Here is a 72,089-nt window from a genome sequence, read left to right as displayed (position 1 = left end):
TCTTAAACTGAACTCTTATTTGAACTTCATATAAACCAATTTTATTTTTAATTCCAGTTAAAATAACCTTTCCTAATTTTTTAATAATAACTTTATCATTTTCGAAAATTGCGGTGGCTCCATTGTCTGTTAAACAGCTCACTGAAATTAGGTTTCTAGATATTCCTGGTACATAAAGAACATTCTCGAATTTCCCGAAATCTGTATTAATAAATCCGACCGCTGTTGCAACTAAATTTTCTTTATTTGCGCATTTAATTTCTACTTCTATTTCTTCTGTAAAATTTATGAATTCTTTACTTGAAAACATATGTGATGATGCTCCAGAATCAAATATAGCATTTATTTTAAAAAATTTTGAATTACCACTTACCGAATTATATGTTCTACAAAATTGCTTTATATGCCCTTTCTTACTACACCTGGTACATATTTTGTTTCTATAGCACTCATCCGTACTATGTCCCGACTTGCCGCAGAGGTCGCATTTTTTATTTTTACAGAATCTTGCGATGTGCCCTGGTTTGTTGCAGATGAAACATCTCTTTTCGTTTCCTTTTAAAATTTCTCGGGCTTCTATGATAGAGTCTTCTTTGATGAATTCCAATTCATTTTTAATTCTTCGGGTTAATTCTGCTAAATTTTTCTTTTCTACGTCTATATTGTTCCAAATTGATTTGAAAGTATAAAATTTTTCCGGTAATAAATTTAAAATTTTGTGCATAAATGTTTGTTCTGAAATTTTGTTCTCTATACTAGTGATTTCAAACTGTATGTTTTGTAATTTATTTATATCTTCTAATATGTTTCCTGAATATTGCATCTCGAAAAAATTCATTACGTGTTTTATATCTTGTCCTTGTATATTATAATCATACATAAAATCTAATTTTTCAAAAATTTCTATAATTGTTTCCAAATTAATTACATAATGTAAATATTTTTCTTCAATATAACTAAATATTATAAATTTCCCCTTATTTTCCAATTTTTCCTCATTTTTACCGTCTATTTTTATACCCTTTGTATCCAGCAATAATTTAATTAGCATTCTCCAAGCTTTATAATTATCCTTATTTGTGAAAGGTTTTATCTTTATTGAATCCATGTTTGGTTGCTATGAATATTCGTATATAAACAGTTTGGTTTCCACGGTTATATTGTCGTCTTTTAAACAGCAAAATATAATAAATATTACCTTTTAAATTTGTTCTGGGCCCATAACCTGTTGGATGGTTAAATTTTGAGGGATTAGGTTCTGTAGGTGATGAGGGGTTATTTAAAAACACAACTGCTTCATTATAATTATATTGCAGATAGCTTTAACACTTTTACACCAAAATTTTGGTTCTGGGCCCATAACCTGTTAGATGGTTTAATTTGAGGATTGGGTTCTTTAGGTTGATGAGGGGCTATTTAAAAACACAACTGTAAATATGTTTGTATCAAATAATGTGTACTTCCTCCACGGCTAGACTATCTATTTTATTTATAGTATAATTAATAAACAATTATATATTTTATAAAGTAAGGGGGTGTTTTCAATGAATTCAAAATTAAGGGGGTGCTCTCTTTCCACCGACATAAACAATTAAGGGGGTGATTAAGAAAATATATAATTGTTTATTAATTATACTATAAATAAAATAGATAGTCTAGCCGTGGAGGAAGTACACATTATTTGATACAAACATATTTACAGTCGTTTTTTAAAATCCTTTTGAATCTCTTTTATAGTTTTGTTTTATTGTTGTTTTTTTTTTTGTTATAATAGATGTTAGGAATTTTACTTTATTATTTTGGTTTTAGTTTTTATATTAAAATGATTGTATTAAATGTAATGGCAGGCAACACTTGACACTTGATTAGATTTCGAATATTGGAATTATTTTAAATGTTTTAAAAAACAGATCATTGTATTCTCGTAAGAAAATGTCAGTTACTTCTCATCTAGACACGGCATGAAAAACATGTAATAGTTTTATAAAAAATATAAAGATAAAAAATTGTATAATGGTGTAAAATTGGAGAAGTAAGAAAGGATTAAAGGAAGCGACATTAAAGATGGTATTAATTTTGAAAGGTTGAATGAATAGTTGTTGGTTGAATTGAGGGATTAAGTGGAAGTAACGGAATGTAAGTGGTTGTGAGGTTTTAAGGTATGTATGGAAAGTAATTCATTTATGAAGGTCAGGTTAGCGTTATTCTTTTCTGGTATTAAATTATAGACGGAGAAAAATGTGTGCAAGTGTTGAGGGGGTGTGTTGGACTTTGTATATTAAATGTAATGGCAGGCAACACTTGACACTTGATTAGATTTCGAATATTGGAATTATTTTAAATGTTTTAAAAAACAGATCATTGTATTCTCGTAAGAAAATGTCAGTTACTTCTCATCTAGACACGGCATGAAAAACATGTAATAGTTTTATAAAAAATATAAAGATAAAAAATTGTATAATGGTGTAAAAGTGTTAAAGCTATCTGCAATATAATTATAATGAAGCAGTTGTGTTTTTAAATAGCCCCTCATCACCTACAGAACCTAATCCCTCAAAATTTAACCATCCAACAGGTTATGGGCCCAGAACAAATTTAAAAGGTAATATTTATTATATTTTGCTGTTTAAAAGACGACAATATAACCGTGGAAACCAAACTGTTTATATACGAATATTCATAGCAACCAAACATGGATTCAATAAAGATAAAACCTTTCACAAATAAGGATAATTATAAAGCTTGGAGAATGCTAATTAAATTATTGCTGGATACAAAGGGTATAAAAATAGACGGTAAAAATGAGGAAAAATTGGAAAATAAGGGGAAATTTATAATATTTAGTTATATTGAAGAAAAATATTTACATTATGTAATTAATTTGGAAACAATTATAGAAATTTTTGAAAAATTAGATTTTATGTATGATTATAATATACAAGGACAAGATATAAAACACGTAATGAATTTTTTCGAGATGCAATATTCAGGAAACATATTAGAAGATATAAATAAATTACAAAACATACAGTTTGAAATCACTAGTATAGAGAACAAAATTTCAGAACAAACATTTATGCACAAAATTTTAAATTTATTACCGGAAAAATTTTATACTTTCAAATCAATTTGGAACAATATAGACGTAGAAAAGAAAAATTTAGCAGAATTAACCCGAAGAATTAAAAATGAATTGGAATTCATCAAAGAAGACTCTATCATAGAAGCCCGAGAAATTTTAAAAGGAAACGAAAAGAGATGTTTCATCTGCAACAAACCAGGGCACATCGCAAGATTCTGTAAAAATAAAAAATGCGACCTCTGCGGCAAGTCGGGACATAGTACGGATGAGTGCTATAGAAACAAAATATGTACCAGGTGTAGTAAGAAAGGGCATATAAAGCAATTTTGTAGAACATATAATTCGGTAAGTGGTAATTCAAAATTTTTTAAAATAAATGCTATATTTGATTCTGGAGCATCATCACATATGTTTTCAAGTAAAGAATTCATAAATTTTACAGAAGAAATAGAAGTAGAAATTAAATGCGCAAATAAAGAAAATTTAGTTGCAACAGCGGTCGGATTTATTAATACAGATTTCGGGAAATTCGAGAATGTTCTTTATGTACCAGGAATATCTAGAAACCTAATTTCAGTGAGCTGTTTAACAGACAATGGAGCCACCGCAATTTTCGAAAATGATAAAGTTATTATTAAAAAATTAGGAAAGGTTATTTTAACTGGAATTAAAAATAAAATTGGTTTATATGAAGTTCAAATAAGAGTTCAGTTTAAGAAAGAAGTGCATATAACTGAAAGCTGCGATTTATGGCACCGTCGTTTTGGTCACACTGCTGGAATACAACGTTTTTCAAAATTTTTAAAGGGGATGAAAATTAAGGGAGATTTTTCGGACAATTTTTGTGAGATTTGTGTTAGGGCTAAAATGTGTAGGCATCCGTTTGGAAAAGAAAGGATAGCAGCGAAATCTCCTTTAGAGATTGTTCATACCGATCTTTGCGGCCCAATTGAATTACCCACTTGGGACAACCATAAATATTTTGTCACCTTTCTGGATGATTTTACTCATTTTTCCGCGGTTTACCTTTTATCGTCGAAAAATGATGTGTTTGATAAAATAAAACAATTTATATTTTTGGCGGAGAATCATTTTAGATTGAAAGTAAAAAAGATTAGGTGTGATAATGGGACTGAATATTCAAACAATAGTCTAATATCGTGGTGTCAAAATAAAGGAATAGTCCTGGACTTAACTATTCCATACACACCGCAATTGAACGGTAAAGCAGAGCGACTTAACCGTACTCTTATGGAGAAAACGAGAGCCTTGCTTTTGGATGGAGCTGTACCCAAATATCTCTGGGGAGAAGCATTACTAACGGCTAGCTTCTTATTAAACCGATGTCCAACAAAAGGAAAAAATAAAACTCCTGCGGAATTGTGGTTTGGAATAAAACCAGATGTTTCAAATATTCGAAGATTTGGCTCAACTACATATTTTAAAATAAATTCTGGACTAAAAAAGCTTGATGATCGTTGTAAAAAGGGTATTCTGGTTGGCTACGTAAGAAACGGTTATAAAATTTGGGTTGAAGATGAACAAAAAATTATAAGAGCAAGGGATGTAAGAATTAATGAGGGAGAACAAGGAATTCTAGGTGGATACTTAGAAGATAATGAAGTGATTAATGGGCTTTGGGGTGATGAAAGGGAGAACACTAATAGAAATAACACAAATGAAAATAATCGTGCAGATGATGAAGTCAGAGAAGTTCGAGAAGGTGATTTTAGAGGAAATAATAGTAATGGAGTTAATGAAGTTCGAGAAGATGTTGTTATAAGGCAAAATAATAGAGGAAGAAATGAAAATCGAGTAGAAAGAGGAAGAATCATAAATATTGAAGAAACAGATATATTTAGTGAAACAAATGAAGATGAAACAATTGAAGGTGAAACAAATGACAGAGGAACAAATGCAAATGAAACAAATGAAAATGGAACAAATGATAGCCCATTAACAAATGAAAATCTGGTGGAGACTTTAAGAAGTAATGATGATATGGATGAAAGAGAAGAATTTCTTGACAGTGAAAATACTGAGGGAATTAATGAACAAGTTTTAGAAAATACAAGAACTGGAAGACCGCAGCGGAACAGAAGACCACCAGACCAGAATTTATAAGGTAATATTTACTATAATTTGCTAATTAAAAAAAGCCAACAACATCACCATGGAAACGAAACTGTTTGTAAAAATTTTTCTTAGCAACCAATATGTAATGAATTTAATGAAAATAAAACCATTCAAAAATATATAAAATGTTATAAAAGGCTGAAAGACCAAACAGACAATTATTATAAGAGCATGAGATAAGGTAATGGAAGGGAGAATACTAACATAAGTAACAAATAAAAATAAACGTGAAGACGAAGTCGACAAAGTTCGAGAAGGTGCTAGAGGAAGATATGGAGTTAATGGAGTTCGAGAAGGTGATTTTAGAAGAAATAATAGTAATGGAGGTAATGAACTTCGAGAAGGTGAAATAGGAAGAAATGGAGAGTTAGTGGAGTTCGAGAAGGTGATATTAGAGGAAATAGTAGTAATGGAGGTAATGAAGTTCGAGAAGGTGAAATAGGAAGAAATGGAGAGTTAGTGGAGTTCGAGAAGGTGATATTAGAGGAAATAATAGTAATGGAGTGTAATAAAGTAGAAATGGCGTATAGTTCGAGAAGATGTTGTTGAAAGGCGAAATAATAGAGAATGAAATGAAAATGGAACAAATGATAGCAGATTAACAAATGAAAATCTGGTCATGGAAAACTTTGAGACTTTAAGTGTATTCATTTTAAAAAAAGTGAACATGTGTTTCGGGAGAAATGGGTTAGTTTATAAGTTTGATAGGGACATTTAAATGCTGTATACAACTATAGATATAACTAAAAAGAGACAAGGATAGTTCAAAAAATTAAGAGGGTGCTCTTTTTCAACAGAGACATAAACAATTAAGGGGGTGATCATAGAAATATTTTTTTTTTATTAATTATACTATAAATACAATAGATAGTCTAGCCTTGAAAGGAAGTACACATTATTTTTGATACAAACATATTTACAGTCGGTTTCTAGAATCCTTTTGAGTCTCTTTTATAGTTTTGTATTATTGTTGTTTTGTTTTTTATGGCAGTTTGGAATTCTTGTTTTTGTGTTATATTAAAATAATTGAACGGATATGTGCAAAAAGTGGGAAAATTTAGGAAGTGAAAGATATTAAGATAATGAAAGGTTGTTATGGAAATGAAAAGTTATATTTGAGTTCGAGTGTTGAATAAAGCTATCTGAGGTTATTGGTTATGTTATGTTGTCGTTTGTGAGTGGAGATAAAGGAGTTGAAAGGTTAAAAGAGTCGAGTAGGAGTTAAAGGTAAAAGAGTCGAGTAGGAGTTAAAGGTAAAAGAGTCGAGTAGGAGTTAAAGGTAAAAGAGTCGAGTAGGAGTTAAAGGTAAAAGAGTCGAGTAGGAGTTAAAGGTAAAAGAGTCGAGTAGGAGTTAAAGGTAAAAGAGTCGAGTAGGAGTTAAAGGAAGGTTATAGAGGTCGAGAAGGAGTTAAAGGAAGGTTATAGAGGTCGAGAAGGAGTTTAAGGTTATTAAAGAGGTTGAGAAGGCGTTTAAGGTTATTAAAGAGGTTGAGAAGGCGTTTAAGGTTATTAAAGAGGTTGAGAAGGCGTTTAAGGTTATTAAAGAGGTTGAGAAGGCGTTTAAGGTTATTAAAGAGGTTGAGAAGGCGTTAAAAGTTTTAAATAAACTTGAAGAGTTTATGTAGGAAGTCGAGAAAGAAGTCGAGGGAAGTTAAGGTTGAATGGTTGTATGGTTGAATGAAAGTACATTTTTGATCGAATTGGAGTTAGAGAAGTAAGAAAGGATTAAAGGTAGCGACATTAAAGATAGTATTAAGTTTGAAAGGTTGAATGAATAGTTGTTGGTTGAATTGAGAGGGATTATGTAGAAGTAACGGAATGTAAGTGGTTGTGAGGTTTTTTAGGTATGTATGGAAAGAATTAATTTATGAAGGTTAGGTTAGTGTTATTCTTTTTTGGTATTAAATTATAGACTGAGAAAAATGTGTGCAAGTGTTGAGGGGGTGTGTTGGAGTTTGTATATTAAATGTAATGGCAGGCAACACTTGACACTTGATTAGATTTAGAATATTAGAATGATTTTAAATGTTTAAAAAACAGATCATTGTATTCTCCTGGTAGCAGAGCGTGGTTAAAAGCTATTAAAGAAGAAATGGATTCTTTAAAAGAAAATAATACATGGTCTTTAGTTGACAAGAAGGAGGCCGAAGGAAGGTTATAGAGGTCGAGAAGGAGTTTAAGGTTATAGAGGTCGAGAAGGAGTTTAAGGTTATTAAAGAGGTTGAGAAGGCGTTTAAGGTTATTAAAGAGGTTGAGAAGGCGTTTAAGGTTATTAAAGAGGTTGAGAAGGCGTTTAAGGTTATTAAAGAGGTTGAGAAGGCGTTTAAGGTTATTAAAGAGGTTGAGAAGGCGTTTAAGGTTATTAAAGAGGTTGAGAAGGCGTTAAAAGTTTTAAATAAACTTGAAGAGTTTATGTAGGAAGTCGAGAAGGAGTTAGACTATTATAGTTAAGGTTTTATATAGTGAGTCAAGAGGGAAGTTAAGGTTGAATGGTAGTATGGTTGAATGAAAGTACATTTTTGATCGAATTGGAGTTGGAGAATACAATGATCTGTTTTTTAAACATTTAAAATCATTCTAATATTCTAAATCTAATCAAGTGTCAAGTGTTGCCTGCCATTACATTTAATATACAAACTCCAACAAATATTACACAATCAGTAGTTACTAAATTTTTTTAAACCGTTCGAAAATAACTAAATGTCTCAAACAATTATTAACACTAAAAATAAGGAAACAAATAATTTTTTTTTTTTTTTTTTTTTTCCTACCTAAGCTGATAGCCCTAGCGGCTATGTCAGCGTAACCCTAACTTTAGTAGGTGAGCTCACGGGGCTCAAACCTGACGATGTTGCTAACACGAACCCTAGCAAGAGTCGTGCTTCGCAGAATCTACCACCGGATCGGAAACGCGACCCACTGAGAAGATCCGGCGAGAAACTCAGTGGGCTGTGTCTGAGAGTTAATTTACTCGTCGAGCCCTTCGTCGCAAGCGACGGGTTCGACGAGAACGGTGACCGGTGCTTGAAGTACCTAAAAGCACCGTTAGTGGATCGGGAGGATCCGAGATGACGTGTTTTGGGCGACGTCGACTGCTTTCCATTCTGTCCGCAGGATCGGGAATGTAGTTACCGGCGGCCACGATGAGAGGGTTCTCGTGTCGTGCCGCTTTATCGAAGTGGCGCATGGACGCCGACTGCAGATACTTACTGATGGACTCTAAGTCCAGGTCGTCATGGAGGTCGACATTCCTGACGAACCACGGGGCTCCGACGGCTATCCTGCAAAAACGGGATTGAATGATTTGAAAGGATTTTAAGTGTATGCGGGCCGCGTGAGCGAACACTACACTTGCATAGGTCATGACGGGGCGTATGCAAGTTTTGTAGAGTGTCACCTTATTTCTAAGGGACATTTTACTTCGCCTACATATCATCGGGTAGAGACGTCCTAGAATGAAGGCGGCACGGTCGCGTACCGTCTTGATGTGGGGGCGGAATGTCATCCTACTGTCGAGGGTGACGCCTAAATATTTGACCTTCGGGGCCCACGGTATGGGCTGGTCGAACATCGTGATTGGGCGAACGGCGGGGGCGGGGGTGTTGACGCGCCTAGTCGGGATAGGGATGCTCAGCGTGGTGTTCGGAGGGCGACCCCTTTTGAAGAGCACCGCTGTGCTTTTCGTGGGGTTAATGTCGATGCGCCACTTCCGGAACCACTGTCCCATGGTGGTAGCTGCGGTCTGAAGTCGTCGATGAAGCAACGCCTTCTTCCTACACGAGTAGTAGATGGCGGTGTCATCGGCGAAGAGCGCCAGATGGGTCTCCGGAGACCGGGGTATATCGTTGATATACAAACTGAATAGTAACGGGGAGAGGGCGGAGCCTTGCGGGACTCCGGCTGTGACGTGACGGGGCCGGGAACGCGTTCCCTCGACTCGATATCGGAACGAACGGTTCGACAAGTAGTCTCGTATGATGAGCACGAGTCTGTCTGGCACTCCCATGTTATACAGTTTGTATATCAAACTTTGGGAGTCTTAACGACGAAAGGAAAGATCTTCCACCGAGCGGGTGATATTTGCTCGGTAGACCGACGGTCCGAATGTTGTTGTTCGGAACTTGTATATATGCGCTTTATCTTAAAAATGTCGTAAGCGAGATTCAGGCATCTGTCAATTATCTTGCGTTGTATGATGGCTACCCGCCACATCACTCCCCTCCGAGACTGAAGGTCGTGTCATTTTTAATTAGCGTTGTCCGTGCTGAGATTAGCTTGCAAGGGCCAGTGCTGCTCGAAGCCTGCAGTGAGTCGAGGCTGAGCTTGAATGCTGCGTGCGTGTCGCCAGTGCTGCTCGAAGTCTGCGGTGAGTCGAGACTGAGCTTGAATGCTGCGTGCGTGTCGCCAGTAGTCCATGTGTGCAGAGCTGCCACGCCGGAGATGTGTGACCCCAAGCGTTGATGATCCGGTCGTGGGCTGCGATGAACTGTTGCGGCGTGATGAGGCAGTGAAGTTGCGTGCCGTAGGACCAGGAAGCGCGGTGAGTCGGCTGCGATGGTCCTGTTGAGGCTGCGATGCTGGCTTGCTGTGGGACGACTGTCAATGACGTGCTTTTATCTGCGAGAATGCGGGGATTGTGGTAGCCGGAGTTCTTGATGCGCTGAAGATGAATCAGAAGGTTGCGTGTTCACATCTCGTCGCAGGTCACCAGTTTTGGGAGTCTTAACGACGAAAGGAAAGATCTTCCACCGAGCGGGTGATATTTGCTCGGTAGACCGACGGTCCGAATGTTGTTGTTCGGAACTTGTATATATGCGCTTTATCTTGAAAATGTCGTAAGCGAGATTCAGGCATCTGTCAATTATCTTGCGTTGTATGATGGCTACCCGCCACAGGCGTTGTGCCGTTGTGCCAGACTTTGTCGAACGCCTTCGCTATATCGAAGAAGAGGGCTCCTGTCGGAATGGGAATTTTTATTCACTTTGTACTTAGTTTAAATATACGATCTCTAACAGACCGATCCCAATCGTTAATCGATTTAATGGACACCAGAAAAAAAGTAAAAACAGTTGTAAAGTTGATTCATCCCTATTACAAATTGAAGTAACCTATTGACAGCTATTTTTTCGGTTACTGGAAAAGGCAAAGGGCAGATACACGGCTACACCAGTTCAAAAAGTGTCGTAGAATTAAACCCAGTGCATTTTATTTTTCATTCAAACTATGAAGATGTGTTACTTAAGAAAAAAATATTCATGCAATGAATTTGGTACCGGTAAAATGGGGCGTTTAGGGATTGAGAGGCGAATCGGGAAAAAACCGGGAAAATCTTTCGACGCTCAATATAAGTTTTATATTCGTTGCAAAATCTTCCATTTTTTGTAGTTTAATAGTAGAATGTTGAAAGTTCACAAAACAACTCTGAATATGCATGATAATAGCTGCTAACTTATAAAAAATCGCGTTTCAAATTAACTTCCTGTGGTGGTAATTATTTTAGTGTTAGAAACTTTGCTCTCTTTTATTTATTTGATAATAATAGAAGACGACTATGATTTATAAACGTTATTTAGTGTTTGAACCAGCATATATATTAAAGGTAAGTCTCAGTTGTTATTGGTTTTAATGTATTTGATTAAATAAAAATACATGTAAAAATCTGTTGTTTTTGGGGATATTAGGGACGGCTTAGGTACAAATAACAACGAAAAAGGGGTCAATTGGGATGAGAATACGTGAAATGGAAACGACCTAAGTATAAATAGGTACAGGTTTGTAGGGTTGTCTATGTAGTTATAACAATATTTTTTTAAATTTGTTGTTAAAAATCTGGTTTATTCGAAGCGAAATTGGGAATAAGTCTTTAGTTGAAATAGATAAGCAATTTAATATAAGTAAGTCGATTTTGCAGAGACATGTAACAAGATCAATGAAATCTCAAGGTGGACAAAAATGTCTAAGTAATACATAATAAAATATTAAATATTTGTTCAGAGTGGGGGTATTCATCTGATTAATCCATGGAATAACCGACACACCTAATCTCTTAACCCAGATAGAAATATCAGCACTGTCGATTGCACCTATAATTGAGGTGATGTCTGCCATGTACTTTTGTCAGTTTTTAAATTTTTTTTATTGATGATCACTTTGTTGGTGCAACTAAATAAATAAATTAATTAAAACTATATATAAAAATAAAAGTAGTGCCAACCCTAGCAAATTTCTCATTTCATCCCAATTAACCGCAATTTTCGGGTAAATAGGGATTACACCTATTTTTGCATTTTTTGCTTAAACTGGAATGCTAGTTGCTTATTTTTAAATTGGACAACAAAGATGCCCCCAAGACTCAATCATTTTGATCCTGATATAGCATTATATACATCAACAACTACCTTAAAATTGCTCATAAAGTTGGAATTTGTCCCTAATCGCCCCATTTTACGGTACTTAAGTATTTCGGTTTTAATGACATAAAACGCAACAAAAAATATCATGACATCCAAGCACTTCATGACTTACATCAGTTTTAATGGTAGAAAATGCATTCCGTCTAAAAAACTGTGTACACGCATTGCTTTGGTAACGCTGGCAGCACTACAAGCCCCACGTCAATTCAAAACGCAAAAGTCAAAATCCAAAACATTGAGTGACGTTTACAAATTCTTAGTTGGTGTTATTAATTTTGCGAAAAATTCGCCACGCAGCATGGGAGATGCATCAGCTTCGGACACCGAGTCCAATAAACCTAGTCCTATCAACGAACCACATTTAGAACTGGTATAAAACCTTATTTTAAATATTATTACCAATAGCACTAAGTAGACGACGGATGCTAACATTTTTTAATTACAGCAGGAGCGGCGTCCCTTCGGTGGGCTCGAGTTTCAAGTATCTGAAGTAGTAGAAAGGCTCGAAGCCGGGGTTAATGCACAGGATGCTGCCGATGACGAGAAAAAGCGTGAACCGCGTAAAATCAGTACCGGCTTTTTTGAACCCGAAGAAACACCAATGGATGAAATTCTGAAAATTTTAGAGGAACTAGTGATCAAGACCGACCCTAGTTGCGAGAGCTTAGAGCCTCCGCTGTTGCCGACGGATGCGGTGACTCGTGCGGCCATTCTTTCTCATAGTATTTCAGCATTATTTGGTCGCTTAGAAAGAAGTCACGCAGCGCGCCTCGGTACTCACATAGCAAGCGAAACGACTCGATGGATGGCTCACATGTTTAGGTGAGATGGTTCTGATAATATTAAACAGTTATCATTAATGGAATAGTGCAGTTCCACTATCAGTTGCCTTGAGTATCAATTACATTACAAGATTAGAATAACCTGTGAAATGGCTTTAAAAATGAGTCATTCCATTTTTAATATAGATTTGCTTACCTTTAGTCACAACACATTATTAACAGCAGGTACATTTAATAGGAAAAATTGCATAGAGGTTCTTGTAAAATATAAAAAAGAGAATCTTATTAAGTCGCTTGTCCTGTTCTGCTGTAACTCTTCTTAACATAGATAATAGATTTTAGTTTTACATGCAAATTGATAGAAATGATTTTGTATTTGAATTTGTACACAACATTAGGTATGTCATGTATAACATACAAATTAAGATAAAAAATCAATACTTAAAATATCAGAACTTAGTTCTGAAAATATGATTTTATTGGTACAATTAAAGTGTAATCATGGTTTTTATTTTTATAAAGCTTCCTAAAAATCAGTTTAACGGTTCTTATGTTAAAACAAACTTGTTTGTTTGTTTATGACATTGCTTTGTAGATTTCCAACTGTTGTTAGCACTTCAAAGATAGTATAGTTCATCAACAAACAAACAGGCTTATTTGTTAAATATACCCTTAAATATCAAATCTAATCTGACTGAATGAAAGACTGCTTGGTGGCAGAAATATACAGGACATTCAGGTAGTGGTATTTATGTGAGTTCATATAATATGTGATTATGCAAATTTATTATCATCTATATCCCTTTTTCATGTAACTTGTTACAGACTTCAATCTGTGTACAAAATACAATAGCTGTCACATGTGTTTGCATGCATTAATATTTGCCAACCTACTAATAAGAGTGTTAGATCATAAAAGGCATTGATTTTAAAAATTTAGCAGCTCAGACTGCTTAAAAACCCAATTAATCCATTATTTTACCATAATCTAAACAGCTAGCTTATTTCATTGATATTCACGTACAAGATAAAACTTTATGTTCTCTACCATAATGACTTGATAAGAATTACTGTTATATGATTTTTCTAATCATAGATTAATTTTCATTGCAGGCTATCAGACTACAATGCATATTATCATCAAGAACAGCTTGAAGGTCTTGTGCGGGTCACAAGGATGCTGCTCCATCACAGATACCCTAGATATTTAGAAGATGGAGGTATGCTCTTCTATAATTTGCATGAGAATGTAATCTATCTATCTATCTTCTTCTATCTTCTATCTTCTTCTCCTATCTTCTATATATATAAATATGAATTGCTGTTTGTTAGTCTCGCTAAAACTCAAGAACAGCTGGACCGATTTGGCTAATTTTGGTCTTGAATTTTTTGTGGAAGTCCAGAGAAGGTTTAAAAGGTAGACAAATATGAAAATTCTCGGAATTAAATAAAAATATCAATTTTCTTTTCCCTTTGATGTGTCCCCCTTCTGACGGATTCCTTTTGTTTGTTTTAAGTCTATTTTATACAAAAGTTTAGGTCTTTTATTTCTCGACTACGAAGTCTGCCGGGTCAGCTAGTATCCAATAAAAATGATTATTGGCGAATTGTTTGGAGCACTTAAAAAATTATAAAGAACCCTAAATATATTAGAATTGTAAAAGGCTTCCAGTAGCCATACCATTGGCTTAAAAGTAATGTATCTTCTATAACATTAACAATATTAAAACATTCTAGTTTATTCCTCAATATATTGCTTAATTACTCTATATACATCAGTATATACCAACCATGAGCAATTTATGTAATGAATGTTCCACCCTTCAAATCTTTGTTTATTGTACTGAAATATGATGGCACAGAATTACCAGAGATTAGATCACCTATGAACTGCCATAGTTCTCATGTTGTAAATTTAGTATCATAAAATTATGTCCATAAATAGATGATAAATAGTCAACACCTTATGATTTATGTAATAGAAGTATTTTTTCAAATAATTTTTTTATAATTAAAGCATTGGCGTTTGCAAATCGTCTACCCTGCATATACAGTTGCGTTGCGAGTCCACTGGGGATCGTTCAGCACCTCTGCAGACAGCTGGGCTTACCGCTGGCTTGTGTTAGGCCAGTTCCAGTAAATCCTTCAGGTATAATTGCTAAACTAATCAGTAAATTGCTATATTTGCTAATCGAGATGCAAAGTAGTTTTAAATGTAATTATAACATAGTTGGACGCACGGTTCACTCTGTCTTTCCTAGCCTACAGAGACTACTAGATATTATCCGCTACTGCTGCGTTCATCGACGTTGTGTTATCAAAGATCTTTTCTGCCACATAATATCTGATTCTGGAAAGGGCTCCCCTCCACAGTGTTACCCAAGAGCCTTCTTCAAACGAGGCTCGCGGACAGTACTCAATGGCAGGCAGCGGCTTGGCTCTGCCCTTGGCATTGCTGAAGTCCTTGGCTTGGTACTTAAAACCAAAAAGACAGCAGTGAGTGTGTCTACATTCCTACTCAAATCAAAATAAACAAAAGATGCATTTTAAAAAAAAGTAATGTTTTCAAAATGACATTCTTCAGTAAACATTGGAATGTAAACAAATTCTTTAGGTTTTGTTTCACTATGTATTCGTAAATCAGTACAAGCAAGTATGCAAACTGATATTGTTAGATATTTTTAGCGTTACACGATTAACCCATAGACACAGCCCACTGAGTTTCTCGCCGGATCTTCTCAGTGGGTCACCTTTCCGATTCGGTGGTAGTTTCTTCACTGCTCTTGCTAGGGTCATTGTTAGCATCACTCCGGTTTGAGCCCCGTGAGCTCACCTACTAGTTAAGGTTACGTTGAAATAGCCCCTCAAGGCTATCAGCTTACAGCCTGGCCACGGGACATTCGCCGATACGAATATTCGCGCGGTGCGAACGGCGAAGCCACTAGCGACTAAAATAAGCGCATAGAAATGTACCTAACAAGCCACGCGCACCGGCGACCGGCGAAGCGACCGGCGAAATGTACCGAGCGAATCGCGCGATGCGGCGGGCGAGCAAAACAAATGCATGAATACGGACGGCGCGAGCCACGGAGTCGAGCGGTAGTCGCGGCGAATAGTGCAGTGATTAAATGAGTTTAGTTGTTTTCGCCGCGAAAAATTAACGCCGAAATTTTTATATTTTTTATTTTTTATTTTTAAAGTCGTCGTGGCCTAACGGACGTCCGGTGCAATCGTGTTGAGCGATGCACCGGTGTTCGAATATCAGGCGGGTACAAATTTTTGTAATGAAATACGTACTCAACAAATGTTCACGATTGATTTCCACGGTGAAGGAATAACATCGTGTAATAAAAATGAAATCCTCAAAATTATAATTTGCGTAATTACTGGTGGTAGGACCTCTTGTGAGTCCACACGGGTGGGTACTACCACCCTGCCTATTTCTGCCGTGAAGTAGTAATGCGTTTCGGTTTGAAGGGTGAGGCAGCCATTATAACTATACTTGAGACCTTAGAACTTATATCTCAAGGTGGGTGGCGCATTTACGTTGTGGATGTCTATGGGCTCCAGTAACCACTTAACACAAGGTGGGCTGTGAGCTCGTCCACCCATCTAAGCAATAAAAAAAAAAGCTGAAATACTAGCTAGACCAGCTATTTGGAAGTCTAGCCACCCAAAGTATTTCTCGTACTTCTTGTGGAATTCTCCATCTATAGGTATACTCCGACTCTCATGTACTTCACAATCTTTTCCAAATAATAGGTCCTGAACCAAAAAACTATTAATTTGTAAGCAATATCGAGATAATTTCGATATAGACATTTCGCTGTCGGACTTCCTTACTAGTCGCGGTGGCGAACGTGAGTACCCGTGGCCTGCAAACGGTGCTGCGCGAATGGTCGCCTCGTCCACCGCTTCGCTGTTCGCACCGCCGATCCCCGTGGCCAGGCCGTTAGGTAGGGAAAAAAAAGCGTTACACGAAAGAAAGTATTCAAAATTCGCTGTACCGACCCCACCTAGTGGGTTAAGGTGGAGACAAAGAGAGAGCGATATAAAAGGCCTTATTTCTAAATCAAGTTTCATTGAAGCTAGCCAGCGACCCAACACGAAATACAATCCACTGCCCGAAACAGAAAGATTCAGTTCCATCTTGTCTTAATTACAAACAAGTAAAACTTTTCTATCGACGTATCAATAGCTAGTGCTAGTAAAACTTTTCTATCGACGTATCAGTAGCCTGTGCACATTATGTGTATTCTTGATAATAAATACTGTATCAATATTGTTCACCACTATTCTAGGTTTTAAGGTCAGATTTTTCTAGGTGAACCTTAAAAAATTTAACTCGATAATATTTACTTTAAAAATTACAATAGTGATCCTGATTAGATGGGACTTTTTAAAATTTTCATTCAATATATGAAATGTATCACTTTTAATGCTGAGCTTAATACGAACGCGCTTCTCAGTTTAAGAGAAAATATCGAATTGCCATTCATCACATGTGTTACAAAACAAAAATATGAAATTTCCTATAGTAAATATGCGAGCGAAGCCGCGGGTAACACCTAGTAGACCATACTATTGAGGAAAGACACGTTCATTTTGTTGTTAAAGAATATATATTTAACGCAAACCACCTTCAACATAATAACACATTTCTTATACGAATAAGGTCGAGGAATGGACATAGACGCGTTAGAGAGGCTATGTGACGAGGACGTCGCCGCCAATCGCACCCCGCTGCTGGTGCTGGGAGAAGTGGGAGCTCCGCCCCTAGGTTGGGGCACTCCGCTGTACACCCTTGGTGAAATCTGCGCTAGAAGAAACCTGCACCTACACGTCAGAGGGCACGCGTTAGCCTTACCTGGTGCCAGCCTGAAAGAGCAGGTCAGTGGGTTAATGAAGTAGCTGCTACTACTTCATACGTCCGACTTCCCATTCTACTATTCAATGCAGGGAAGAATAGCACGGATACCATGATATTCTTTGTGATTCGCGGCATTTCCATATCAAATATTGGTCCTGATACCAACCCTTCTTAGTCGTGGTACATATTGAAAAATACACAATATGAGGCCATCAGCGCAAAAGTGGCCTAACCGACAATTTTTTATGTTCAAGCTTATATGACGTATATTGGAATTTATTTATAATATAATAAATTTTGATGCGGCTTATCCATAGTTTCACCCATAGATAACAAATAGCTTTGTAAATATTATGTCTGCGCGTATTGTTTTTTTGTCTATTAACATTCAAATTCATGACAATTCAAACCTCAACCGCCTCCATATTAACTATGGTAAGCTTAGGCCATTTTTGCGCTGACGGCCTCATATATAATAGGGTTTCGCGGAAGAATTAAGTTAGTAAATATGATCCGGATGCTATTAAGTCTGGTAGATGCGGTGTTCGCTGGAAGAGCCCTTTTTTTCTGGGTGGAGGGCCGAACCTCCTACGAGGTCCCCGCGCCTAGGGGTCGCGTGGGGTATGTGGGACTGAACGATCCGCAGATGCTGAGAGTAGACATCGAGCCCAAGGATAGTATTTAGAACATTATCCACAAAACGACTTTCTTGCACTCTCGCCCAAGCGTCCGACCTCCCCTGAGGTCAGAACCCGGGCGAGGTTGGGGGTTCCCGGGGTCAATATTGCAACCGGAAACCTGGGACGCGCAGTAAAATTTCATGTTGTTTTTTATTTTATTTTTCATTTCATTATGTACACACAAAAAAGAATATAGTACAGAGTAATAGGAAAATTATGTACAATTAAATATTTTTATTACTAAAATATTTTTATAAAAAACAATATAATAATTTTTATTACTAAATTATACACTTTTGAATAGAGGTGGTGATTCAGACCAGGTCCCGAAGTGTAGCGAACAAGACAATCAGTGCTCATGACTCCTGCCGATGGAGAGTTTTTTTTTATTGCCCTTATAGGCAGTCGAACACACGGCCCACCTGATGGTGAGTGGTTACCGTCGCCCGTGGACTTCAGCAATGCCAGGGGCAGAGCCAAACCGCTGCCTACCGCTAAAAGTGTCGCCAGTCAATCGCTATGCATTGAACGATATTGAACCACTTCATGCAATCATTGTGATTTCAGACTTACAGTATACCGGACTCGTTGACGCTGACTCCAGGACCGTGGTTCGGCGTGCCGGGCCTGCCTACTGTCGTATCCTTTCTAAAGCGCCCTAGGTCATCAGCCCATCATTGAAATGTATCTAGCTTGCGTTCTGAATATCATAAACTACCCTTAAATCATCGGTACGTGAGGTATTACATATATTTATTCAGAATGTATTAAATACGAATATTAGGTACGAAGAAACACTGCATAATGCTTCCTATCTCATTTTCTCCCACGTTAAATCTTAGGAATTTATGTTTGTCTGTCTCTTTTTACTGTCGCTTTTTCGTTTCATCGACTTTCGAATCACAATGATGCTAAAAAAGTTTTCACTTCAAAATTTAAAAACCAATATTTTCCCTATCGTAGACCAGACGTTTTACAAAATTCCAGAATCGGTAACAGCCAACGATCAATCTAAGGGCGTTAACGCGGTAAGTGAAGAATATTCAATTGTACAATAGAACTCAAGGATTTTTTTTTATTGATTAGATGGGTTGCCGAGCTCACAGCCCACCTGGTGTTAAGTAGTTACTGGAGCCCATAGACATGGACAACAACAACGTAAATGGGCCACCCACCTTGAAATATGAGTTCTAAGCACTCAGTATAGTTACAACGGCTGCCCCACTCTTCAAGCCGAAACGCATTACATCACGGCAGAAATATGCAGGGTGATGCTACCTACCCGTGCAGACTCAACACGTCCTACCACCAGTAATTACGCAAATTATAATTTTGCGCGTATGATTTTTATTACACGACGTTATTCCTTCACCATGGAAGTCAATCGTGAACATTTCTTAAGTACGTATTTCATTAGAAAAATTGTAAAGGAATGTAAAGAAAGTTGTGGACGCGTCCTACCTAAGCTGATAGTCTTGAGAGGCTATTTCAGCGTAACCTTAACTAGTAGGTGAACTCACGGGGCTCAAACCGGAGTGATGCTAACACTAGCCCTAGCAAGAGCAGTGCTTCGCAGAATCTACCGCCGGATCGGAAACGCGACCCACTGAGAAGATCCGGCGAGGAACTCAGTGGGCTGTGTCTGTGGGTTAAAAGAGGTAGATTAGTGCTGAAACTTTTTGGCGGGAACGCGAGGAGTGAAGTTGTGTGATTTGTTTTATTTTGTCTATTTAGTGTTTCTTCAGGCTTAAATGTGTAATAATGATGGTTTATTGACTGTTTAATATCTGTGAAAGTGCACAAATGTGGGAAAATGAAAAAAAGCCGTTGGACGTAACTTCTCGGGATCCTCCAAAAAGTTCACTGAAAAATCTCAGTAAATGACCACCATTTTACTAAGATTATATTTCATCCCATATAATTTCATCTCATCTTATTTCATTTAATTTCATCCCAGTTGATTAATGTCTCAAATTAATCGTTTCATTTCGTTTCACTCCATATAATCATTTTTCATAAAAATAAGAATATAAATAAAAATAAGACATGACTTAAAGGTCTTAGTTACCAGGTCTTAAAATACCTAAAGAAAAAAAGATTGTTGATGAACTGCTGAGTGCGCGGTTTGTGCAGGCAGGCGCCCGGGAAGGCGCGGTGGCAGCCCTGTCGGGTCTGTGCGCGGCGGGGCGTGCGGCGGCGCTGCCGCTGTGGGTGATGGCCCGCGCGGCCGGCGCCCCCGCCCTGCACGGCGCGCTGCGGGCCGCCTTCCGCGCCGCGCGCACCGCCTACACGCTGGTCGCCGCCGCCGGCCTCACCGTGCTGGTACGTGACCGCCTCGACCTCCCTCCCCCTTCCACTGTTCATCTCCAAGCTTGTACAGACTCAGGCGAAAGACCCTGCACTGAAGTCTATACAACTGTTACCACCTGTTTCGGGGTGACTTTAAATTATTTCGTTTTCTCTGAACTAACCACAAATCTCTGAAAACACATTCGGATTGTTACACACCGCATTGACCGAAAAGCCTTAAAGCCTCATTTGAATGATGAGTTAAAATTTGAAGTATTTTGAGATTATCAATAAAATCAATAACAAAAGTAACGAAACTAACATTTGAGTGGTGCACAGAGTATATAAAAATATAGGCTTTAGTATCTCTGGATAAAGCAATAATGAATGACGTCCTTTGAGTATTAATAAAGGCACTTAAATTTGATTACAAGATATTAAGTAATTAAAGGTTGTTTCATTAAAAATTAGTTTTCTGTAATCGCCGAGATAGCTTTTAAATCAAAAGAAATAAAGAAAGGTTCAACATCCATTAGTATGGCGGACGTGAACATTGACGTCATTGTTCAATATGCTTTCTTACACGAGCTGTAATTTTGTTTATGGTATTTCAAAACGAATTGACGAATATTTCGATTTGTGATTGCGTATCAGGCGGTCCCCACGTGCGCTCCAACACCTAAGTGCATTAGTGTGAACGTTTTATTCATTAATACAAAATATTACTTGCAGAGCGAGCGTCCAGGCGGCGACGAACCACCGAACATAGACATAGTTGTGAGTATTAGAAATAAATAAAAGACTTTTATATTTTCATTGCTTAATTACAGGATCGAAGACACATGTTGTCTTGAAAGCCCCACTCATGCCTTTGGGCAGAAGCACTTTAGTCACTAACTAAATGAATCATATTATAGCAGAGCCGAATATTCTCTACCACACTTAGCAATTTTAAATTGAAAATCAGAATCATAGTCTTATCTACGTTTGATCCTTGTTATTGTTTTGACGTTTCCACCTCAAACCAATCAACTTTACTGGTGGTAGGACCTCTTGTGAGTCCGCGCGGGTAAGTACCACCACCCTGCCTATTTCTGCCGTGAAGCAGTAATGCGTTTCGGTGTGAAAGGTGGGGCAGCCGTTGTAACTATACTTGAGACTTTAGAACTTATATCTCAAGATGGGTGGCGCATTTACGTTGTAGATGTTTATGGGCTCCAGTAACCACTGAACACCAGGTAAGCTGTGAGCTCGTCCACCCATAAAAAAAAAAGAAAAAAAGTTCCACTCATATTTGTGCCTTTGGGCAGAAGTACTTCAGTCGCTAACTCAATGAATCAAATTATAGCAGAGCCGAATATTCTCTACCGCACTTAGCAATTCCAAATTGGACATCAGAATCATAAAGTCTTATCTACAGTAGGCGTGCGAGTTCATGTCCTGAGGAATGCGATAGTGCTGTTACCTAGTTAATTACGGTAATGTCGATAATAACTACCGATTTAGTCAACAGCTGTCAATTTGGTTTAATGTAACTTAAGGTAATTTTGCAATTTATGAAATAAAATAAATGTGATAAGTAATTACTTGTGTATCTCTAATAGAGAAAAATATTTTTTAAATTCCAATTCAATCACTATCAAATGAAAAGACAGATCAGAGTCGGAATCAGTATGTATATTTTTTCAGTAGGTTTTTTTCTATCTGAACTTGTTGGAAGCGGAGTAGTCACGGTTAAATAACACAATAGCGTTAGCGTAAATTTTCGATATCGATAAGCGCGCGTCACAACCGTCAAGGACAACACTCGACGTCAGACAAATGCGGGGGACGGGCGAAGGCGGGGCGAGCTGTCCCCCGCGCGTCGCCTCTGGCCCCGATGGACATGAACTCGCGCGCATACAGTACGTCTCATCCTTGTTATTGTTTTGCCGTTTCCGCCTCAAACTTCAAATTTTGGATAAAGTTAAAACTTCGATTTGTTAAAGTTGAATGACCTTCCACAGGAGGCAGTTAGTCAAGCGTCTGCGTGCGTCGCCTTCCAGTTCGCTCCGCCCGGCGCGGAGAGGCCGCCGCCCTACTACGACAAGCTGAACTCCTGGCTGGGGCAGGTGCTGCAGAGGGAGGCCGACATGGTATGTTCAATCTTACGGCACGACGCCATTTTTTATTTCTTTTTTTATTGTTTAGATGGGTGGACGAGCTCACAGCCCACCTGGTGTTAAATTGATACTAGAGCCCATAGACATATTCTACAACGTAAATGCGCCACCCACCTTGAGATATAAGTTCTAAGATCTCAGTATAGTTACAACGGCTGCCCCACCCTTCAAACCGAAACGCATTACTGCTTCCCGGCAGAAATAGGCAGGGCGGTGGTAACTACCCGTGCGGACTCGAAATACGCACTACCAGCAGTAAAAAATACAAAAGTAACCACAGTCTGTGGTCACTAATGGCGTTGCGTCTAATACACATAAATGATGCCACCCCATTTCTCCCGACAGATAAGTATAGAGGTTTGCGAGACCGAGTCCCACGGCGTCGTCCTGCGCTACTGTCCGCTCGAGGGCTCTATCCTTGAGGAAGATAAGATAGAGAGCTGGTCCAGCATCCTGGAGGCGCAAGTTCACGTCCTACACGCGACCGTGGCCCTCAGGGAGCCCTTCCAACAGAGAGTCGAACAGAACCCTTGCTTGAGGCTGGTCCACGTGCCGGGCTGGGCGGGTAAGCTTTGCCCTACTCAGGTATATCGCATTAAACTGGGCAAATGAAAAAGAAGGCATGCTGCATATGGTGGGCAGCGGCTTGGCTTTGCCCCTGGCATTGCTGACGTCCATGACGACGACGTTACGACGGTGACCAGAGGGAGAGAGAGACGAGGGGAGAGGAGAGATAGAGACAGAGAGAGAGGGGGGAGAGATAGAGAGAGAGAGGGGGGAGAGATAGAGAGAGAGGGGGGAGAGAGAGAGAGAGAGAAGTATTCCTTAAAGGCTTTGTCAAATAGAACGTGTACTTAGCGCGCGTCCGAACGCTAAACTGTCAGCGCGCCATGACGTCGAGATGTGTTGTACTACTGTGGTAATGTACTGTCAAACAGAGCCTCAGCGCTAGCAGTACGCAACGCTCTGTCCCAGCGTTAAGATGCTTTGACGTCAAGTGTTAATTTTTTACAAATTTTATTTTAGTGTCCAAATGAATGTGTATTAAAATACTGGATAATGCCCGAAAAATTGATAGAATTACTTAGAAAATACCCATGCCCATATAGATAGCGTTGTACTTCTCGAACGTTCTAGATGTTACTAGATCCTACGATATTCGTTCGGCTATTCGGCGATAGATGGCGTTACTCTTGCCGGCGTATAAAGCGTTGACAGGTGTCAATACATGGGGGACCGCTGATGGTGGCGTAACTGATGTTGGTCTAGTTTCGACAACTGGTCGTATTCCAAACAGTTACCGTCTATAGTAACCTTTGAGTTACGGCACGTGTTTACCGTTTGCTGTTGGTGGGACCAATGTTGGTGGAATCCAACAGTCATATAAATATTAGCCTATCCATTAAGTACATGTATTTTCTACATGGATACCAAGTTTCAAGTCAATCGGATGCATGGTTCAGTAGTTATAACGGAACATCCGTAAAGACCACTGTAGATTTATATATTAGTATAGATTAACCTCTTTTAAGATTTATGTCATAAATCATATAGTTATATATATTTGTTGGCTTTCGTGTCAGGTCTCGGCGGCGTCCGCTACGTCCCCCCGGGCTGGGAGGAGGCGCCCCTCGAGCAGCTCAACTCCCTGAACCGGCAGCTGGTGGAAACCCTCAGGGTCACGGACGGAGCCTTCTCGTGCGGCGACGGCGACGACCAAATGGCTTGCGTCAGGTCAATCGAATTTATTTTATTTATTGCTTAGATGGGTGGACGAGCTCACAGCCCACCTGGTGTTAAGTGGTTACCGGAGCCCATAGACATCTGCAACGTAAATGCGCCACCCACCTTGAGATATAAGTTCTAAGGTCTCAGTATAGCTACAACGGCTACCCCACTCTTTACACCGAAACGCATTACTGCTTCACGGCAGAACTAGGCGGGGCGGTGGTACCTACCCGCGGGGACTCACAAGAGGTCCTACCACCAGTAATTACGCAAATTATAATTTTGCGGGTTTGATTTTTATTACACGATGTTATTCCTTCACCGTGGAAGTCAATCGTGAACATTTGTTGAGTACGTATTTCATTAGAAAAATTGGTACCCGCCTGCGGGATTCGAACACCGGTGCATCGCTACATACGATGCGACTTTGCGAATGCGACGACTTCTAAACGACGACGACGATTTTCTTTATAAAATTCACTAGCTTCAACTACCGAATGTTTTAACGTCAAAATTAATCTCCCAATATCCGGTCAACTAGGAAATCGGGAATGTGTCAAGAACCGTCGACGATATAATAAATTTATTATTTTAAACTAAGATCTTGATCAGGATCATTGGGTTAAATAAAATGGTACGCGTTCAAATAGTTGCACGTGAAAGAAGTTAAACTTCTTTTGCGGTTTGTTGTAATGTATTGTGGTTTTCTCCATTTTTCATCCGTAACTTTTTTTGTGATAAGAAATGAGAGTATGAGGGAAACGGCCTAGCTCGCTTCCTCCCTCTCTCCACGGTCGAGTGGTACGTGAAACGCTGTATCTATTGTTTCACTCTCGCTGTTCCTAAACCGTATTGTATAATATGAGTAAAATTTAATCTTGACGCAAAAGAAGTTTAAAGAAGTTTCACTTCAAAAACTTTAATTGAACCGTTAGATTTATTTTATATACAAACGTTACTAGCTCAGTGCGAGTAAGGCGTAGTATGAACCCGCGCGTGCTGCGGCATCTTGACGCGACGTATCATTTGTTCTAGATGAAAGGGGGATGAAAAACTCATGTCAAATCACTGCAACTATGAACTTGGGACATTTTCATAATAAAAATATATATTATTATGCAGGTTCGGCATGGTGACCGCCGACACGGATGTGGACGAGCTGCTGGATCTGGTGGTGGCGGCCGGCAGGGAAGTCGAGGAGAGCTCCAAGGCCCTCACCGATATGTCGGAAGTCTTGAAGAAAGGTGAACCTTGATGATTTAATGAAGGCTTAGAGATTCAGCCAGTTTTATGGCGAGCTACGGGCGTTTGCCACTGCATTTCTGGCCCCTATTAGGAAATTATTTTCTGTTTAGTAAGATGCTTGTTTGTTTGTTTGAGTGCTAACGAATGACTACAGTATCGACTGGGGTGGTCATAGATTAAAGAAGTTCCCTAGATTTAAGGTAATTAAAATCGCTCTGAAAATGTTACTAGTGAACTTGTGAGTCTTGTGAGTCCGCACGGGTACCGTATCGGAAACGTGACCCACTGAGAACATCCGACGTTAGGCTGTGAGGTTAATTTACTCGCCGAGCCCTTTGTAGGGTTCTTTTTTTTTTAGGGATTTTATGACCTGGTAACTAAGACCTTTAGGTCAAGTCTTATTTTAATGAAATATTTTTTATATGAAAAATGATATTATGAAATGAAATTAAGTTGATTAACATGAAACATGGTATGAAAAGAAATGAAAACGAAATGAAATGAGATGAAATATAATCTCAGTAAAATGGTGGTCATTTACTGAGACTTTTTCAGTTGACTTTTTGGAGGATCCCGAGAAGTTACGTTCAGAGATTTTGTTTCATTTTCCCACATTTGTGAACTTTCACAGATACTTAACAGTTAATAAACCAACGTTATTACACATTTAAACCTGAAGAAACACTAAATAGATAAAATAAAACAAATCACACAACTTCACTTTTCGCCTATTCCGCCAAAAAGTCTTTTGTTGGGTTTATTTTTTATTTTTTAGCTTAAATGAGTGGACGAGCTCACAGCCCACCTGGTGTTAAGTGGTTACTGGAGCCCATAGACATCTACAACGTAAATGCGCCACCCATTTTGAGATACAAGTTCTAAGGTCTCAGTATAGTTACAACGGCTGCCCCACCCTTCAAACCGAAACGCATTACTGCTTCACGACAGAAATAGGCGGGGTGGTGGTACCTACCCGTGCGGACTCACAAGAGGTCCTACCACCAATTGGGTTGACCGCAGTGTTGCGCGGTGCTAGCTGAGTTAGTAGCGTGTGGTTGTGGTCGGGGCAGGCATAGAGGCGGCGCAGGCGGACATCGAGCGCGAGAGCCTGGAGCGGCTGTGGCAGGAGGGGCTGCTGCGGCGCGTGCCGGTGGTGGGGCGCGTGGTGTCCTGGTGGGCGCCCTCCGCCGCGCCGCCCGTGGGCCGCCGTCTGCACCTCGCCAGCGGCACGCTGCAGCCCACCGACGACATCTACAGGTACCCCACCCACACCCACCACTGTCCCCCACCAACTCGCACTGGACATTGTACGTTGCAAGACTGACCATGCATTTTTTTTATAGCTTAGCTCAGTCTTTCCCAAAGTGAGTGACAACGCCCCCTTGTGGGCGCTGCAGGCCTAAAGGGGGGCGGTAAGAGACCCCGATAAAAAAGGGGGCGTCGTGTAGAGGCTTGGGAGGCGATTTATAATTTCGTTTAGGAGGACTCTTAGGCACCGACTGAGCTCTCGCTATTGCTAAAATAATTTATTCTCGAAGTGGGCAGTAGGAAAAGCAAGTTTGGGAGCCCCTGTCTTAGATGGGTGGACAAGCTCACAGACCACCTGGTGTTGAGTGGTTACTGGAGCCCCATAGACATCTGCAACGTAAATGCCGCTATCCACCATGAAATATGAGTTATAAGGTCTCAGAATAGTTACAATGTGACCTTTAAGTCGTTATGTATAATGAGTTTGCTATCACAGGCTTACAAACAAGTTACTGATTTGAATGTTTTTTTTTTTGTATGCGTTTGGGTGGCACCCTGGATGGTTTAGATTCACAAAACAGCTCGGCAGATGGCGCTGCAGTCGGTATCTACGCTATTTATACTGCAACTAAATGACTGGATCGACTTGAATGAATTATTGTGTATGCATTCATTCATTCGCTTTGTGTATGCAGGACAACGTATGTCGGGTCCGCTAGTATTATATATATTTTAAATTATAGATAGAAAAATATATATTGAAGTGAAAACTTCTTTAGAATCGTTGTGATTTCAAACCGGATGCAACGGAAAAAACGACAGGTAAGAGACACAAATACAAAAATGTGTAGGATGAAGCCAGCAAAGAATGAGACAGAAATATACATAATATTTAATACAGCGCCATCTGTGAGATTTTTTAATACTAACGTGTGTATGAAAGCTCTTGTAGTGAATTTTAATTTAGGATTATACATGAAATTAAAATATTCACAGTAATTCACAGAGGGCGCTACCTTACAATTATTTACTAATGACAAAATTTTACATATACTTAAGACGTTTAGGATAATTGTATTTTAATTTTGGAAGGTTTCACTTCTACCACGTGTGAATTGCCCACATGTTTTTTTTTTTTAATTACTTCATTAAAATAATGAAAGCTACTCGTTGCTAACGCTCGCGCTGGCCTGTAACAGGTATACTACACGCATTCACTCTCGCTCTGTCTCTTTCTATTCCCCCTCCCCAGGAGCGTTAAACATTTAACGCAACCTTGTTGGAAGTAGCATTAGAAGTTTCACTTCTAAAGTTTCATTTAATTTTTGTTTCTCATACAGGTTGGTTCAAAACAAAAGTAAAGACAACACAGAGCCGGCGCGCGCGCACTCCCCGACCCGCGCCGCGCCGCAACACTAGTCCTCTGAGTCGTCGGCACGTACCAACCACTGTAATACATTGAATACGAACATTATGCGGTTTATTCTAAATTTATATATATATAAAAATGAAAATAAAATGTCGATAAGGCAACGCGATTTTGTCGTAAATTCTAAGATCAATACGATCCGGAATGATGAAGCGGTCCGCTTGTGCAATTCCATCGTGTATGAGTAAGACGGAAAGCCATTTGTGATGTGTCGCATAGCTAATCTAGATGGCGCCACCCAAGCAAAGTTTATATGTTTTTTTAGTCTATGGTAAAAATATAATATAATTAGTGTACGTATGTAATTAGAATTAAATAAATCTTTAAAATATGAAACTTTTGTAATGTAGTTTTCATAAATTGTTTTTTTTTTTATTTTTATTAATTGGATGATTTGTTTTGTAATCGATTTAGGTGATTGACCTAATTAATTGAGATTGAATCCCGAGGCTATCGTTCTGTTAAACCCCGTGAAGTCAATATCTCCATTGCAAAAGCTGGAATAAAGAACTCGAAAGAGCGCTTTCGATCGATCAGATAATTGAGATTCAAAAGATATAACTTTTGGTTCTGAGCGGCCTCAATTGCTAACCTAAAGCTCTTGAACTGTGACCGTATCTAGTGTATCATTTAAAGCCATGCAATTAACTGATGTTTGAAAAATTATAACATGTAATTTTGTTTATGCTGTAGTCTTTATATTTGTAATGTTGTAATTAATATTCTTAATGTATGTATGTATAATAAACATTTAGAAGTACAGGTAACCTTTCTATAACACGGTAGATAAGTTCCTATAAAATTCCGTGTTGTGTGAAATCGCGTTATACGAGACTAGAAGTCAGTACATAAAGAAGAGTAATTTTGTAATGAAATGAAACATGTCAACTATGCCTGTATGTATTTTTTTTATAATTATAAAAGATAAACAAAAATTTCGGTTATTCCCATACCGCACATTCGGTGCGATATAGTCACTTGTGCAAATTATGTAATTTGGCATGAGTAACGTTGGAAAATTCAACATCTTATTATATAATTGTTATATAGTTCTGCTAAACTATAGAAATGAAATAATATTTAAACTACAACTTTAAAATTAATCAGTAAAAGCAAACATCTCTCTCTCTCTCACTAGTAATTATTAAAAAATGTATTTTCTCATACTCAGTTCAGCGTTGACAAAAATTGCCTGACTTTATAACATCATATGTGCGATATATTGTGTGTTCATGGTATATAATGTATTTTTATCTAAATAACTTACTGGTAATTAATTACTGGTGGTAACCTGTTGTGAGTCCGCGCGGGTAGGTACCACCACCCTGCCTATTTCTTCCGTGAAGCAGTAATGCGTTTGAAGGGTGGGGCAGCCGTAGTAACTATACTGAGATCTTAGAACTTATATCTCAAGGTGGGTGGCGCATTTACGTTGTAGATGTCCATGGGCTCCAGTAACCACTTAACACACCAGATGGGCTGTGAGCTCGTCCGCCCACCAAAGCAACAAAAAAAAAACTTAAACTCGTGTTGTAGAAGTACCATGCTTTAAAAAAATTTTGGGGAAGTTCTCTTCTCGTGTTACAATGGAACCGTGCTATATAAGGGTTACCTGTATTGAAACGTATAAGGCTATAATGTATTTAGCGCTTAGAATTTAATTAGTATTGGAATGTAGCCGAATGTAGGTACGGGCGGAAGTCGTTTGTGTCCCGAATGAGACTGGCTGTGAAATGTTGCTCGCACGCTACACTAGTATCTTCATATAAAACACAATTTCGATTTTTCTATGTTTCTATGTATTAACGTATACGCATATTTAAAATTTTGCAATAGATTTGATTTCCAGAATTTTGTCCCGTGCACCCGACTTCACAGACGCCATTTTGGATTCATTTTGTTAATTTGACAGTTGTTTTTTTTTTGTTTGGTAGCTGAGGCAAACGAGTTAGCTTCCTGAATGCCACCGTCGCTCATGTGTGCGATTAAGTATGACTGTTTTAGATTTGGTATTTAATTATTTTAAATAAGCTAGACTTAAGATTGTGGATATATTAAACTGAAAGGACAGATACGTCCGGATTGTGTCACTAATTGTAACATCAGCCATGTCCCAGTTGAATTTCACAATAGTTTTTTTTTAATGGTTAGATGGGTGGACGAGTTAACAGCCCACCTGGTTTTAAGTGGTTACTGGAGCCCATCGACATCTACAACGTAAATGCGCCACCCATCTGGAGATATAAGTTCTAAGATCTCAGTATAGTTACAACGGCTGCTCCACCCTTCAAACCGAAACGCATTACTGCTTCACGGCAGAAATAGGCGGGATGGTGGTACCTACCCGTGTGGACTCAATTGGTTGGGTTGGACAATTCGGTGCAACAGAATGCTAAAGAATGCTAATAATTTTTATTACCATAGACAACTGGGAACCTAACTATACAGCCACATATTTTACTATAATAATCTCATTTGTACTATTGCAAATTTAAGACCAAAAATACTGAAATAAATCCAAACGTTTTCAAGTTATGTATATGTCTATGTCTAACGAACAGCAATTTTATTTACATTTATTATACATATATATACGTAGTATATAAACGAGCGACGGTGTTCTTTCATATACTGGGCCATGTCTTAATCATTAAAAAAAAGGTCCATGTTACATATATATGATTTACTATTGAAGTATTACGTTATAGTGATTTAAAAAAACGTTTATAAATAAAAGTGATAATAAATAATATATTATTTAGTACAAATCGTTAATTTCGTCTTTCATTTAAGTAAATAAATAAAGACAATGTAAATAAAGACATGCTCTAACAAAAACCGACTTCAAATAGAAAAAAAAAGATATTCCAAAACAAATTATAATTAATATACACACTAAAAACAATAGTCATCGAAATCGGTTGGCGTGATATTGAGTTATTCGAGTTATTCATCTATTTGTTGCGCACGTACTTAACGCAATTTTTTTTTTATTGCTGAGTCGGGTTAACTAGCTCAGCCCACCCGGTGTTAAGGGGTTACTGGAGCCCATAGACATCTACAACGTAAATGCGCCACCCACCTTGAGATATAAGTTGTAAGGTCTCAAGTATAGTTACAACGGCTGCCCCACCCTTCAAACCGAAACGCATTACTGCTTCACGGCAGAAATAGGCAGGGTGGTGGTACCTACCCGTGCAGACTCACAAGAGGTCCTACCACCAGTAAAACCGTTTGTTACCAAGTAATTTCTAGCCCGGTGACGCTGACATGGTATCTCTAGACCAGGGGCGGCCAACCGGTAGATCGTGGCTATTAGTTCAGTCGATCGTGGCAAGACAAAAAATATAAACACATAGAACAGACTGCGCAACGTAATCACCAATTACTGCACGCATCATCTTCATCTTGTGTGATTTGTTAATGACCATTACGTCACATTATTTATCCTCTCTTCCACACAATAGTTTTCTTTTATTATATACTTTCCCATTGCCGGTCCCAAACCCGGATGCAAAAGGAGGAGGGTTAGTCCAGAGAGTATTGACCGTAAAACCAATGTGAGCTAACACGCGCAGTAAGGCTACCAGGAGCCGTGAACCATTCGTTCAGAAAGTCTGGCTCTATGGGCACGGACACAATGATGGCAGCCCCATCACCGTGATCGGGACGCTGTGGGCTAAACACCTGCAAGTTCTTAAATTTAAATAGTTTATGAAACCCAAAGCAAGTAATAACCGGAACCCTTTAACAACGACTTTTGGCGCGAAATTACGGACACGAATTGGGTGTTGGAATATAAGGACCATGACTCGACTTGAACGGCTACCCCAAGTGGCTAAAGTCATGCAAGAATACAACATTCACATTCTTGGATTGAGTGAGACGAGATGGAACGGTTTTGGAGAAACGCAATGTGATTTTGGATACTCGTTATTGTACAGTGGTAAGGAAGAGGATGCGACCCGAGAGTATGGCGTGGGTTTGCTGCTAAGCCGCAGCGCTAAAAGTAGCTTACTATCAAAGTTAAATTATCAAAATATGCGGGAATCATGCACAGATCCAGGCTATTGCACAACAATATCATATATTTCCATTTGCGGTCCACATACTATTTGGACATTAATAGAAAACCAGCCTTGAGGAACGTTCAAGGTACGTCGCGACGTACCTTAACTTGACAGTTCGCTTACTTCACTCCGGTTAGGAAAATTTTCCAAGGACGTTTGAGTGGAGTTTATTTTTACGACTAAGCATACCAAAACGCGCGTTGGAGGTTGAGTCTAGTCGAGTTAAGCTCGTGTAAACGACTAAAGATACGGGTGTAACGCACCTGCTATCAATGCGAGCGGTAGTTAAATGTAAAACTTATCAAACCGACTCAGACACTCATCATCGAGCGCTATCATATTTAGTTAGCGTATAAAAACGACATCAAATACACGTGAATTTAGCTAAAATGTATCCAGTGCGAGTGTTAAGGCGTTTTAACTGTTATGTTATATCGCTATTGTGCCTCGTTTGTGTGACTATAGTCATTTTACATACGGATGTCGCGTCAGATTTGTATTTCTTACATTGGGAATCGTTGGAGGACAATTCGTGTCACTATCAAGATTCGAACGATGATCTTCCAGTGATAAGTTCGAGCGTAGAGATGCCTGAAAAGTCGATTTTCTTCCACGAGACCTCGTGCAAGTCCGGACTGGATTCACGGCAGGCTTGCGCCGTGGAAGCAGCGGCCAGAGCTCATCCAAAATGGCAGGTCAACGTTTTAATTTCGGCGCCGATTAAAGGATACCAAAGAGGAGGCAGTTTGTCGGTACTTCGAAAATTTCGTAACGTAAAATTGTGGCGATTGAAGATATGGGAATACGCTAAAGGAACGCCGCTACAGGATATGGTGTTTAACGGTGCTTTGAACAGGACGCGCTGGAGAATATCGCACGCGTCAGATTTACTCCGTTACCTGAGCTTGTATAAGTACGGTGGGGTGTATTTAGACTTGGATACAGTGGTGGCGAAGACTCTGGACCCCCTACCGAAGAACTGGTCAGCGAGGGAGAGCGATGAGATCGTAGCTTCTGGGATCATGTCTTTCTCGAGGGACCATGTCGGTAGAATGGTCGCCAATGCTACCATCAAGTAAGTTATTAGTTCGTCTTTGAATAAAAGTTATAGTAAATCTATACTAATATATAAATCTACAGTGGTTTTTACGGATGTTCCGTTATAACTACTGAACCATGCATCCGATTGACTTGAAACTTGGTATCCGTGTAAAAAAATACATATACTTAATGGATAGTCTAATATTTATATGAGTGTTGGACTCCCTAATAATAGTAACAATAAATAATAATGTTAATTTTAAATGCCCAGCGAAGCGGGCGAGTACGGCCAGTTATTTATAAAATCAAATCATTTGTAAGATTGTTTGTTTTTTAGAACTTGTGTGGTGCTCAATTACTGTCAGTGATTAAGTTTTTTTTTTATACAACGTTCTTCAAATTGCTTCAATTAAAAGCTAATTTGAATACGAAAAAAAAACAAAACAGAAAACAATTTATAATTAATATAATACTTTAATTTGAACATTTTACGATATTTTATTTGAAGGTAGGATCATTCTTATGAATCATAGTTATGAATCCCTATTGATCTGTTTCTTTTTCATAATACCTATTGGAATGTTCCACATTTCGATTGTGGGTAGAATCAAAACATTATTAGTTATAATAATCTTATATATGGTTATAATAATGATTATGATCAAAACTGTGTTTGTATGCAGTGATAATAACATTGTAAAAACAACAATAAAATCGATTAGATTTATTTACGAACGATATTAACCTAAAGGTTCCGTTTCTTCTCAAGACATGTTCATTGCATGGACGGGTGACTGAATGAGCTCATTGCCCACCTGACGTTAAGTGGTCACCGGAGCCCATAACAATCACCACTTGAATACAACTACTCACCTTGAGAAATTAGTTCTAAGTCTCAGTTTTTACAGTACAATATCTGCCCTACCTTTTAAACCGAAACGCATTACTGCTTCACGGCATAAATAGGTAGGGCAGTGGTTCCTACCCGTTCAGGCACACAAGACGCCCTACCACAAATATAACTTCGAACTTATGTTACAAAGTAAGCGGCGACTTTCACTTGCTGATGTATATAGTTAGTACTAACTGGACTGTTAGGGCATCCAAAGCAGTACTTCCCAACCTTCTGTAGTTCTCATACTCCTCATAAATCTTTATTTATAAGTAGTATCGATCGGTCGCCTTCTATTAAGGTACAGCCCATAGACACAGCCCACTGAGCTTCTCGCCGGATCTTCTCAGTGGGTCGTTTTTCCAATCCGGTGTTAGATTCTGCGAAGCACTGCTCTTGCTAGGGCCAATGTTAGCAACACTTCCGGTTTGAGCCCCGTGAGCTCACCTACACGTTAAAGTGAAGCTGAAACAGCCTCTCAAGGCTATCAGCATAGGTAGGAAAAAAAAGAAATTAAGGTACATTTTACACTACATTTTGTAGACATGATCACATAGTAGTGTTGAACTTTCATTACTTTCGCCATTAGTAATATAATTTTCACGTACCCTGAATGGGACCCCGCGTAGAACAGCCAACAGAAGATATTTGATAGATGTCTGCATTGCGTTAACGATATATTCAAAATATACTTTCATTTATACAAGTTCCGAACAATAACATTCGGACCCCGAGCTGAGTCCGTGCTCGCTCACCTGTCCTGGTGAAACCTTATAGGCATCAGGGCAATGAATAATCCTTCCTTCCTAAAAAAAAAACATTCAGTATATCGATCAACTTCATCATTTGAAGTCGTCGTGGCCTAAAGGATAAGACGTTCTTCGGTGCATTCGTATCTAGCGATGCACCGGTGTTCGAATCCCGCAGGCGGGTACCAATTTTTGTAATGAAATACGTACTTAACAAAATGTTCGCGATTGACTTCCACGGTGAAGGAATACACCGTGTAACAGAAATGAAACCCGCAAAATTATAATTTGCGTAATTACTGGTGGTAGGACCTCTTGTGAGTCCGCACGGGTAGGTACCACCACCCTGCCTATTTCTGCCGTGAAGCAGTAATGCGTTTCGGTTTGAAGGGTAGGGCAGCCGTTGTAACTACACTGAGACCTTAGAACTTATATCTCAAGGTGGGTGGCGCATTTACGTTGTAAATGTCTATGGGCTCCAGTAACCACTTAACACCAGGTGGGCTGTGAGCTCGTCCACCCATCCAAGCGATAAAAAAAAAAAAACTGTTCGGAGGAATACCTTTCCTTTCTTTGTCTTTACCCTCCATAATTTAAAAAAAAGTTTGACAGTAGTCAAAAAATCTGACTACTTGGGCTTTTTACTACCTTAAAATGGGGCGATTAGGGACAAATTCCAACTTTATGAGCAATTTTAAGGTAGTTGTTGATGTATATAATGCTATATCAGGATCAAAATGATTGAGTCTTGGAGGCATCTTTGTTGTCTAATTTAAAATTATGCAACTAGCATTCCAGTTTAAGCAAAAAATGCAAAAATAGGTGTAATCCCTATTTACCCGAAAATTGCGGTTAATTGGGACGAAATGAGAAATTTCCTAGGGTTGGCACTACTTTTATTTTTATATATAGTTTTAATTTATTCATTTATTTAGTTGCACCAACAAAGTGATCATCAATAAAAAAAATTGAAAAACTGACAAAAGTACATGGCAGACATCACCTCAATTATAGGTGCAATCGACAGTGCTGATATTTCTATCTGGGTTAAGAGATTAGGTGTGTCGGTTATTCCATGGATTAATCAGATAAATACCCCCACTCTGAACAAATATTAAATATTTTATTATGTATTACTTAGACATTTTTGTCCACCTTGAGATTTCATTGATCTTGTTACATGTCTCTGCAAAATCGACTTACTTATATTAAATTGCTTATCTATTTCAAATAAAGACTTATTCCCAATTTCGCTTCGAATAAACCAGATTTTTACCAACAAATTTAAAAAATATTGTTATAACTACATAGACAACCCTACAAACATGTACCTATTTATACTTAGGTCGTTTCCATTTCACGTATTCTCATCCCAATTGACTCCTTTTTCGTTGTTATTTGAACCTAAGACGTCTCCAATATCCCCAAAAACAACAGATTTTTACATGTATTTTTATTTAATCAAATACATTAAAACCAATAACAACTGAGACTTTCCTTTAATATATATGCTGGTTCAAACACTAAATAACGTTTATAAATCATAGTCGTCTTCTATTATTATCAAATAAATAAAAGAGAGCAAAGTTTCTAGCACTAAAATAATGACCACCACAGGAAGTTAATTTGAAACGCGATTTTTTATAAGTTAGCAGCTATTATCATGCATATTCAGAGTTGTTTTGTGAACTTTCAACATTCTACTATTAAACTACAAAAAATGGAAGATTTTGCAACGAATATAAAACTTATATTGAGCGTCGAAAGATTTTCCCGGTTTTTTCCCGATTCGCCTGTCAATCCCTAATCGCCCCATTTTACCGGTACTCTACTAGGCTGCACTAAAAGTATTGGGAATGGAATATTTCCACTGTTCCTGTCATATTAAAATCTTTTTAATTGAAAACTCCTTGGTTTTAAAAATCGAATACCATTTATTTATTTAAAAAAAGATTCTCGGTCTTGTCACGAGGTTTTGTCAAATTTGTTTAGTCGTTGAGAAAATGGAATTGACTCGAGAAAATTCAAGAGCGATGATTTATTATGACTTTCGAAGTGGTTTAACACAAAAACAGTGTGTTGACCGGATGATTTCTGCATTTGGTGATGAAGCCCCATCCAAAACCACAGTTTATCGCTGGTTTGCTGAGTTTCAACGTGGACGTGTCAAGCTCAGTGATGATCCCCGTCAAGGTCGTCCAAAAACTGCAGTCACCCAAGAAAACGTTGATGCTGTGCGTAAGCTGATTGAGGAAGATCGACATGTGACATACCGCTAAATTCAGGCAACTTTAGACATTGGCATGAGTCAAATACAAATAATCTTGCATGAATAATTAGGTGTAAAAAAATTGTTTTCCCGATGGATACCGTATTCGCTCTGTGAAGAGCAAAAAGCGGCTCGCGTTACTTGGTGCGTCAGAACTCTCGAAAGATTCCACGCAGGATCCTCAAATGCTGTATACAACATTGTATCAGGTGACGAATCCTGGATATACGCGTACGAACCCGAAACAAAAAACCAGTCACGAGTTTGGGTGTTCGAAAATGAGTTAAAGCCAACAAAAATTGTTCGTTCACGGAGTGCAAAAAAAATGGTGGCCACGTTTGTCTCCAAAACCGGCCATGTTACGACTATTCCTCTTGAGGGACAAAGAACGGTTAATGCAGAATGGTATGGTAGCATTTGTTTGCCACAGGTCGTTTCTGAACTCCGTAAAGAGAACTGCAACCGCCGCATCATCCTCCATCACGACAATGCGAGTTCTCACACCGCGCACAGAACAAAAGAGTTTTTAGAGCAAGAAAACATAGAATTATTAGACCATCCGCCGTACAGCCCCGACCTAAGCCCTAATTATTTCTATACTTTCCCTAAAATAAAGAATAAATTGCGTGGACAGAGATTTTCATCACCTGAAGAAGCTGTGGACGCCTACAAAACGGCCATTTTGGAGATCCCAACTTCCGAATGGAATGATTGCTTCAATGATTGGTTCCATCGTATGGAAAAATGTGTCAAATTTCGCGGAGAATACTTCGAAAAGCAATAAATACATTTTTAAATAGTAATGTTGTGTCACTTCGTTAATTCCAGAAATTTTCAGTGCCGTCCTCGTATCTGAAAAATAAGACTTAAATTCAACAAAACTTAATAGAGGCGTATCCCACTATCTAGTGCAATCCAACACGCCAAGGCTAATTATCGTGAAATATTAATGATATAATAGCGTCGTTTATGCATCGAAAAAATCGATATTAAATACTTTATTAAAGTAACAGTTTCGCCTAAAGAGTTTGTATAAACCAAGTATCTTTAAAAAAATAATATGAAAAAGAAAGCTTAAAGAATAAGTGTGCCTAAAAATCAAATGACATGTGGGGGCAAAGGGTGCGGGAGACCTTAATCAACTACCTTCGTTTCAAACGCCTCGTTGGTCTGAGGGGTTAGTGACCCTAACTTCTGTACCTAGAGACTGGTTCCGATTGTATCGATATCGATAAGTAGAATAATTTATTTTCAGAGACTTTGAACTGAACTACCGAGGAGACTTGTGGGCTCACAACGGCCCCGGGGTCATCACGAGGGTGCTGAAAGACATTTGTTCAACAACGTCCGTCACCGAAATGGCGGCCGAAAAATGTCAAGGTATGTACAGTATCAAGCGATTTAATTTTTTTTTGGACACATCGAAATCTTCAGTTTTGTTTCCTCTTTAGAGGTTGCCTCCTCGTCTTGGTTCATCGGAGTCGACGAAGCCCATAGAAATAACCCACTGAGTTTCTTGTCGGATCTTCTCAGTGGGTGGCGATTCCGATCCGGTGGTAGATTCAGCGAAGCACAACTCTTGCTAGGGCTGGGATTAGCAATTCTCTCAGGTTGAGCCCGCGAGCTCATCTACCCGTCCGCGGGAAGTTGGAATAGCCCCTTATGCTGCCAACGATTAGGTAGAAAAAAAACAGAGGGTCCCAGGAGAAATTTCATTTTGAAATAAACAGTACAACTTTATACAACTTTTGTTGTTAATTATTTTATAAAGAATATTGTTAGGTATACTAATGTAAGTAAATAAATAGATAACCTCGAAAATTTAAAAGAATTCGTAAAGACAAAGAAACCGAGAAACATTAATGATATTAAATTAATGACATTAATTACACAAACTCTTACTTTACATATTCCATAGATAATACACTAATTATTTGTAAAATACACATCATAAAATGCGAGGGACGAATTAACTTTTAATTAAATTGTTCTAAGTACAAATTAAGTCTTAATAATATTCATATGGAAATGTCAGTAATTTTCGAGAATTTCCGATTGGGCGAGTTTTATCTACTTAATTAAAAAGTTAATTTCAAAATTTAATTTCTTCACGTTGTTTTCTCAACGAATTCTTATTGTTAATTTCATCGAGACATTTTAAAAGTACGTATACTGTTTAATTTATGAACTAAATTGTACTGAAAATAAAATATTTCTCGTTTAAGCGTTCAACTAAAATTGTTTTTTAGGTTTCTTTGAATAAGACGTAAAATTGATTAAAGAAAACTTAAATACGTAAAGGAGAAGGCGTGATGCTAATTTTATATTAGTATGCATTGATAACAATTGACTGTAAAACGCGCGGTTGAAATGGTTATAGTGTCTTTAGGATAGCTCGGTGCGCCTGAATTTTTTTTAGTGATATTTATAGGGTTAGGTTCTTGAGGGCTACGTGGCGGGGAGACATTCGCTCCGTGCAAAACACGTCGCCTTGCCCCTGCCTGTCTTTCATGGGCTTTGCCTCATCCGAGGTTCGAACGCGGCTTGTTGAGCAACAAAGAGTTTTGCTCGATTCAACTCCAATATTCCCCACGTATGAGGCCCAACGCGTAGACGGAAATCCGGCGATTTCCTCCTTTGACCCCTGACTTTAAAAATTGCGACCATCCATATGTGAATTATGAGAATAGTTTTCGTCGTGGCGTCGATGCTTGGCGGTGACGAGTCCTGGAAGGCTATGCTCGACTTCTGCGAGTGCACCATCTCGCAGAAGGAGGCGGCGGGGCGAGTGAGGCAAAGCTCTCCTCACTACGCAGAAATCCGCCGCCGCCGAGCAGGGGGTCGGGACCGGGGTCTCGTCCGTAACCCGGCCCCCTAAGAGTTTCGGGTTCCACCCGTTTTGTGCGGGAGGGAGCCTAGGCGTGGGGCGGCGTGGTAAGCCGCGTTCCCCCGACCGCTCCGGGGGAAGGTGTAGCGCGGCGCCATCAATAATAATAATAAGCCCCCCGAAGTTCCAACCATACGTCCGAATCGATCATCAGATTCACGTGGGGGGCGGACACGTGATATGAAACTACTGGCACGGCTAACATGGCTCTAGCAACCCATTAAATATGGAGACGCGCTTAAAAAGTAAACGTATAGGGCCGCTACCCGGGGGTGATCGCCGGGGCGCACCTGGAGCTGAAGCTGGGTGTGGCAGCATACGAACCGTCAGCGGAGAGGAGCTGAATAGGCGGGCTCCCTCCGGGTCACTCGAAAATGCTACAGCCAACCTGAATTCCGACCAACAAACTGCACCTATAGCTACACCTGCCTTAGATGTTGCGCAGGGGGTGAATACCCTTTTACCTGCGTCCACTAAGGCTGGTAAACCACGTGTACGTATGAGATGGACAGAAGGTGTAAACATATTCATCATGCGTACCTACTATCGCGTCACCAAATTAGAAACAGATATGACCACATATAGGAAATTACTACATGAACATTTTTTAAGACAGTACCCCCACGTTATGGTTTCAGAACAACGAGTTTCAGACCAAAGGCGAGTTATTATTAGAAATAGAATGCTTACCAATGAAAAATTAGAACAAATAAAAGAAGAAGTTAGGCTGGAACTAGAACAAGTGGATATCTCCCTACAAACACAGCCATCACTTGCCGAGCTGCAAATAATTAACAGTACAGACCAAACTCCGCGACAAACAGTGGTAACAAGTACACAATCACCCTACAACTACCTAAATGCAACCGAAATACAAACACCATTTAGTACTCACGTATCAACGCAAACTGAAACTACTATACTATTAATGGAGACTGAAATAGAAACTTTACAGACTTCAGTCCTCCCAGATTCATCCACGGAAAAATTCAAAGAAAATTTACAAACAGCTATAATAGAATTTGCGGGTTTAGACCCCTACACTCAGACCTCGACTCCCTAAGCTAAAATTAGTTTGCGTCTTGCCAAATTAACTCAGTTTTTTAATAATATCTTACTGCCTGAGTTTTTCACTGATGAATCACAATTAACCGATATTCATACACTTATATATTGTAGTGCCCTAGTAATAACACGAGAGCTTGGATATAACACCGAACCACAACCCAAACCCCAACGCATTAATAAAAAGCCAGCTTGGCAAGATAGACTGGAAAGAGATATAACGCAACTTAGATCCAATATCGGTAGACTAACACAATATTTAAATAATAATAGATCAAAAAGATAGTAGATACGGTGAACAAATTTATAACTAACAATAGGATACACACTGGTCATGAAAATAACAATAAAAGACCCGAAGACGCTCTGGACACACTAAAACAAAAGTTAGCACTAAAATCGCACAGACTAGCTAGATATAAAAAAGCACTTCAACGAAAAAACGACAATAAACTGTTCCATACTAACGAAAAAATATTTTATAGAAACCTGAATACAAATAAAGAAAACCTGACAAATAGTAACATAGAAACTCCAGCAATACATGATTTGGAAGAATTCTGGGCAGGTATTTGGGAAACAGAAGTACACTACAACGAGGAAGCACCATGGATAACCGAGGAAGAAAGAAAGTGGGAAGGCATAGATGAAATGCAATTCAAAGACATAACGGAATTTGATATAAGATTCGTCACAAGCAGGTTACATAACTGGAAATCACCAGGAATAGATAGGATTCACAATTACTGGTACAAAAAATTCACTACACTTCACAAAATAATAGCAAAAAATTTTACCGCATTATTCACGGACAACAAAGCACACCCCCATTCATAACTAAAGGTATAATATACATGCTACCTAAATGCACAATACACATCACAACCATCACAATATATACCCATAACTTGCTTACCTACAATATACAAAATTCTCACATCAGCTATAGCCCAAAAACCTACCACTCACATAGAACAGCTCAGTATTCTCGCTGAGGAACAAAAGGGGTGTAGAAGAGACAATATGGGATGTAAGGAGCAACTTGTTATCGACTCTGTAATTCATAGACACGCAGCTACCAATAAAAGAAATTTACACTGTACATATATAGATTACAAAAAAGCTTGTGATAGTATTCCACATTCCTGGTTACTATACATTCTAAAAATATACAAAATTAACCCTGTTATAATAGACTTTCTCAAAAACATAATGCCTCTCTGGAAAACGACACTTCACCTAAACACAATCACTAGTAGAGAAATAGTAATAAAAAAGGGTATATATCAAGGTGACTGACTCCCTGAGTCCTCTGTGGTTTTGTCTCGCCCTAAACCCTATATCACAAATATTGCAGAATTGCAAGGCCGGATATAGACTAAAGCACGATAGCACTGAAACTTGTATATCACATTTAATTTACATGGATGACATAAAGCTATATTCAAAAACAGCAAAAGAAATGAAATCACTAATAGACGCTACGGCTAATTTTAGCAAAAACATCGGTATGCAATTTGATTTAGATAAATGCAAAACTATTCATATAGCAAAAGGAAAGATCCAGCCAGGCAATTACACAGTGAGTCGAGATGAAATAATTACAGCTATGGAACCGAATGAGTTGTATAAATACTTAGGATACCAGCAATCAAAAGGAATAGACCATAATAAATTGAAAAGCTCTTTAAGGGATGAGTATAAGCATAGGGTACATATTTTAAGTAAAAGTAACTTAGCTGCCAAAAACTTAATAAAAGCAATAAACACATATGCGATACCTATATTAACCTACTCTTTTAGGATCATAAAATGGACTAAAACAGATATCAATAATATACAAATAGCAACAAGAACTATACTTACTAAACATAATTGCCTACATCCAAAATCTGCCATAGAAAGAGTGACAATCAAAAGACAGGATGGAGGAAGGGGCCTTATCGACATATTTACCCTATGGACCACACAAATATCTAAATTACGATCATATTTATTTGAAAAAGCTAGCAGTAGTCAAATCCACAAAGCAATAGTTAGTAATGATCTGAACCACACACCGCTAAACCTAACCCAAAATTTGGAAGTAGCTAATGTAGAAAATAACTCTGAAAACTGTAAAATAGAACAATGGAAAAAGAAAACACTCCATGGCCGACATCCTCAAGATCTCGAACAACCGCACATAGACAAATCAGCATCAAATAAATGGCTCACTCTTGGATTTCTATTTCCAGAAACTGAAGGCTTCATTATAGCAATCCAGGACCAAATCATTAACACTAAGAACTATAAAAAACATATTATCAAAGAATCTACAGTAACAGACGATAGCTGTAGAAAATGTCACAACCAACCAGAAACTATACAACATATCACTGGAGCATGCCCTAATCTTGCACAAACAGACTACACACATAGACATAATCAAATTGCAAATATTATACATCAAAGACTAGCTCTCAAATATGAACTCATCCCGGACACACATACACCATACTATCAATACACTCCTAAAACAGTTTTGGAAAATAGCACTCATAAAATTTACTATGACCGCGCAATACTAACCGATAGAACCATACATTACAACCGTCCCGATATTACCGTACGAGACAAAATAAATAAAATCACTTACCTGGTCGATATAGCTGTCCCTAACACTCACAACCTACAAAAAACAATAGCAGAAAAAATACACAAATATGCAGACCTTAGGGATGAAGTTTTAAGAATCTGGAAACAACAAAAAGTATACATTGTCCCTCTAGTATTGTCCACAACTGATGTTATTCCAAAACATACACATCATGGTTTGAAGCTCCTTGACCTAAAACCTAACACCTACATACTTCTTCAAAAAGCTGCTATATTAAACACGTGCAGAATCGTACGAAAGTTTCTGCAAATAGAATATGATCAACCACATAATGCAATAGTTAGCCAACCGCAACCCGCCGTGCGGGTGGGGATCCGGTTTTCCTGTGGAAAAAAAAAAAAAAAAGGATGCCAAAATACAAGTTGTTATGTATAGTAGGGATGTCGATTTTCCGAGGTCAACCCCCTATAATGGACTGGACTACTAACCCAAAAAAGATAGTAAAGATAGATAGTCTTTATGCATTACAACGTGAATTCCGCAACCCATCTTGAGACATGAGATCGAATTCTCAATTGCACTATTTGTACAGCTTCTCACCCTTCAAACAGGAACGCTTGACCGACATAACGACCAGTTGGTAGTATCCCCGCGGGAGGGTCCAAGAATAACGTAACACATTTGACATTTGACACCCACCAATTGTCAAATTTTACGCATTTTATTTTCATAAACATTTGTCAATTCGTCACAAATCAAACTGTTCGTAAGACCTCTAGTGAGTCCGCACGGGTAGGTATCACCACCCTACTTATTTCTGCCGTGAAACAGTAATTCGTTTCTGTTTGAAGGGTGGGGCAGCCATTGTAAGTATACTGAGACCTTAGAACTTATATCTCAAGGTAGGTGGCGGCATTTACGTTGTAGATATCTATGGGCTCCGGTAATCACTTAACACCGGGTGGGCCGTGAGCTCGTCCCCCCACCTAAGCAATAAAAATAAAAAAACAAACGCTAAGAACGTTAGATGCTGTTCACTGATGTATCTTATCAACGACATTTCAGGATTCGAAGTCTTCAGTCCAAAACTCTTTCACCCGATCAGCTGGATGGACGCAGAAGATTACTTCAAAGCGACACAACCAAACGTCGATGACCCATACGTCTACCACGTTTGGAACAAGCTCACGCATAATATGGTGGTCGGGAAGAACGCTTTCTATGCTCGACTTGCCGCCAAATACTGCCCATCGATATACAAACTCTACGGGGATTCGTTCGGGTTATAGTCTTCTTATAATTAAGAATTGACAGTTGATTATTGAGGAAGTTTTAAAACAAAGACATTAAGCGTCTCAATATCGCTTTCATTAAGCTCGGACGAAAGCCGTTTGTGATCATAAAGTAAGTGGAATGTTCAATTTATTATGAAACAACCCGATTTTGGATCGGTTTTTTTTTTAAATCCTAAAGGACGACGAGTATTTAATTGAAAACTCAAAAAGTTTCCTAAACATTACGTGACATGTTACAATAAACTGTAATTCTTTACTGATTAAAACTTAAACTAGACGATTCTTTTTTTTATTATTTGTGTTTTTTTGAAATTATATTTAAATACGAACTACATATTGGTAAAATGATGAAATATTACAAGATCGTTTAGGCATTTTTAAGTGACTTCGGGTGGCTTAACAACGCCATCTGCTGAAATAGCTTTAGTGTTATTGTGTCTTTAAAGCAGTTAATTGCTCTCAATTATGAAAAATAGTATTATTATTCGCCAATAGATGTCGGAAAGAGTCACGAAGTTGATTATCGATTGAAGGCACGAATAAAACAACATTTTCTAAAAAGAAATCGTAACTAGATCGATTTATCGCCCCCGAAATCCCCTGTATACTAAATTTTATAAAAATCATTGGAGCCGTTTCCGAGATTCAGATTATATAATATATATACAAGACTTACTCGTTTAAAAGTGTAAGAGAAGATATATGTTCATGAATGGGATACATAAGTATTTTGTTGGGTCATCGCGACTTTTGGACATGATTAAAACCTATTTTACGACTTAAGCACGCTTTTTTTATTGGCGTCAGATTTTATATACTGGAGTTAATTTAAAGACAATAAGAAACGGGATTAACCTCTTCGAAAACACTGGCATATATGTGTAGGATTTTTTAAACTTAATTGATTTCAATATAAAATGAACAAATCGCAATAGTAAATAAATAAAATTCTTGTTTTTTTTTTTTTTACTTTAAAAACTCGTCTGAAGAGCTTAAGGCTCGTGAAGACTACTCGTGAAGAGTTTAAAGCGTAAAAATAATTTAAATTGTGGAATACTTAGGTGTTTTATGCTAAATAGAGTATCCAATGATGAAGTCAATGAAGATGACAGAGGATCTTCTCGATCCTCACCAACTACTACTACTGTATGTTACGTAAGTAATGCTAAGGCTATATGCATATAATGACCACCTATTAGATTTAGGTTATATTACGCACATAATAAGTACGAACCCAGTCAATTACCCAATGAATAAGCCAGAACTGAATCCTAAACTTTTTTGAGGTTGAGTTTGTGATTCCCGGGAGATGCGAGGGGCATTTGAAGCTAAGGAATAGAGGATAAACCATGACACAAAATATGCCCAGGATATAAATATTCTTGGAAGTTGGTTCTTCTCGATACCTTGGGCACGAATTAATCATGTATACTAGATCCACGTCACGATACCACTTATCGATCAACAAGCTAGTTAGCTCAAATTTAGGCTATACTATCGTATATGATATCGAGGGCTGAAAGGTTTTTCCATGTGGAGTGCTCCGAGGAATTGTTTGAGACGATTCCATCATCACATTTTTACCATCGCACCGCCCGCCACCGGAGTAGAGTTCATCCATACTACCTGGAGCCACTGCGTTCATCCACAGTGCGTTTCCAGAGATCTTTTTTGCCACGTACCATCCGGCTTTGGAGTGAGCTTCCCTCCACGGTGCTTCCCGAGCGCTATGACATGTCCTTCTTCAAATGAGGTTTGTGGAGAGTATTAAGCGGTAGGCAGTGGTTTGGCTCTGCCTCTGGCATTGCTGACGTCCATGAGCGACGTAACCACTCACCATCAGGTGGGCCGTATGTTCGTCTGCCTATACGGCAATAAAAAAATTGCTATTTAGTTTAAGCGACATCTCACTTAATACGCGACATTTATCTTTGTAATTAGAGGTGCGTTGTATTTGGTATTAGCATCAACAGTTCGATGTTTTTAATTGAATTTCAATTAAGTTTGCTCCATCGAAATAGCTGAAATAGCTAAAGAAATATTTTTTTATTGCTTAGTTGGGTGGACGAGCTCACAGCCCACCTAGTGTTAAGTGGTTTCTAGTACCCATAAGAAACAGCAAGTATTTTCAGTTAATTAAGATGCATGTTTGTTTGAATGTAAACAAACGACTTTTTTTTAAGGGATTTTATGACCTGGTTACTAAGACTTTTAAGTCGTCTTATTTTCATTTATATATTCTTATTTTTATGAAAAATGATATTATGAAATGAAATTAAGTTGATTAATATGAAACATGGTATGAAAAGAAATGAAAACGAAATGAAATGAGGTGAAATATCTCAGTAAAATGGTGTCATTTACAGAGACTTTTTTGGAGGATCCCGAGAAGTTACGTTCAGCAGTTTTGTTTCATTTTTCCACATTCATGAACTTTCACAGATACGGAACAGTTAATAAACCAACGTTATTACACATTTAAACCTGATGAAACACTAAATATAGACAAAATAAAACAAATCACACAACTTCACTCCTCGCCTATCCCGGCAAAACAAAAAAATATTTATTTTTTTATTGCTTAAGTGGATGGACGAGCTCACAGTCCACCTGGTGTTAAGTGGTTACTGGAGCCCATAGACAACTACAACGTAAATGCGCCACCCAACTTGAGATAAGTTCTAAGGTCCCAGTATAGTTACAACGGCTGTCGCACCCTTCAAAGCGAAACGCATTGCTGTTTTACGGCAGAAATAGGCTGGGTGGTGGTACCTACCTACCCGTACGGACTCACAAGAGCTCCTAGCATCAGTTAGGTTCGACGAGAACGATGACCGCAGTGTTGCGCGGTGCTAGCTGAGTTAGTAGCGTGTGGTTGTGGTCGGGGCAGGCATAGAGGCGGCGCAGGCGGACATCGAGCGCGAGAGCCTGGAGCGGCTGTGGCAGGAGGGGCTGCTGCGGCGCGTGCCGGTGGTGGGGCGCGTGGTGTCCTGGTGGGCGCCCTCCGCCGCGCCGCCCGTGGGCCGCCGTCTGCACCTCGCCAGCGGCACGCTGCAGCCCACCGACGACATCTACAGGTACCCCACCCACACCCACCACTGTCCCCCACCAACTCGCACTGGACATTGTACGTTGCAAGACTGACCATGCATTTTTTTTTATAGCTTAGCTCAGTCTTTCCCAAAGTGAGTGACAACGCCCCCTTGTGGGCGCTGCAGGCCTAAAGGGGGGCGGTAAGAGACCCCGATAAAAAAGGGGGCGTCGTGTAGAGGCTTGGGAGGCGATTTATAATTTCGTTTAGGAGGACTCTTAGGCACCGACTGAGCTCTCGCTATTGCTAAAATAATTTATTCTCGAAGTGGGCAGTAGGAAAAGCAAGTTTGGGAGCCCCTGTCTTAGATGGGTGGACAAGCTCACAGACCACCTGGTGTTGAGTGGTTACTGGAGCCCCATAGACATCTGCAACGTAAATGCCGCTATCCACCATGAAATATGAGTTATAAGGTCTCAGAATAGTTACAATGTGACCTTTAAGTCGTTATGTATAATGAGTTTGCTATCACAGGCTTACAAACAAGTTACTGATTTGAATGTTTTTTTTTGTATGCGTTTGGGTGGCACCCTGGATGGTTTAGATTCACAAAACAGCTCGGCAGATGGCGCTGCAGTCGGTATCTAGGTTATTTATCGATACTGCAACTAAATGACTGGATCGATTTGAATGAATTTTTGTGTATGCATTCATTCATTCGTTTTGTGTATGCAAGACAACGTCTGTCGGGTCCGCTAGTATTATATATATTTTAAATTTTAGATAGAAAAATATAGATTGAAGTGAAAACTTCTTTAGAATCGTTGTGATTTCAAACCGGATGCACCGAAAAAAAGGACAGGTAAGAGACACAAATACAAAAATGTGTAGGATGGAGCCAGCAAAGAATGAGACAGAATTTAATACAGCGCCATCTGTGAGATTTTTTAATACTAACGTGTGTATGAAAGCTCTTATAGTGAATTTTAATTTAGGATTATACGTGAAATTAAGATATCAATTCACAGAGGGCGCTACCTTATAATTATTTACTAATGACAAAATTTTACATATACTTAAGACGTTTAGGATAATTGTATTTTAATTTTGGAAGGTTTCACTTCTACCACGTGTGAATTGCACACATGTATTTTTTTTTTTAAATTAATTCATTAAAATATTGGAAGCTACTCGTTGCTAACGCTCGCGCTGGCCTGTAACCAGGTTTACTACACGCATTCACTCTCGCTCTGTCTCTTCTATTCCCCCACCCCAGGAGCGTTAAACATTTACCTTGTTGGAAGTAGCATTAGAAGTTTCACTTCTAAAGTTTCATTTAATTTTTGTTTCTCCTACAGGTTGGTTCAAAACAAAAGTAAAGACAGCACTGAGCCGGCGCGCGCGCACTCCCCGACCCGCGCCGCGCCGCAACACTAGTCCTCTGAGTCGTCGGCACGTACCAACCACTATAATATATTGAATACGAACATTATGCGGTTTATTCTAAATTTATATATATATATAAAAATGAAAATAAAATGTCGATAAGGCAACGCGATTTTGTCGTAAATTCTAAGATCAATACGATCCGGAATGATGAAGCGGTCCGCTTGTGCAATCCCATCGTGTATGAGTAAGACGGAAAGCTATTTGTGATGTGTCGCATAGCTAATCTAGATGGCGCCACCCAAGCAAAGAGTTTATATGTTTTTTTAGTCTATGGTAAAAATATAATATAATTGGTGTACGTATGTAATTAGAATTAAATAAATCTTTAAAATATGAAACTTTTGTAATGTAGTTTTCATAAACTGTTTTTTTTTTTTTGTAATTAATTGGATGATTTCTTTTGTAATCAATTTAGGTCATTGAGCTAATTCAATTAATTAAATTGAATCCCGAGGCCTTCGTTCTGTTAAACCCCTTGAAGTTAATATCTCCATTGCAAAAGCCGGAATAAAGAACTCAAGAAAGCTCGAAAGAGCGCTTTCGATCGATCAGATAATAGAGACTCAAATAATATAACTTTTGGTTCTGAGCGGCCTCAACTTATATCCCGAAGCTTTTGAACCGTGGCCGTATTTAGTGTATCATTTAAAGCCATGCAATTAACTGATGTTTGAGAAATTATAACATGTAATTTTGTTTATGCTGTAGTCTTTATATTTGTAATATTGTAATTAATATTCTTAATGTATGTATGTATAATAAACATTTAGAAGTACAGGTAACCTTTCTATAACACGGTAGATAAGTTCCTATAAAATTCCGTGTTGTGTGAAATCGCGTTATACGAGACTAGAAGACAGTACCAAAAGAAGAGTAATTTTGTAATGAAATGAAACATCTCAGCTATGCCTGTATGTATTTTTTTATAATTATAAAAGATAATCAGTAAAATTTCGGTTATTCCCATATCGCACATTCGGTGCGATAACGTCACTTGTGCAAATTATGTAATTTTTTATGAGTAACGTTGGAAAATTCAACATCTTCACTACATAGTATAAAACAAAGTCGCTTTCTCTGTCCCTATATCTGCCTGTCCCTATGTATGCGTAAATCTTTAAAACTACGCAACGGATTTTTATGCGTTTTTTTTTAATAGATATAGAGTGATTGAAGAGGAAGTTTTATATGTATAATAACATCCATTAAATAGTGGAGAAATCAATAATAAATTACAGTTTCCGAAGCGAAGCGAGGGCGGGTCGCTAGTGTTATATAATTCTTATATAGTTCTGCTAAACTATAGAAATAAAATAATATTTAAACTAAAACTTTAAACTTCATCAGTAAAAGCAAAAGTCTGTTTAGTCTCCTCACTAGTAACTATTAAAAAATGTATTTTCTCATACCCAGTTCAGCATTGACAAAAATTGCCTAAGTGACTTTATAACATCATATGTGCGATATATTGTGTGTTCATAGTATATAATGTATTTATCTCAATAATTTTAAACAAAAAACTCGTGTTGTAGAAGTACCATGCTTTAAAAGGGTTTTGGGGATATTTTTTTCGTGTTACAGTGTAACCGTGCTATATAAGGGTTATTTGTATTGAAACGTATAAGGCTATATTGTATTTAGCGTTTAGAATTTAATTAGTATTGGAATGTAGCCGAATGTAGGTACGGGCGGAAGTCGTTTGTGTCCCGAATGAGACTGGCTGTGAAATGTTGCTCGCACGCTACACTAGTATCTTCATATAAAACACACATTGGATTTTTCTATGTTTCTATATTAACGTATACGCATATTTAAAATTTTGCAATAGATTTGATCTCCAGAATTTTGTTCCGTGCACCCGACTTCACAGACGCCATTTTGGATTCATTTTGTTAATTTGACAGTTGTTTTTTTTTTGTTTTTTTTTGGTAGCTGAGGCAAAGGAGTTAGCTTCCTGAATGCCACCGTCGCTCATGTGTGCGATTAAGTACTACTGTTTTAGATTTGGTATTTAATTATTTTAAATAAGCTAGACTTAAGATTGTGGATATATTAAACTGAAAGGACAGATACGTCCGGATTGTGTCACTCCTTGTAACATCAGCCATGTCCCAGTTAAATTTCACAATACTTTTTTTTTTAATGCTTAGATGGGTGGACGAGTTAACAGCCCACCTGGTGTTAAGTGGTTACTGGAGCCCATCGACATCTACAACGTAAATGCGCCACCCACCTTGAGATATAAGTTCTAAGGTTTCAGTATAGTTACAACGGATGCCCCGCCCTTCAAACCGAAACGCATTACTGCTTCACGGCAGAAATAGGCAGGTTAGTGGTACCTACCCGTGCGGACTCAATTGGTTGGGCTGGGCAATTCGGTGCAACAGAATGCTAATGCTTTTTTTATTACCATAGACAACTGGGAACCTAACTATACAGCCACATATTTTACTATAATAATCTCCTTTGTACTATTGCAAATTTAAGACCAAAAATACTGAAATAAATCCAAACGTTTTCAAGTTATGTATATGTATATGTCTAACGAACAGCAATTTTATTTACATTTATTATACATATATATACGTATATAAACGAGCGACGGTGTTCATTCATATACTGGGCCATGTCTTAATCATTAAAAAAAAGGTCCATGTTGCATATATATGATTTACTATTGAAGTATTACGTTATAGTGATTTAAAAAACGTTTATAAATAAAAGTGATAATAAATAATATATTATTTAGTACAAATCGTTAACTATGTCTTTCACTTAAATAGTTGTAAATAGACATGCTCTAACAAAAACCGACTTCAAATAGACAAAAAAAGATACTTCAAAACAAATTAATATTATTATACACTAATAACAATAATCATCGAGATCGGTTTGAGTTATTCATCTACTTGTCGCGCACTTAATGCAAATTTAAGACTTATATGGTTTTCTCATGGTTATCAGAACTGGACTAAATTGAAACGGGACCACACGGGAAGCGCCAGCTTTCTAATAAAAAAAGAATCATCAAAATCGATTCACCGAATTGAGAACCTCCTCCTTTTTTGAAGTCGGTTAAAAAGTATATATTTTTATCAATAACATGGGAAGTGATGTGGGCTTTCATTACCAAGCAGGTAGTTAGTGTATATGGTCAACCCTTTGAGATCCAGTGTCTACACGCATTTGACTTTATAATGTTACATTACATTAGTCTTAGCAGCGCAAAGGGTTAATGGCGGAAGTGATTCTCGGCATCCACTCTTCGTGTGCTTTTAGAACGATTTAAGAAATCATAATCAAAATCGACACGCGTCAATCGGATAGAAACATTACTATTGGCCCACTGCCAGATCGGAGGTTGATAGACGGTCCAAAAGTGACGTTTTTTACCAAAGTAACTTCTAGCCCGGTGACGCTGACATGGTATCTCTAGACCAGGGGCGGCCAACCGGTAGATCGTGGCAAGACAAAATATATAAAATACTGCGCAACGTAATCACCAATTAATGCACGCATCATCTTCATCTGGTATGATTTGTTAATGACTATTACGTCACATTATTTATCCTCTCTTCCACACAATAGTTTTCTTTTATTATATACTTTCAGGTTTATTTTAATATTTTTAATAAAAGAAATTATACTACTTAAGACAGGAAACACAGCCAAGTGAGTTTCTCGCGGGATCTTCTCAGTGTGTCGCGTTTCCGATCTGGTGGTAGATTCTGCGAAGCATTGCTCTTGCTAGGGCCAGTGTTATCAACACTCCGGTTTGAGCCCCGTGAGCTCATCTACACGTTAGGGCGAAGCTGAAATAGCCTCTCAAGGCATTCAGCATCGGTAGGAAAAAAAGGCCCAGCAGTTAAATTTGTGTTTCTGCAGCAACTGTTCCATGCTTCAAACTGAAGGAACGGCATTGCGGCAAAAAATATAATACGAATCAGTGTACTGTTCTCTTATCGTCAGCATTTATTCTATGACATTCGCATTTCCGTTCGCTCTCTCGTAGGCTACGGAGTACGTAGGTTTCTTTCACATTCCCTCATTAGCCCGGTTTGAGCCCCGTGAGCTCACCCACATGTTAGGGCGAAGCTGAAATAGCCCCTCAAGGATATAAGCAGTAGGAAAAAAAAGTGGTACCTAAAATTACCGTTAGTGGATCGGGAGGATCCGAAATGACATCAAGGCGCACTAATATGACATACAATTTTCATATCTAGTTCAGTGAGTACAAAAATCAGTGCAAGGCTCGATCAGATTGCGTCTTAATATCTTTTGTTACCAATCGCTACTTTTTTATCAAACTAATCCGATAAACTATGTCGTGTCCTATTCAATATTTGTTGCTAGAATCATGACGTGACGTCAGAACTGTCAACACGTCCGACTATGGTGATAAAATTATATCTAAAACGATCTTAAAACGCTGCTTGTATTTCATTTTATTCATACATTAAATCGTTCTCACACAATAAGAACGTTATGTACTAGAATTTTAAGTTCAAAACCCTTCATCAACTTTACAATCCACTTAAAAATGAACTAGACATAGCATAAATTAGCATTTATGTGGGTAATGTAGCATATACAACCTGCTTACATTTTGAGTTTTTTTAAACTAAAAAAAAAAACGTTAAATTAACTTTCAAATTTTTCGTCTAGTTATAGGATAGCTTACGTAGTGCACTTGGTTTGCAGTAAGTACGTATGTAAGTACATTATGATGCCCATAGACATCATAACGTGAAGGTCGCTTCTAATGTGAGATACGCTTGAAGTTTCAATTTCTTTAGTACGCTTGTTGTCCTAATCCTCATAAAGCTCCTTAGTCTCGAGGAGCTTTTCCAGCTTTTCCAGGCTGATCGACGTGCTCACGAAGCTCAATCTGCGAGACTTTGCTAACATCTACCCGCTTATGCTGACAAGACCTACTGTGAATTGTTTAAAATTAATCAATTTACAAAAACAGAGAACAGAGGAGACAGTACAAAAACTAAGGCTATTTTTTTAATTCGCTTCGGCTTTTTTGGGACGACCACGAAATCTGTAAAGTATTTGAAACGTTATAACTAATATTACGTTATGTGAATAAAAAATGCGAGATAAAACCGTAAAAGTAGTTTTGGTCGTCTCTATTTTATTTTTTTATTGACGTATAGATGAGCATACCCATCTGATGGTGAGTGGTTACCGTCGCCCATGGACGTCAGTAATGCCAGGGGCAGATCCAAGCCGCTGCCTACCGCTTAATACTCTCCACAAGCCTCGTTTGAAGAAGGATATGTCATAGCGCTCGGGAAACACCGTAGAGGGGAGTTCATTCCAGAGCCGTATGGTACGTGGCAAAAATAATCTCTGGAAAAGCCTGTGGATGAACGCAGTGGCTCCAGGTATTGTGGATGAACTGTCGGTCACTGTCGGTCAACTGTCGGTTTTAAGTGATTACCGGAGCCCATAGACAACGTAAATGACGCCACCCACCTTGAGACATGTGTTCTAACTCTCCGTTATCAGTACAACGGCTGCCCCACCCTTCAAACGAAAACGCAATACTGCTACACGGTAGAAATAGGCACTGGTGGCAAATTTACTGGTGCTAGGACCGCTTGTGAGTCCGCGCGGGTAGGTACCACCATCCTGCCTATTTCTACCGTGCGTTTTAGTTTGAAGCGTGGGGCAGTCGTTGTAACTATACTTGAGACCTTAGAACTTATATCTCAAGGTGGATGGCGCATTTACGTCGTACATGTCTATGGGCTTCAGTAACCACTTAACACTAGGGGGGCTGTGAGCTCATCCACTCATCTAAGCAATAAAAAACAAGGAGATAAGAGTGTAGAGGTTTCGAGAGTGCATTTGCTATGTTTTATTTCAGAAATCGTTTCGCTGCTCAAACTGTGACTATACAATGTAATAAAAATACCCACAGCAACATAATACCGACACATTATTAATCACGCATGGGTACGCACAAAATGCAAACAATTTAAACTTGCAGATACAATTTTAAAGTTAAATAGTTTCTGAAATTATTACGACTGCTATTTGTTTTGTACAGTAAGTGAAAAACGCTTCTATTAAGGCTTATATTAATAAAAACGTTCTAGCGCATTCGTCTTAAGTTAAAATTAATAGATTTTAAATTAGCAAGCGGTTTCAGTGTGCTTAGCGCGAGTTTTTTAACGTTCTCGATAGCGTAAAAGTTAACACAAATTAGTATGCAGTTGGAACAGCGCCCCTAGTGGCAAACGTAGGCAAACACTGGTCTTACATGGTTAACGGAGCCCATTAAAGCACCATGTGTCTGCCACCTTGACGCGTGAGACCTCAATTGCAATTTTAAATTACGACTAGGGACGGGAACGTTTATTGTTATTTTTTATTGCTTGTATGGTTGGACGAGCTCACAGCCCACCTGGTGTTAAGTGGTTACTGGAGCCCATGACATCTACAACGTAAATCTCGCCACCCACCTTGAGATATAAGTTCTAAGATTTCAGTATAGTATAACGGCTATCCCTCTCTTCAAATCAAAACGCATTACTGCTTCACGGCAGAAATGGGCAGAGTGGTGGTACCGGTGCGGACTCACAAGAGGTCCTAACACTAGTAATTACGCAAATTATAATTTTGCGGAATTGATTTTTATTACACGATGTTATTCCTTCACTGTGGAAGTCAATCGTGAATATTTGTTAAGTAAGTATTTCATTAGAAAAATTTGTACCCGCCTGCGGGATTCCAACACGTGTGCATCGCTCAACACGAATGCACGGGAAGTCTTATCCTTTAGGCCACGACATATTACTACTTCACGGCAAAAATAGTCAGGGTGGTGGTACCTACCCGTGCGGACTCACAAGAGGTTCGACCCCCAGTAAAATTGCTTCGCGGTAGAAATAAGAACGACGCTGGCACTAACCCGTGTTATATGTACAAGCAAAAGTAGTTCTATTCAAGACCTCACAAGATATAACTAGTCAGGTCATAAGTATTGTCACACAGTAAAAACTTTTCTTTTAGAATGCTGGCCATAAAAAAGTTTATTGAATTCGAATTTCGAATTGTTCATGAAAATAAAAATGTATACTTTTAGAATTTTACTCATTTTTAAATATGGAGTGGACGCTTAAAGAAGACCGTGTTGCAGTTATTGCGTTGCATCGTTGCGGTTACGCGTCAATTCAAATTTTTAACATACTGAAAAATTTGAATATAACCAAAAGATTCGTTTATCGTACCATCAAACGATACAATGAAGACTCTAGTGTAGATGACAGGTCAAGAAGTGGTCGCCCTCGGTCTGTTAAGACTCCAGCAGTGATAAAAGCTGTGAAGGCGCGAATTTAAAGAAATCCCAAACGTAAGCAGAAACTGTTGGCCCTTCAGATGGGGTTAAGCAGAACCACGGTGAAAAGGGTGTTAAATGAAGACTTAGGTATTCGGGCATATCGAAGAAAAACAGGACATCGCTTGAATGCTCGTCTAATGGACCTGAGACTGAACAGATGCCGCGCTTTGTTGAAGCGGTACGCGGGAAAAAAATATCGGGAAATTCTTTTTTCGGATGAAAAAATTTTACCGTAGAAGAGAGCTACAACAAACAAAATGATAAGGTGTACGCACAGAGTAGTGAAGAAGCGAGCAACCGTATTCCGCGTGTCCAACGAGGTCATTTTCCATCCTCGCTCATGGTATGGTTGGGAGTTTCTTATTGGGGCTTAACAGAGGTACATTTTTGTGAGAAAGGTGTAAAAACGAATGCAGTTGTGTATCAAAATACAGTCCTGACGAACCTTGTGGAACCTGTTTCTCATACCATGTTCAATAACAGGCACTGGGTATTCCAACAAGATTCGGCGCCAGCTCATAGAGTGAAGAGCACACAAGACTGGCTGGCGGCGCGTGAAATCGACTTCATCCGGCACAAAGACTGGCCCTCCTCCAGTCCAGATTTAAATCCGTTAGATTACAAGATATGGCAACACTTGGAGGAAAAGGCGTGCTCAAAGCCTCATTCCAATTTGGAGGCACTCAAGACATCCTTGATTAAGGCAGCCGCCGATATTGACATGGACCTCGTTCGTGCTGCGATAGACGACTGGCCGCGCAGATTGAAGGCCTGTATTCAAAATCACGGAGGTCATTTTGAATAACCTTTAGTGTCATAAGAATCTATATTTTGTTAAGTTCATTTTGGTATATGAATGGTTACATAATGAATAAACTTGTTTCAATTATTTTACATTAAACATGTGACAGAATTTATGACCTGACTAGGTATTTTAGGGCATCAAATGATGCTTTACGTGAACGATGAAATACCGTATGAGTAAAGTATTTTCCAAAGCAAACCGCCTGGACAGTGTGTTAGTGCTACTCATGTCATTGTATTCATTTCATTCCAGTTTTGTCGTTACTTGTTCTTCCAATTGAAAATCTAATCTCCTCTAAATTGTGCATGTTGTTAATATTAATACTTTCGGATAAAATGTTCGCATCTTCGTCTTCACTCAATTTACCTCTTGAAAAACACATATTTACATTAATACAATAAAAGTCTAATATCAATTGTACGTAACGCTTTAAAATTGTTTTCGTAATGCACAATTTTCCTACAAATCGATTGTTTACGATAAGGGTACTGAACATCCAGCACACATGTTTATCGTATCATGATTCTCACCCAACTTTACGTTTCGAATCATCCGTAAGTTGACCACAAGCCGTACACTAACGCACCTGCTATCAATGCGAGCGGTAGATAAGTGTGAAACTTATCAAACCGACTCAGACACTCATCATCGAGCGCTATCATATTTAGTTAGCGTATAAAAACGACATCAAATACACGTGAATTTAGCTAAAATGTATCCAGTGCGAGTGTTAAGGCGTTTTAACTGTTATGTTATATCGTTATTGTGCCTCGTTTGTGTGACTATAGTCATTTTACATACGGATTTCGCGCCGGATTTATATTTCTTACATTGGGAATCGTTGGAGGACAATTCGTGTCACTATCAAGATTCGAACGATGATCTTCCAGTGATAAGTTCGAGCGTGGAGATGCCTGAAAAGTCGATTTTCTTCCACGAGACCTCTTGCAAGTCCGGACTGGATTCACGGCAGGCTTGCGCCGTCGAAGCAGCGGCCAGAGCTCATCCAAAATGGCAGGTCAACGTTTTAATTTCGGCGCCGATTAAAGGATACCAAAGAGGAGGCAGTTTGTCGGTACTTCGAAAATTTCGTAACGTAAAATTGTGGCGATTGAAGATATGGGAATACGCTAAAGGAACGCCGCTACAGGATATGGTGTTTAACGGTGCTTTGAACAGGACGCGCTGGAGAATATCGCACGCGTCAGATTTACTCCGTTACCTGAGCTTGTATAAGTACGGTGGGGTGTATTTAGACTTGGATACAGTGGTGGCGAAGGCTCTGGACCCCCTACCGAAGAACTGGTCAGCGAGGGAGAGCGATGAGAATGTAGCTTCTGGGATCATGTCTTTCTCGAGGGACCATGTCGGTAGAATGGTCGCCAATGCTACCATCAAGTAAGTTATTCGTTCGTCTTTGAATAAAAGTTATAGTAAATCTATACTAATATATAAATCTACAGTGGTTTTTACGGATGTTCCGTTGTAACTACTGAACCATGCATCCGATTGACTTGAAACTTGGTATCCGTGTAAAAAAATACATATACTTAATGGATAGTCTAATAATTATATGAGTGTTGGACTCCCTAATAATAGTGACAATAAATAATAATGTTAATTTTAAATGCCCAGCGAAGCGGGCGAGTACGTCCAGTTATTTATAAAATCAAATCATTTGTAAGTTTTAAGTAGAACTTGTGTGGTGCTCAATTACTGTCAGTGATTAAGTTTTTTTTTATACAACGTTCTTCAAATTCCTTCAATTAAAAGTTAATTTGAATACGAAAAAAACAAAACAGAAAACAATTTATAATTATAATACTTTAATTTGAACATTTTACGATATTTTATTTGAAGGTAGGATCATTCTTATGAATCATAGTTATGAATCCCTATTGATCTGTTCCTTTTTCATAATACCTATTGGAATGTTCCACATTTCGATTGTGGGTAGAATCAAAACATTATTAGTTATAATAATCTTATATATGGTTATAATAATGATTATAATCAAAACTGTGTTTGTATGCAGTAATAATAACATTGTAAAAACAACAATAAAATCGATTAGATTTATTTACGAACGATATTAACATAAAGGTTTCGTTTCTTCTCGAGACATGTTCATTGCATGGGCGGGTGACTGAATGAGCTCATTGCCCACCTGACGTTAAGTGGTCACCGGAGCCCATAACAATCACCGCTTGAATACAACTACTCACCTTGACAAATTAGTTCTAAGTCTCAGTTTTTACAGTACAATATCTGCCCTACCTTTTAAACCGAAATGCATTACTGCTTCACGGCATAAATAGGTAGGGCAGTGGTTCCTACCCGTTCAGGCACACAAGACGCCCTACCACAAGTATAACTTCGAACTTATGTTACAAAGTAAGCGGCGACTTTCACTTGCTGATGTATATAGTTAGTACTAACTGGACTGTTAGGGCATCCAAAGCAGTGCTTCCCAACCTTCTGTAGTTCTCGTACTCCTCGATAAAGCTTTATTTATAGGTAGTATCGATCGGTCGCCTTCTATTAAGGTACAGCCCATAGACACAGCCCACTGAGCTTCTCGCCGGATCTTCTCAGTGGGTCGTGTTTCCAATCCGGTGGTAGATTCTGCGAAGCACTGCTCTTGCTAGGGCCAGTGTTAGCAACACTTCCGGTTTCAGCCGGTAAGGTACAATTTACACTACATTTTGTAGACATGATCACATAGTAGTGTTTACATAATTTAACTGTTTGAACTTTCATTCATTTCGCCATTAGTAATATAATTTTCACGTACCCAGAATGGGACCCCCGCGTAGAACAGCGAACAGAAGATATTTGATTTAGATGTCTGAATTGCGCTAACGATATTTTCAAGATATGCTTTCATTTATACAGGTTCTGAACAATAACATTCGGACCCCGAGCTGAGTCCGTGCTCGCTGCCCCTAATGAAACCTTATAGACATCAGGGCAATGAATAATCCTTCCTTCCTCAAAAAAAAAAAAAACATTCAGTCCATCACATTCAGTATATCGATCAACTTCATCCGTTCGGTGGAAGACCTTCCCTTTTTTTGTCTTTACCCTCCATAATTTAACAAAAAGTTTGACAGATGTCAAAAAATCTGACCACCTGGGATTTTTACTACTCTATCTGAAACATTAAATTCAACAAATAATACTTAATAGAGGTGTATCCCACTATCTAGTGCAATCCAACACGGTAAGGCTAATTATCGTGGAATATTAATGATATAATAGCGTCGTTTATGCATTGAAAAAATCGATATTGAAGTAATCGATATTAAATACTTTATTAAAGTAACAGTTTCGCCTTAATAGTTTGTATATATCAAGTATCTTTAAAAAAAATATTATGAAGAAGAAAGCTTAAAGAATAAGTAAGTGTGCCTAAAAATCAAATGACGTGTGGGACCAAGGATGCGGGAGACCTTAATCCTACGTTTGAAGGGCGGGGTAGCCGTTGTAACTATACTGAGACCTTAGAACTGATATCTCAAGGTGGGTCGGGCATTTACGTCGTAGATTTCTATGGGCTCCTGTAACCACTTAACACCAGGTGGGCTGTGAGCTCGTCCACCAATCTAAGCAATAAAATATTTAAAAAAAAAACGTCGCGATTCCGCTTATCAATCAACTACAATTAATTAAGCGACATTTCACTTAGTACGCGACATTTATCTTAGTAATTAAATGTGCATTTTATTTGGTCTTAGCATCAACAGTGTGATGTTTTTAATTGAACTTCAATTAAGTTTGCTCCATTGAAATAGCTGAAGCTTTTTTTTATTGCTTAATTGGGTGGACAAGCCCACCTAGTGTTAAGTGGTTACTGGAGCCCATGGACATCTACAACGTAAATGCGCCACCCACCTTGAGATATAAGTTCTAAGGTCTGTGTAGCTACAACGGCTGACCCGCCCTTCAAACCGAAACGCATTACTGCTTCACGGCAGATATAGGCAGGGTCGTGGTACCTACCCGTGCGGACTCAAGAGGTCCTACCACCAGTAAAGAAGTTTTTTTGTTATGATTTTTTTCCCATATTTTAAACTTTAAATGACGCTTCTATAAAGTTGCAAAAATGTTGCTTAAACCAAAAAGCCTTTCACCCTTCGCTAGATAAATACTCCTTTCTGACAATCAATAAGCTAGATATATCAGATTTAGGCTGTACAATCGTGTATGACGTATGATATAATCGTAGATATACAACACTGTGTGTTACTGACGTCAAACGTTGCATGTAGGCAATCCGATAACAAAATTATCTGAAAAATTGATATGAAGAATTTTATATAAGTTAAACGGTGGGTGGCGATAGGCCGTGTTGTTAGTCCGCACGAATAGGTACCACCACCCTACCTATTTTTCCCGTGGGGCAGTTATGCGGTTTCATGCTGGCGGTCCGAATATTTTTTTGGCATCTGATGAGAGGGTCACCTAGTGCCAACGTTTAACACTCACGTCATTTAGGATCCTCCAGTGTGCTTAGTGCGAGTTTTTTAACGTTTTCGATACCGTAAAAGTTAATCAAATTTTGTATGCAGTTGGAACAGCGCCCCTAGCGGCAAACGTAGGCGAACGATCCCATTCCATACAAATATGAGCTAACTTTTACGCTATCGAGTACGTTAAAAACTCGCACTAAGCACTCCACTAACGATGCTTTTAGGTACGTCAAGCACCGGTCATCGTTCTCGTCGAACCCGTCGCTTGCGACGAAAGGCTCGGCGAGCAAATTAACCCACAGACACCGCCCACTGAGTTTCTCGCCGGATCTTCTTAGTGGGTCGCGTTTCCGATCCGGTGGTAGATTCTGCGAGGCACTGCTCTTGCTAGGGCTAGTGCTGGGAGCCTTGAGTTAGGAAATAATGCAAGCATACTGAACGAATAACGGATAGCCAGAAACGGTTCTGAAATCGGCGCGTATTTTCAATGCTTGACTTTGACATTCAGTGTCTTTAGTGTCAACGTTAGGTACAGGTTAGGTATTCAAGTTGAAGTAAATGATTTGAAATCTAAGCATAACGCGACTGTTTTACTTATTAAAATCATTCAATTATTACATTTTTTATAAAAATAAAATCGATGGTATCATGCCAAGTTAGTTTAGCAGATTTCAAGAGGAGGTTTTCAATTCGGACCGTATATTTTTATTTTTTATTATTGCTTTTCAAATCCATTTCTGACCACAAATTCTAGACTTCAGTAACATGACGTCCACATGAGCTTTTTAGCCATGTTGTTAATTTAATACGGGTATTTAGTGACACCAAATACTCCTCAACCGAATGTTATTCAATTTGAAATTGTTATTAAAAAAAAAACCTTTTTTCATAATCTCGAATACAAGGCTGAATTTTTTTGTAATTTAGCGAAATAAAATGTATTTTAATTATAAGATGAAAATTCTCTATGTACTTAAATAATTACCTGCCATTTTCGTAATAAAGATTTTGAAAATTACTTAATGTTTTTTTAATGTACTAATGGAACAAACTCATAACCCAGTAGTGTTAAGTGGTAGTGGCCTTGCCGTAGATATCACGTGAATACTGCCACAGTGTGCTTACTGCAAGTTTTTAACGTTCTCGATAGCGTAAAAGTTAGCTCATATTTGTATGGAATGGGATCGTTTGCGTACGTTTACCGCCGTGGGCGCTGTTCCAACTGCATACAAAATTGACTTAACTTTTATGCCGGCCACTCACATGCGCGCGAACATTTGTACATTGTATGAATGTTCGCGCGCATGTAAAGGGCCGTCAGACATTCATTCGCAAACTTAGCGGCTGAGCAAATGGGTTCGGTATTCAATTTGTGAACCCGTTTGTGTTTCCTGCTACACTTGTTTACGAATGTCTCACGAATTTCTCTTCTTTTTTAATTCGTCAATAGAACATTGAAGAGAAAAAGAGTTTTTACTTCTTTCCTAGGCGTCATTAACGGCCATTCTGTTGTTATGGGATTTCTTTTGAGGGTCCCATATGGTCGATTCATTTTGCAGGAGTTCAATGAACTCCATCACCTTAGTGTTGTTCCAATCCATGATGAAGATACGCTACACAGTAGACGTCACGGACTATGAAAATGGCGAAACGTCCGTTACCTTCGCAATCTCAAATATATTAAGTGTATAATCTATGTTCGCAATCGTGGCCGCAACTGGTCACACGAATGTGTGGGAGACTACGCGAAGGATCGCGGTTCGCGCGCTTTAATGTCTTTTTCGATACAGCTTGGAAAACCGCGAATACAGCTAAAACTTTGCATACCTAATCATTTGCAAATGTCGTCCTACACTTGTGGGTTTGCGTATTCTTGCGAATGTGAGTGACCGGTATTACGCTATCGAAAACGTTAAGAAACTCGCACTAAGCACACAGATCTGAAACATGAGGTGGAACTCAAAACGATGCCAATTAGTGGTTGTCTCGTCACAACAACTGACTCGTGATTGTTTCGCTGCTAAAGTATATAGGCAGGTGGATAGAATCTACCCATGCAAGCTACAAACAATTCCACTGTAAATTAATCCCGTAATTTGTATTAAATATTTATAGATAGTATAAATATCGAAGCTTCGCATTAAAGGAAAAGAAAGAGGAGCACTATGCTATGAAAATGACTACCTTTAATATTTCTTTATGTTTAACCCTATTGCACAACGGTCTCGGTCAACACCCACCAATTATTTCAAAAACGAAACTAGACGAATTCATAATTATTCTATGGTCTAGTTGGAAAAAACTTAAACAGAAAATGTTGAGGAGGGCTTTTAAGCAGAAACGCGAGGCGTCAAGGTATTTGAAATGTTTTATTTCGTTATTTAGTGTTTCTTCAGCTTTAAACCTCAAATATATTAAGTGTATAATCTATGGTTTAAGCAATTAATAATGGTGGCTTATTAACTATTTAGCAGCTCGACTCTGACATTGAAGGGGTATGTAACTATAAAATAATGAAAGCCGGACCAAGGGCGCTGATCCAGCTTTCCTGGCGGAGGGGGTCACATAGTCAAATTTTCGATGCGCTCGTTCCCAAACGTTTGCCATCATACAAAGTTATTATTTTATATTAAATTAATTAAATATTGAAGGTATGTAGTTACATAAAATCTGTATGGTGACAAAATATATATGTAAATAAAATCATTATGTTCAATTAGTGGTTCACCTAAGTCTTGGAAGTTTAATTTCATTACATAAGTAATCAATTTCATTCAATGGCTACCGCCTTGTGTACAAATTAGTACAAAAGATTTAATTTTGCCTGTCCAATTGACTAATTATTCCAACAAGAACGTAGGTAAATTTAGTATAATGGAAAATGAGACAAAACGCATGACTTTTTGGCGGGAACGCAAGGAGTGAAGTGTGTGATTTGTTTTATTTTGTCTATTTAGTGTTTCTTCCGGCTTAAATGTGTAATAACGGTGGTTTATTAACTGTTTAATATTTGTGAAAATGCACAAAAGTATGAAAATGAAACAAAGCCGCTGGACGTAACTTCTCGGGATCCTCCAAAAAGTCCACTGAAAAAATCTCAATGAATGACCACCATTTTACTGAGATTATATTTATATTGTATTTTCATATCATCTCATCTCATTTCATTAAATTTCATCCCAGTTGATCAATGTCTCAAATTAATCATCTTCATTTCCTTTCATTTCACTCCAGATTATCATTTTTCATAATAAAGAACATAATTAAGACATGACCTAAATGTCTTAGTTACCAGGTCATAAAACCCCTTAACAAAAAAAAAGTAAAAACGCAAGCGGCAAAACGGGCAAAACCCCGATTTCAGTGAATTTTCTATAAAACTAAAATCTGTATGTATTACACGGTAAGTTTTTCTAGGTATTATTACTTTAGGTACCCACTTTTTAAGCTAATTGTTGTTCAAAATAAAGTTATAAGGGCGCAATGGCGCAATAACAATACTGAGTGAAAGAAGCATTATAAAATATTGTTAACGATTTCTCGAATTTCACCAGTTTACCTTCCGCCAGGCGACTATTCAAAAATGGTTTTAGTTTCGGATAATAATCTGCTCTGCTACTCAATTGCTATTTAATTAAAATTTAGCTAAAAGACAATAATGGCTATTAAACTTTTTTGTTATCATTTCTATACAAACTTACTAGAATTACTTCTTTGTTAGACAAAGTTTTATCAGAAAAAATTATGCGGACGCAATCACCAAAGAATGAAATAGCGATGTCCAGAAAAAATGAAACCTTAAAGAAAAACTCAAGGAAAAAAAAATTCAAGTAAGTAATATGTAGTTCAATTTTACAAAACCGTGGTACAGAACTACTGTAAAATTATATAGCGTTAGAAACTAATTGGTTATTAATATAATGTATCAATAATATTTTTTTTTAGAATCATAATAGAAGAAAATTTGGATGTAGAAAGCCATCTCTGTAGACTGTGTCTTAACTCAGCTGAAAAGAGTTTATACAGCAATAACTTTACTTTTGATATCATGTACTATATTAAATTTGTTCTAGGAATAGAGGTAAGATCCCTTTTAATATTATCAGACAAAACTATACTGATGTATTTCATAACTTTTTTTTTTTATTGCCCTTGTAGTCAGACGAGCATACGGCCCACCTGATGGTGAGTGGTTACTGTCACCCATGGACTTCAGCAATGCCAGGGGCAGAGCCAGCTGCCTACGGCTTAATACTCTCCACAAGCCTCGTTTGAAGAAGGACAGGTCATAGCGCTCGGGAAACACCGTGGAGGGAGCTCATTCCATAGCCGGATGGTATGTGGCAAAAAATACCTCTGGAAATGCACTGTCCCTGAAAGCAAAGGTTCCAGATAATATGGATGAACTCTGCTCCGATATAAAGACTACACTATAATAGAAAAACTATAACAACTGTCAGCTTGGTAACACATATATACAATAAACAATATCATGAATTCACTGAAGTAGTTTATTGTTCTTGGCCAAATCTATTGAATCATAAATAATTTGAAAAATAAAATCAAGATCTTTTTTTCCAGGTAGCACAGAATGATGGCAGGCCTGATCACATTTGTAGCAACTGTGAGAAGATTTTCCATGACATGGAAGAATTGAAAAAGACAGCTAAAGCCACACAGAGGGTATTGGAACTTGAAATGAGTAATATGCCTTATTTTCTCAATTAGTATGTTTGTAGTTTAATATTATACCTTTTTTTTTATTGCTCTTGTAGGCAGACGAGCATACGGCCCACCTGATGGTGAGTGGTTACCGTCACCCATGGACTTCAGCAATGCCAGGGGCAGAGCCAAGCTGTTACCTACCGCTTACCTGTTTTGTTATGCAGAAATACTGTCTAACTACTAACCCTATATCTAAGACAATATAAAATAAAATGAATAATGTATAAAATATGTATTTGAGTTTTACCAAGTAGCTCACATGATTACCTTCTACATTAAATTTTATTAACTTAGTTCTAGTGAATAATATACTAAAAATTGCTATTTAAATATTATAGAAATGCTTAATAAAGTTAATCTTAAATGATATTTATAAAAAGGAGCCTTTCTGGAATTTAGTAAACTCTTAAGAGAAACAATCGCAGCAAACTCATTGTACCCATAGATGTTGCTATAAGGATGCTATTGTTTTTAGCGTCAAATGCATTATCACAGCAAAAAGGTAATGGTGATTTACAATCAATTGAAATTGAACGCAATGAGAATCTTAATTCAGCTCCTACATTATTGTGGACTTGTAAAAGGTGTGCAAGGAACTTTGAAAACGAGGTATGTAAGAGAATACCAATCAATGATATCAGTCAAAGTTATTCACTGGACAATATTAGCCACTTTGACCACCTCTAGGTTCTTCTTTTTCTCTACCGTATCCCACTAAGTTTTTTTTATTGCTTAGATGGGTGGACGAGCTCAGCCCACCTGATGTTAAGTGGTTACTGGAGCCCGTAGACATCTATAACGTAAATGCTCCACCCACCTTGAGATATCAGTTCTAAGGTCTCAGTATAGTTACATCGGCTGCCCTGCCCTTCAAACCGAAAAGCATTACTGCTTCACGGCTGAAATAGGCAGGGTGGTGGTACCTACCCAGGCGGATTCGACTCACAAGAGGTCCTACTACCGCTTAGATGGGGTCGGCACAGCTAATTTATCTCTTCCATTCTTTTCTATCAGCCGTCATCTCAACACTCACTCCTCTTTCTCACATATCGTCATTAACACACTCCATCCATGTCTTCTTCGGCATCACATGTCCGTACCACGCTAACCACGGTGACCACCTTTAGGTTATGCTACTGCAATTCTTTAACACATTAATAACTCTTTGCTTACATTCTCCTGCCTAATTTCATCTTGCCTTGTCCTTATTTTTATTGATGGCAATACTCATATGAGCAGATACCATTAACCTAATTATTCCTACTAAAAAAATTTTTTTCCTAATTTCTGGTAGACTACAGGGATATTCCAGATACACTCAGACTGGCATGTGAGCTCAGGGTGGTCAACCTGAGAGAACTTGCTAACATTGAGAGGCAAGAATGCTGTTATATACTATACAATACTGGCTTAGTAGAACTCATGTCTCAAGTGAGCTATATTAAAATGGGCTTACACTTAATAATAAAGCAATATGCAAGAATAAAGCAATAAAAAAAGCTTAGGAAACTTGTGATCTCACTAAAATGCATAAAGAGAATATAAAATCATAGTTTTCGTATTTTTAATAAACGTTTACTTTCAGAATGATCTAGCTGTACACGAGAAAGACGAAACTTGTTCGAAAGACAAGAGATATGTTTGTGAAATATGTGGTGTCGAAATGAAGTCGATGGCCAGACTAAACAGACACAGGTAAAGCGTGTTACATCTATCAAGCATTAGTATCTCTTAATTTCCGGTCTAGGTCTGGTGATAAACTGTTGCCGTCGCTCACAATTAGTATCGCCATTTCTTAATTTCCGGTCTAGATCTGGTGGTAAATGGTTAACGTCGCTTATCGACACCATCAATCCAGGGGCAAGGTAATCTTAATGTAAGCTCTTCTCAAAAAAATTATTTAAACCCCAAAGCCAGAATATACGTCTCAAAAATTCAAATTATCTTAAAACGCGTTGCAATTAGAGCAATGCTTTCTTGTAGTATAGATCAACTCTCCAGTGCCATGTGGGGCTATAGTAGAATAGAAATATCAAGATTTTTTAGTTATTTATTAAAATAAATTTCTTTATTTTTATACCCGTAGTTACCTAAATGTTTATGAGGAGCAAATGACTGGTTTATTACTTATTGGGTCCGGTCATTGTATTTTTCTGCTACCCTTATAGCTCAATTGAATATGAAATTAGTTTAAAATAATGTAATAATTGGAACAGGTCAATACACAGTGACGTGCTACAACACGCGTGCGCGTCGTGTTCGTATCGGGGCCGCACGTTGTACGCGCTGCGCACGCACGAGCGCACGCACACGCGCGCCCGCCCGCACGCGTGCCCGCGGTGCGCGCGCACCTTCCGCAGCGCTGCCAACCTCGCCTCCCATCGACGGAGGCATCAGCCGCCGCGCTACCACTGTCCTACGTGTACGAAGCCCTTCAGGTTCAAGGAGGTTGGTCCTCATCGTCAGGTTAGAGCCCCGTGAACGCAACTTCTAGTTCTGTGAATTTAGTATAACCCTTCGAGGTTAGTAGAATAGGTAGGAAGAAAAGAGTTCGGTCTAACACTCTCCTTGGTGTATTCAGAAAACCAGTACTATAATAAGATATGAACGTAGTGGTGCATTGAAATTAGGGAGCTAGTCTATTTCTTTACCTTTTTACAGACGCCCCGTAAAAAGGCATTGACAGGAAAGATTCTTCAAGTGTTCTAGTGTAATCACAGCTGAAACCACAATGAATAGCCAAAAAATATTAAATAATATTGTTCGCATAATTCCAATTAAATTCAAGCAAATTATTGAACAACTAACTATAAATAACATCCTGTACTATTTGTCACAAACAGAAAATAATTTTTATTTTATTACATAATATCTGTACAGTACATTACACCTGTACTGATCGTTTTAAGAGCGAGTTAGAATTATATTTTACAACAAGAACAAAATCAACCTACGCCAGTGTTTATTACAATATATGTTTGTGTTTATAGGTAGTATACAGTACTCTACCTATACACACAAACATAGTCTAAATTCTAGATATTTTTTTAATAAATTAATTACAGCATGGAAATAGTTTTTTTCAATAAATATTTAAGTTTCGATTTTATTCTATTAATTGCAGAGTCTACAGAATCACTTGGCAGCCCTACACAGTACAGCTAAACCTCATGTCTGCAACACATGCGGAAAGGCCTTTGCTACACGGTAAGAGATACTAATTTAAAAGAATTCATTAAAATATGATGCTATGAATGTAAAAAAAACGTGTGGCACTCGCGAACTGGCGCGGTAAAGCTATTGCATAGCCTTTTTTATCAACTTATGCAATTATAATTTGACAATATTGAAACAATAATAAAACAAGACCACGCTATATTAAACATTAATAAAAGCAAACATTAACTGTCCCCTTCACACTCATAAGTTAGACCGCACGAGAGAGAGATGGGCAGACTTTTCATGATGCACATGCAGTGTGACGTCACGCCACGCGCTTATTCACAAACACTACACAAGCACAACGTGTGAATGTGTTGAATTCGAGCTACATGGTAGGCGGAGTGGAGGGGTTTTAGGTTTTTTTCGTTACGGAATTTCATGATTCGGTCGCCGCGCTCAAGGCCCGCGATAAAAGCTATGCAATAGCTTAAAAATACTCAGGTCACATTGTCAACCTGCAGTAATAGATACCAACATGCCAGTATATACATGCACTTAGATTAGAAAGTCTTAAATTGGAAAACAGCATTTATAGCATTTAGTAACTCTTGCTGTAAAGCCAATGAAATCATAAGGTATTTTGTAGTAGTAATTAGTCAATGACTAGTATGTGTATTTTTGTATTTCAGAAAGCTACTCTGTCGCCATGAAAGAAGAGTTCACAATCGTCCAAAAATACGAGCAGGAAAAATGCCAACATATCTAAAACAGCAGCAAGACAATGTAACTTGAACTAAATGTGATAAAAGTAAAATCAAATTTATTTCAGTGAGGAACTATTTGAAATTAGTTTTCGCAAATGCAAAAGTTACTTCGGTATTCATGAAAAGAATAGTGCAATAAATGTATTAGAGCAATTTGTGTTTTCTTTCTTAATGCAATCTTGATTTGTCATTCATCACATAGGTCAACTGGTTAGTGATTTCTATGCGGTATGAGCGACTTGGCGATTTGCTGATGTTGGGAGGAGACCGCGGGCCGAAGGAGTTTTAGGGCCCTACTTACCACACTAAACGACACCCTTGCACTCTTACACCCGACGTCCGATCTCCCTCTCCCGTGCCGCCGCCTCCTTCTACGAGGTGGTGGACTCGTAGAAGTCGAGCATCGCCTGCCAGGAATCGTCGCTACCGAGCATCGTAGCCATGAACGGTCGGAAGCGACAAGTCGTAGTACGCGTAGTAGCTATAGTACGCGAGCGTGTGCTCCGCCGTGTCCTCGTTGCAGCCACTGCAGTGGTGGCACTTCGGCGTCGGCTCCCTCCGGGCGACGAGGTACAGGTAGCGACCGAAACAGCCGTGATACGATAATGGCTGGTTCAAATAGTTAGATTAGGTATTGAATCTAATTTCGTTGATTTACTACTGGTTATCCCATGCTACAGATGGCCATAATATAGGCATAACTTCCAGGTTATTGGTGTGCAATTTAATTTATTAAACTGGCTGGACAGCTACCAGCCTACCGGAGATATAAATGGCTAAGCATGGGTAACTATCACAGCCTACACCATTGCGTATTTCAAAGATAATGAATCTTGAAAAAGAACAGTATACACAAAACAGCACTTTAGGAAAAAAAAGCTAGCTAACCAGCTTCTGGGATTTGCGATTAGATCGACCAAGGGCTAAGAGGCCACAAAGTGCCCTTTATCTGTTTTTTACTATCGTGAGGAATGTGTTGGAGTATGGAAGTCCGGTATGGTCTCCGTACTCCAGTCTACAGTGACAATATCGAAAGGGTGCAGAAGAAATTCCTAAGAATATTAGCCTATTGTCTGCAACCAAGTCGTTCAGATATAAATTATGAATCCAGACTTGCTCATTTCCATGTCCAATCTTTGGAAGCTAGCCGTAGGTATTTTGATTTAATATTTTTGTACAAAATTTATTTTGAATATTTCTATCAACACCCACTTCAGAGCCCAAAGTTCGCATTTGGTAAACCCCTTTGCATTACGGACATATAAAAATAATATATCATACTATAACCCTATGGTAAGAATGTCACGGTAACCTTGATATCTTTGAACCTAGACTCAGGGGATTTGTCAAATGTGTCAAGGATATCCTATTTAACATAATTCCAATTGTGTTTTCA

At 38.4% G+C, this 72,089-nt stretch overlaps 5 protein-coding genes and 1 long non-coding RNA gene across 17 annotated transcripts; 5 read left to right on the top strand and 1 right to left on the bottom strand.

Annotated features, from left to right (window-relative positions):
- Window positions 1-11,781: 11,781 nt before the first annotated feature.
- LOC101742683 (pyridoxal-dependent decarboxylase domain-containing protein 1) lies at window positions 11,782-45,208 on the top strand. Of its 4 annotated transcripts, none has more exons than XM_021348319.3 (16): window positions 11,782-12,001; window positions 12,077-12,453; window positions 13,527-13,633; window positions 14,431-14,562; window positions 17,089-17,303; window positions 18,531-18,602; window positions 18,932-18,991; window positions 20,097-20,285; window positions 20,985-21,029; window positions 22,259-22,387; window positions 22,760-22,979; window positions 23,998-24,148; window positions 25,265-25,386; window positions 26,458-26,644; window positions 38,341-38,465; window positions 44,702-45,208. In XM_021348319.3, exons 1-16 carry the CDS (start codon window positions 11,930-11,932, stop codon window positions 44,923-44,925), a joined length of 2,427 nt encoding a protein of 808 aa, XP_021203994.1. In that variant the 5' UTR covers window positions 11,782-11,929; the 3' UTR covers window positions 44,926-45,208. The 4 variants fall into 4 exon arrangements, with proteins under 4 accessions (XP_021203994.1, XP_012546241.1, XP_021203995.1 ...); XM_021348320.3 differs by having other exon boundaries at window positions 11,801-12,001; window positions 12,080-12,453; XM_012690787.4 differs by lacking the exons at window positions 38,341-38,465; window positions 44,702-45,208 and adding an exon at window positions 27,976-28,824.
- LOC134200488 (uncharacterized) lies at window positions 28,194-31,027 on the bottom strand. The gene is made up of 2 exons (XR_009975446.1): window positions 30,409-31,027; window positions 28,194-29,355 (listed from the first exon to the last, which is right to left on the bottom strand). It is a non-coding gene; the product is annotated as an uncharacterized LOC134200488 (long non-coding RNA).
- On the top strand, window positions 32,327-33,661 carry LOC134200484 (lactosylceramide 4-alpha-galactosyltransferase-like). Its single transcript, XM_062673477.1, has one exon. It carries the CDS (start codon window positions 32,524-32,526, stop codon window positions 33,211-33,213), a length of 690 nt encoding a protein of 229 aa, XP_062529461.1. The 5' UTR covers window positions 32,327-32,523; the 3' UTR covers window positions 33,214-33,661.
- A 709-nt stretch (window positions 45,209-45,917) lies between the features above and the next one.
- Window positions 45,918-52,173, top strand: LOC119629809 (pyridoxal-dependent decarboxylase domain-containing protein 1-like). The gene is made up of 3 exons (XM_062673481.1): window positions 45,918-46,086; window positions 47,822-48,008; window positions 49,321-52,173. Exons 1-3 carry the CDS (start codon window positions 46,080-46,082, stop codon window positions 49,397-49,399), a joined length of 273 nt encoding a protein of 90 aa, XP_062529465.1. The 5' UTR covers window positions 45,918-46,079; the 3' UTR covers window positions 49,400-52,173.
- A 5,982-nt stretch (window positions 52,174-58,155) lies between these two features.
- Window positions 58,156-63,066, top strand: LOC101745697 (lactosylceramide 4-alpha-galactosyltransferase). The gene is made up of 2 exons (XM_004934036.5): window positions 58,156-58,968; window positions 60,466-63,066. The coding sequence occupies exons 1-2, from the start codon at window positions 58,283-58,285 to the stop codon at window positions 60,470-60,472; spliced, it is 693 nt and encodes a 230-aa protein (XP_004934093.5). The 5' UTR covers window positions 58,156-58,282; the 3' UTR covers window positions 60,473-63,066.
- A 1,794-nt stretch (window positions 63,067-64,860) lies between these two features.
- LOC101741157 (zinc finger protein 454) lies at window positions 64,861-70,846 on the top strand. 9 transcript variants are annotated; one of them, XM_021348322.3, is made up of 9 exons: window positions 64,861-65,445; window positions 65,764-65,872; window positions 65,988-66,123; window positions 66,624-66,744; window positions 67,243-67,376; window positions 68,353-68,462; window positions 68,996-69,233; window positions 69,892-69,974; window positions 70,619-70,846. In XM_021348322.3, the coding sequence occupies exons 2-9, from the start codon at window positions 65,787-65,789 to the stop codon at window positions 70,719-70,721; spliced, it is 1,011 nt and encodes a 336-aa protein (XP_021203997.2). In that variant the 5' UTR covers window positions 64,861-65,445; window positions 65,764-65,786; the 3' UTR covers window positions 70,722-70,846. The 9 variants fall into 9 exon arrangements, with proteins under 9 accessions (XP_021203997.2, XP_012546248.2, XP_062529450.1 ...); XM_062673466.1 differs by having other exon boundaries at window positions 64,880-65,445; window positions 68,996-69,215; XM_004926618.4 differs by having other exon boundaries at window positions 64,945-65,445; window positions 68,984-69,215.
- Window positions 70,847-72,089: the final 1,243 nt, after the last annotated feature.

Source organism: Bombyx mori, chromosome 17 (genome assembly GCF_030269925.1).
Source record: "Bombyx mori chromosome 17, ASM3026992v2".
Lineage (NCBI taxonomy): Eukaryota > Metazoa > Arthropoda > Insecta > Lepidoptera > Bombycidae > Bombyx > Bombyx mori.
The sequence above is the reverse complement of the archived record's forward strand: the minus strand, read 5'-3'. Positions and strand labels throughout refer to the sequence as shown.

Coding starts and splice junctions, on each gene's coding strand:
- LOC101742683 (XM_021348319.3), top strand. CDS start 11,930: ATGGGAGATGCATCAGCTTCGGACACCGAGTCCAATAAACCTAGTCCT. Junction 25,387..26,457: donor GTCGGAAGTCTTGAAGAAAG/GTGAACCTTGAT, acceptor TGGTCGGGGCAG/GCATAGAGGCGGCGCAGGCG. Junction 26,645..38,340: donor CCCACCGACGACATCTACAG/GTACCCCACCCA, acceptor ATTTATTTTCAG/AGACTTTGAACTGAACTACC.
- LOC134200484 (XM_062673477.1), top strand. CDS start 32,524: ATGTATCCAGTGCGAGTGTTAAGGCGTTTTAACTGTTATGTTATATCG.
- LOC119629809 (XM_062673481.1), top strand. Junction 48,009..49,320: donor CCCACCGACGACATCTACAG/GTACCCCACCCA, acceptor TTTCTCCTACAG/GTTGGTTCAAAACAAAAGTA.
- LOC101745697 (XM_004934036.5), top strand. CDS start 58,283: ATGTATCCAGTGCGAGTGTTAAGGCGTTTTAACTGTTATGTTATATCG.
- LOC101741157 (XM_012690791.4), top strand. CDS start 65,787: ATGCGGACGCAATCACCAAAGAATGAAATAGCGATGTCCAGAAAAAAT. Junction 66,745..67,242: donor GGTATTGGAACTTGAAATGA/GTAATATGCCTT, acceptor TATTGTTTTTAG/CGTCAAATGCATTATCACAG. Junction 69,975..70,618: donor GGAAAGGCCTTTGCTACACG/GTAAGAGATACT, acceptor TTTGTATTTCAG/AAAGCTACTCTGTCGCCATG.